The 56,668-nt window shown below is 36.2% G+C and overlaps 1 pseudogene; it reads right to left on the reverse strand.

Annotated features, from left to right (window-relative positions):
* Positions 1-437: 437 nt before the first annotated feature.
* Positions 438-48,921, reverse strand: LOC113097369 (mannosyl-oligosaccharide 1,2-alpha-mannosidase IA-like; annotated as a pseudogene).
* Between the last annotated feature and the right edge of the window lie 7,747 nt (positions 48,922-56,668).

Genomic DNA, 56,668 nt, shown 5'->3' on the forward strand with positions numbered 1-56,668 from the left:
TAAGAGTCTTATGCTTACCAAGACTGCATTTTTAATTTTATTATATTTTTTACAAAAATAACAGTATTATTGTAAAATAATTGTATTAAATACAGTATATTATTACCATTTAAAATCACTATTTTCTATTTGAATATATTCTAAAATGTAATTTAATCCTTTGATGCAAAGCTGAATTTTCAGTATCATTACTCCGGTCTTCAGTGTCACATGATCCTTCAGAAATCATTCTAAAATGCTGATTTGCTGCTCAAGAATCATTACTTATTATAAATGTTGAAAACTGTTGTGCTGCATAATACTTTTATGGAAACCTCATTCATCACAGAATTATTTGGTGAATAGAAGTTTCAAAAGAAGAGCATCAATATAAAACAGAAATCTTTTGTAACTTTATATATGTCTTTCCTGTCACTTTCAATCAATTTAATGCATCTTTGCTGAATAATTACTTTTATAAGTGATATGAAGAGTCACTGTGGAGATGTGAGATGGTTTTTCTGCTGAAGGGTCTGCCTTACATCAACACAACCACACGAGTACATCCCCGATGAAGCTCACACAGTGATCCGTTCCCTCTCCGGACAAACCGCACAAATGAAAGCTTACACTATCACTGAGAGCACATTTGCTGCAGGACACAATGAGAAAGCCCTGAGCATCAGCGGAAAATGCCACTCTTTTGATTTGAATCAGATCCTTTACGTCCTGCCAGATGCTGCTGGGAAAATCTAATTAACAGGAGGGGAGATCGGAAATATGAGCAAAGTTCTACATTAGCCTGATTCAATGAAGGCTCTGAAATGGGCTTTGTGTGTGTGCTTCAGGTCACGCTTGAGAGTCCAACATCTTTTGGTTTCAAAAAAGCTTTCAATTTAGCAGAGTGGGCACAGAGCTTCCTGGATGTGCCGGGATCACAGAATGAGCTTTAAGTGGGATGGTGTGTGTGTGTGTTTGTTTGACTTGGCTCAACGTCCAGGCAAACAGTCGGACCACCGGGAAGACAGACCCGAGGCCCCTGTGGCTCTCCTGAGAGGTCTATTGTGTCCTGCCAACTATAAATGTCACCGATTTCCAACACGTTTCATGCAGAGATTCAAGGAAACGGTGTCTTTAAAAGCGTAGGAGCCGAGAACAAATGCCAGCTACAAGCTTCCAGCTTCCTTCAGGCAGCATGTCAATTATAGCCAGCTTGCATATCAAATCCTTCGGCCATAAGCACATATTCAGTGTGGTAAAAAAAAAAAAAAACATCTGTACACTCCAGGTTTACATACCTCTTTGCCTGAGAGATAATAGGCAGATAGCAGGCCTCCAACAAAACGGATGTTCACTTCAAAGACGGAGATTTCGGCATTCTGAGGGAATAAAACACAGGAACACAAAAAGAGGTGAATATTTAAGCTCATAAAAACACTGTGACTGGCTCACCTTGAACTGCAGACTGTAGAAATATGGGGGGAAATGAATACGGACTACAAACACACTTTGCCCTCACTCGCCAAACACAAAGAAAGAAAACAATATAAAAGAGATGATAAAGCTCTGCTGGGATTGGGCAAAGATACAAACAAGATCCCACGGGAGGGTGAAATCGGAGTGCGGATATTTTCTGCGGATCTGGATCATGACTGCTGGGTTAAGGTGGTTTCCTACGGTGCATGTAACATGAACAAAAACATCACTCACAGGATAAAGAGCTATAAAGAGAGGATGCTTCCGAGACCATCTTTCAAATAATAATTAAATAATAAAAAAATAACCAAGATTTCAACAGAAAACCTTTTTGATGTTATACTTTTTATCTTACATTTATCTGCAGTAGAGAATACTTTCAGCACTGTTACATCTGACATTACGATTTCAAATACATGTTTTAAACCAGTGCTCTTAGACAGGTGACACACAGAATTTTACATTATAAAAACGTATTTATAGTATTAATATTTTATTACTTTAATCTTCACACATACATATATTCATATATTCATACACACACACACACACACACACAAACTGTAAATTTAATTACTGATTTTAATTAAATTATACAGTAACAAGTTTAACTTATATTTCATTCCAATTTTAATACACATTTAGGCATTTAAGATGCAAAATTTGTGAATAGATTTATGGATTACATTTTATTGCCAAAACAGCATCTATGGCAAGATCAATGTATTTGAAAAGAAACAAATAGTGGTAACATACGGTAGTACTGAAACTCAAATCAATATATATAATAAAAAAAAAAAAAAGATTTTTTAATTTAAATATTTGATTAAAAAAAAATTCTAGATTTTTTTTTAAGAGTGTTAATTTGATTAAAAAATTTAAATCAATCCAAAAGTATGAGAACTACGTTTTAAAATATTTAAAAGTAGTAAAAGGTTAAGACAACCTAAACTCAACCAAGTATCTTAGAGCAGCAGTTTTAGCTGGAAAGGTTTATATAATATTGCATGAATATTTCAGACACTGCAATCTGGCACTGTGCAACCTGGTGGGCATGAAAGCCGCAAGTCTTTAGCCTTTGCCCATGGTGACGTTATACAGTCCTGACCACAGCCAAGACATCTGTTAAGTGGTCGTCATAATGGTTATGAGGTGAAATATTTTGTGTACTCTGAGACGAACCAAACAATAATGACATGCTTACTGCTTTAACATAGGCATCGATGCACCATCAAAACTATTTTGTAACAGTGCACAGGTGGCACAATAGAGAAATGTTTTTGCATATCACATTGGTAAGATATCGCGGTTCAGAGCAAGACTAAATGGTGATGTCTGGAAATGGGCTAGGGGTGTTATGCGATAGCCTCCTCTCCAATGCTTAAATGGTTACAGTGGACAACAGGGACCCAAGATGTCTTCCAGATGAATAACTCAAACCCTTTTGTGGGTTAATAGGGAATCTGTCGGGATAACTGGCACAAAAAGACCATCGACAAATGCTTTCCTGTGCATGTTGAATGGGGGACTTGAGAATATTTATTTTGGCTCGGCCGTGAATTGACCTGAATTTTGGGGAAGGGGGGTTGGCTGTCATGTGACACACAGCAGCCACAACAACACTTATGTTTTATTATTTTTTCCTTTTTATTCAAAACATTCCAAATGCATTAACTTGAATTCTCATGAAATATCTTGCTTCTCACCTTATAGATTATGTTTGATCTATAGTGGGCAACGGTCAAAGTAACCTAACGGTGCATGAAAAACCTGTCTGTTTACTTAACACATATGGGTGTCATGCCATAATGCCATGCCATTTTATAATTAATGTTAATTTAACATTGAAAGTTAATGTGAATAAAACATTGCAAGTAAGGCTAACTAATCATAACAGCGAGAGCAAAGAACATTTTTCACTGACTGCCTACTCTAGTTACAGCACTCTCAAAAATGGCCATTAAAATCACTACCTTACAGATTGATAAGATTGGTTTAATAATGCAGAAACTGTTAAAAACACGTTTGTCTCTGGCTCAGCGACCAGTCCAGTGAACGCATATTTAAATTTAGCAGCTGATGATATGACACACTGAACGTTGTAATCATGCCAGTGTGATTTAATTAAATATAGAATTTATTAATATTTTTTTTTATATACATGTGGAAGCTGCATTCAAAATCCACTTGGCTCAAAAATCTGAGGGGACAAGTGCACAAGAATCTTGTGAAATGATCTCCTTGCACACATGAACAGTACAAAGTCAATGAAGTATCAGGCATAGATGAGGCAAAAGCAGCGATGCACAAACTCCACTGACTCTGCAACTCTGCAATTATTAAGGGAGCTGGCAAACTTTTCGGTTGTTAAGTGGTGACTAAGAAGCACTGTTTCCGGGTCCAAGTCTCAATACACTTCTATTGAGAATACTACCACAGCAGACATTTATGGAGCACTTTTTATTCATATTAAACAATTGAACTTAAAGGTAAAGGTTGTAGGAACCTGCCACGAGAGGGCACACTACCAAAACAATAACAATTGCGTGGTTTGATGACGCTAAGGAAGAGCGTGGAATGATGCGATCTGTTATCTTCTACCCAACCGCTGGCGGCCATCAATCAGACGGAAAGATAAATCATGGATTTAAACGTGAGTTCAACGATTTGCAGTGAGTAGATTACATACAAAGTCAATGCAAAGACGCGATCAGACGTGTCCTCGCACGGGTCTAGAATATGCAATTGCCCGCGTTTGGTGTGTAGGCCCCATAATACTAATCTTGTTGATTGTTATAATAGCGTACGTTTTCTGTAAAGATACGAATCAAAACAACTCACCTGTCGAGTAAAACACAACGAGAATGGAATCTCTTTCTAGTTGAAGTTTGTTGTGAAGCTACTTCTGCGTTTGTCCACGACACTGTTGTCATGTGGTTTCTACATCAGTAAAGGCGTAACAAAGTGTAACTAACGTCATTGATAGGCGACTGCACGGCCCCATGTAACCGTAAGAATGGGGATTTTCTCATGATTTACAAGTAGCTGAAAACATTAGAGATATTGTTAGTAATCAGCTGGACAAAATATATAGATATATGTATGAAACAGACAACCAACATTTGTGTCTATACAACATAGTCAACCAAAATTGCTTTGGTCATGATGAATACTGATTCAAATTATTTTTGTGGTCAGATAACTGGTAAACAGAAATTATTATATATTATGGATTTCTGTATAATAAATAAATAAATAAATAAATAAGACTATGATAAAAATGCATTACAACAACAAAAACATTAATACTACTAATATATATATATATATATTAGGTTACATATACTGGTTAAATTAAAAAATACATTAATAATAAAAAAATTATAAATTTAAAATGTAAGTCATAAATAAGTAACATTTTAATTATCAGTCCCTCTCTAATGCAAACTTCAGATGAGAGAATGGAAACAGATGGACACAATGAAGCACACTGTGCTTGGGTTCTGTATCTAATGGCGCGTCTCCGATTGTTAAGACTTATAAAAAGGGAAGGGATTTCTATTTTTATGCTTTTGATGAGGTTTTTCGATCCACCAGTGGTATAGTGTCTCTGTCTGAAAGGCTATCTCACTCAGGTTCGAGTTCAGCTGGGACTTGTGGTCACTGCAACATAACGGGTCTTTTACAGCAGCGGGTGAATCTGACCTTCGATGATGCTGGCTTTTACAGGAATAAAAGAATCCCACAGCATAAAAGATGAGAGATTAGGACTGTTGATACAATGAAGTGACTCTCTTCCTCCGTTCTGCTCCAGGGTCAGATTTCTCTGTAAAACAATCTGATCAGAACTTGTAAAACAAGGGAAATGTGCTAATGAGGATACACACATAACACAATAGACCAAAAACGCTGAACAACTAAAATACTGAGGATAAACTAAGATTAATCATATCTCCCAAAAATAATCAATGAGTTGCCAAAGAGATTTGGGAAAACCTTCGAACTGCTTTGAAACAGAGCTCTAGATGATAATACAAGCGCGATTTTACAGATAACATTTTCTTACACAGCTAAACAACTTTTAGCTGCTCAAAGATAATCGGATGATAGTGGAAGTCAAATGAAGCCACGTGAATAAACTTCAAATGGCTACAATTATTCTGCTAAGACAAGAGGCTTTTGCGCATCAGAAATGGGTTGCTTAGTATTCCAGAGCCCAGCTGAATATTAATAACGGTTTCACAGGGGATTTTTGTGGAACTCTTTCATTGTTGGAATTGCTTGAGGGTAGAAGGGAAAGCCTTTCAATTAAAAGTTGTTTAACACTCTTCATTAAAGGTTTGGACCCAGATACAGTCTTCTCTCTTGCCTTAAATTGAGGTGCAGGATGTACTGAAGGACTTCCGATGCTTAACTAGCGGTAAACCCATGCAGAATGTCTAATGAAATCACCTCAAGATACAGAGGCAGAAAACCGATCAAACGTCAAACAAAGAGCTATTTTTGTCTACATTGTTCTGCATATGTTGTGTCTTAATTCATTTACCAACTTGGTTTAGTCATTTCTGGACTGATCTGCATGCACTATTGATTCCCTTTTGCTATTCACATGTTTCTAAGTCCTTCAGTTTCCCTACTACATTATAGATAGCAATATTGTGAAATATTACAAATTAAAATAAGTTTTCCTATTTTTATATTTTTATGCACAAGAGCTTTAGAAATCATTCTAATGTGCTGATTTGCTGCAGTGTAATATCTCTTAGGTCCCATGATGTTAAATGTTTAATAATGTTTCCTGAGGTTTACTTATATTGTTAGTATGATTTTTACATTAAAAATTTAGAAATAAAAGGCATTTTTATATCCTGATTTTAGCCCTCTGGCATCTTTGCATTCGAAATGTGCATTACATCTGTTACCCTTTTGAAAATACTTTTACTACGTTTTTTTTTTTTTACTATTACAGTTGTCGAGATTAACGGATCGTGGAAGTGTTGATTAAATAATTATTGTTTAGATCTTTTCCCATCACATGAATCACTGCAGTGGTGAGCACGGAGTAGACAGATTCTGTTTATCGCATGAATGCAGTAATCTCGTCATTGCAATGCGTTTTCTCTCACAAAATGCTTTCGCCACAACTAACAGTAAACACAGTCTCGACATGAATACAGTAAGAGCTTAGATGTGCAAGATAACAGCGTCATTCATTATAACGGCAGTTTGGGCAAGTGTGCAGATATACTCGCGATTGACAGCTCCAAACAATATAAAGGCATTCTTTGATCGTTCTCTGTAGTTCAATTTAAATAACAGATTCTTTTCATGCTACTAAGAGAAACAACGTCAAGTTGATCGTTTAGTCACTGGCTTGATTCAGCGATGAATAAACAGTATTAAAGAAAAAGTCTGTGTGAACTTCAATAATAAACTACACATCAGAAATCACTGATCACAGATCAGGCATTAAATTAACACTGTTACTCACTGTTTGTGGCGGTGCTGTCGAATCCATATCGTTAAACTCTGTGTGTAATGCCTGTGCTGATATTGGGACTGAATTATATGTAAATGTTTGGGCGGCCAAAGCAGGGAAAGGGGAAGTAACCTTTCCCCTTATGACGACATAAAGGGGAAGATACCAGTGAAATGTTCATGCCATGGTGTGCCATGGTGTACTTGAAAACACTGCATTTCTTCTGAAAGCTATGATTCTTCATAATGTCACTCATTTAAGTAATGTTAACATGGTCATTACTGAACATAAAAACATCTTTACTGTACTTCATGGAGTTAACAAACAAAGTTCAGGGAATGGGAGTCTGAAAAATGGCAGAAAGAATGAGACAAGTCTTGAGATGTTTTTTTGTTGGCTCAGATGTGGAAAGACTCACTCTGACAGACTTGCTTAACATGCAGTGATGTTAAAATCTCCCCAAAAGAGCTAAGGTTGACTGATTCCTTTAGCACTGGAGACGACAAAGACGAGTTCTCAAAGCTTCATCAAAAAGTCATTATTCTGATTCTGTCGTATCATTCAGGGTCACATTTATAGAAAAGAAGTATTTGCAGGGATAAAACCAAAAATGAGCATACAAGGCTTGAGTCTTACCATGTTAAAGTCTAGGTTCTTGTCCACCCACTCGGTAGCAGCCTCGAATTCGTCATACATCTCCATAATGTAGAGCGTGTCCAGTGCATCCACAATGGTGGCTCCTTTGAGACTACCTGTGGATAAATATGACGACAAACCATTTGAGAAAACTTCCTGTGGGGATACGTCTAGGATCAGAGCTGAAATAAACCAACAGCTTTATGATAAAGACCTTTCGAGCCTTTGAGATATGGTCACTAATGCCCTGCCTAAGGGAAAATCCTGTGCAGAGAGCAAACGAACAATGGCTACAACAAATGAAAACCTAGCGAGTTAACACCCTCAAAGGGAAGCCAAGGTTAAGATGAACAGATCTTACACAAGACAAGTATAAAAAATCTTTATAATAAAACTACTGCAATTTCTTAAATACGTATTATTAAAATTATTATTATCATCATCATCATCATCATCAGCAGTAGCAGCAGCAAGAACCTTTATTTTTTATTTTACTAAGAAAAATTATTTGTTAAATGTAAAAAATTTATTGCTACTTCTATTATTCTTCTGTTCTTCTATTATTATAATTCTTCTATTATTTAAATTTTTATAATTCAAATATATTTAAATTGTTTTCAATTATTATTCATTGTTTATTTTAGATTAATATAATTTAAAAACATTTTATTAAGAAGTATAAAAAAAAGAAAGAAAAAAAGACAGACATCAAGGTTTTTAATTTAAAGCTGCAGGGTTAATTTTGTCCCCAAAATGCAGAGGCAATCTGTCTTATTTCAGGTTAATTCACACAACCATTTTAGGAATCATTACCCAGAAAGATTCTCCAACAACATGATAAAAAGAAAAAATAATGCAGCCAATTAAGGTGGTGATGTTGTGAAACAAATTCAGGAAGGAACACAATTGCATATGGTAAAATGGAGCAACCCCTCAATAACACAAAAGACGTTCACTAGCAGTTTTTCCATTTGTACTGATTATGTACGCAGCAGGTTGGGCGACACTGCTTTTAGTACTTTAATAATTAAAGTCTGGCACTGCATGCAACCATCTTCAAGAAATGCAAAGCTGCCAACCAGCTGTGTTACTCATTTAACGGCCCTGGCTTTGTTTAGTGATGATGAAAACACAACATGACAGAATTATTGTGTGCACTATTTGTATGCAACATCATAAACACCTCCTACAGAGCCTTCACTTGCCTTTGGCTTTGAGAAGGCCAAAGAAATTATGGCAAATCCCCAAGAGAGTATGACATGAAGAAAGTTACTGTGAGAGATAGCTAGCCAGAAGCTTTGGAACAGAGGAAAAAAAAAAAAAAACACACAACAACTTCGCAAATCTCCTTTACAAGAATCTGTCAGGAAAAAAAAGAAGATACAAGATATGGGTTTAAAACATCTGGAAGATGCAAGCATCCCGTGCCCCCTTCATTTCCACAATAAGAGGACGACCACGACGAGGTGACAAGAGAAACAGGAAAAGAGGAAACAGGATGTGCTAATCCAGCAAAACACCATAAAAATGAGCAAAGAGCCCTCCCTCCTGCTTCCTACAGCCACACTGTTCTTTAGGAAGAACAGTCTCCATACTGTTAAATCGCCCCGTCGTAAAAGTTCCAGTTTTATGATCTGATGTGGCATTTTCAAGACTGCTTTGGTCTAAAGTCATTATTTTACATCATAACCCTGCTCCCTAAACCAATATCACTGGTTACTATAAGCTTCACTTTATAAAAGCCAGGGAAACAGACAAAGATGAGAGCATGTCATGCTAAACTACAATACGGGGGTTCAAGCACATGAGCTTTGGAAATTCATGTAGCAAAGGTGAACAGTCTGAAGGCAGAAAATGAGGGTGTGTGTGTGCAGGTTTCATAAGATCTTAGCCGTCTGGCTTTGTAAATGCCATAAGTGAAACCATTTTATTGACAAATATCACAAGAACTTCACAATAATAATTTTTTTAAAGGAAAATTGTTAGAAAAGTCTATAAATCAAGTTTCATGGGGTAATAATTTAAATTAATAGCATATTAACATTATTTTTTGTGTATTTATATAAAACAAATGTAATATAAAAATATAGAAATGTATAAATTAAAAATAATATTACATTATCTAATACAATAATACATGTATTTTATATAATAAACATGAGTAAATAAATTCAGATCTAATTTTTATATAAATTCACAAGTAAATAAAATAAAAATAATACAAAAATCAAGAAAACAAAAATGTTACTATACACATTTTATTTTACTTTATTGCGCAAGACGTGAATTTATATTGTAATTCTTTACAGAGGTATATTATGTCACACTTCACACAGTAGCGCATATCCGTGATTGAATGTTCAGAAGTTCATTTTGGATAATAAAGTTGGTTAAATTGTTAAATTACCTGCCTCCATTACATATCTCTGTCATGTCATTATAAGTGTTTGATCACCACATTTGAGTGATCACTGCAAAAAAAATGTTTGTGTATATTCTGATTATGTATATACTGTATTTTATATATAGTACCAGTCAAATGTCTGGACACATGAATGGGAAAGTGTGCAAACCTTTGACTGGTACTGAACTACAATATATACAAAGAATAACAGCCGATGTATTGATGTCAGTATCGGCCCCAAAGAAAATCCATATCGGTCAGGCTCTGCATTGTATCTAATCATTTATTGGTCCCACTTTATATTAAGTGGCCTTAATTACTACATACTTACATTTAAATTAATAATTTGGTACTATGCACTTATATTGTTTACATGCATGTTTTTACATTATACTTATATTTGAAAAATATGTAATTACATTTGTAATTAATTTCTTTAATTACATTTATAATTACACAGTTGACCCATCCCTTGCACCTTAACACACCCTTAAACCTAACCATACCACCAAACCTGTCCCTAACCTTACCCATTTCCCACCTCAATAGCAGCAAAAATGTTTTGCGGTTGCACTTTATTTTAAAGTAAGTGAACTTACAGTGTATTTATCTAAGAAAGTTCTGGTAACACAAGGTAACTACATGGGGTAGGGTTTAGGTTTAGAGTTAGTACTTAGTTATTACATAGTTATTGTAATTACTATAATAAGTACATAATATGTACATGAGGAACAGGACTGTAAAATAAAGTGCTACCTGTTTTGCACTACAATATGAACAAGTACATTGTATTATTTTTTTTAAGTACATAGTAGTTAAGGCCACTTAATATAAAGTGGGACCCATTTATTATGTTATTATTAAGTGCATAGTATTTAAAGACACCTAAGATAAAGCAGGATGTAACTTTTTTAATTTAAATTTTTAGTTTATATGCATTTTATTTACCTGTGTTTTTGTATTTAAACAAACAGCTCACATTCTGCTGAATCCAAAAAAATTTCATATTTAAACATAATACCAAATATACAAAAAAGCAGATGCAAACATTACGCAAATACAGGTGTTCTTTGCAGAGACGATGCAAATCAAAATCTCCTTTACAGAAGAGACTGCACTGCAGGTGAAAGGACAGCATATTTGTGCACTGCTGTGTCTTTACACAGGCCCTTGAGGACTCAAACCCCAGTGAAGAAGTGTGAGGAGGTCATAAATCATTTCGCTACAACGTTTTCTGACACAGCCCTGGGTTAAACATTCACATCTCAACAGCTTTCCCCCAACGTGACTGGTTTTACCCTCTGAATGTCGACCCAAATCAGGCCTATACAATCTTATCCACAGGGATAATGTCCAGAGGTTTAAGGGACTCTCAGACATTTTAAACAGATCTTATCAATTCCAATTACACTGGTTAAATTACAAACCAGCACTTAATGACCTGATAAAGCTATTCACAGACATGAACCTTTGCTGAATCTGATGGGAGCATGTAGTGACCTCAGGTTAGAAGTAATGGGACACCAGCTTGCTTGCCTTTTAATACAAAGACCTGATCTTATCACCGTTGTACCCCTTGAGAAGGTTGTGGGTCGAAGACGATAACCATCAGACGTCGAAAGTACAATCAACTACTGAACCATCTTCCCTCCCAGTGCATGTTATGGATTAATCAATGAAACCAACAACTGGTTATTTCTTAAGCAGGGGCAAAAAAAACAAAAACAAGGAACGAGCACTAATGTTTGACTGTAACATCTCGTGCTGGAGCTCATCTCAGCAAGGCCTGTATAACAGATGGCTGCTCATTTGGGATCTGAAACAAAGCCATTACCACGAGTGCACCTCCTGGAAGCGGTATTATCCAAATGAAGGTTGACCTCCAGAGCTATTTGGCAGAGAATTGACATTGGCAACATCAGCATCTGCAAGGTGGTGCATTCCTGCATGTTTATTCTGGGCTGACAGATACTGGACAGCTACTCAAAAAACATTATCTGGCAGGAATTTATTTATTTATTTTTAGGAGAAATTAGCTTTTGCCCCCATGACGCATGTCTACACATAATCAAACATGGGACACAAAGTATAACATGCATACTTCTCGGTCAAACTTCAATTAGTATTTAAATATATCTAATAATCATGCAGTCAAGCTAATACTGATCATTTAAGCGGTTTCAATTTACATTTGATTAATTTTTTTTTTTTCTGAATGCTTACTTGAATACTTAAAAGAATAGTCCACACAAAAATGACAATTCTTCTATATCACTAAAATTATTTTCTGTGAAACAAAAGGTATTTTTAATTTTATTTTAAAATATTTTATTTAAAATCTATTATATTTGGGATGGGATGGTTCACTGAAAAAAAAACAAAAAAAACAAATTGAACCGTTCGGTACTCCACACACGGTTCGGCACGCTGGGAGCACAGTTCAACTTAAACCTTACTAAGCATCTGTAATATGGTTTGCTATAAATAACACATAAATAACACTTAAAACAAACAGGGTTCAGCTAATACAGGTTTCTGTTAATGGATGTGCATTCTGGCTTCCCAGACATTACAATAACAGCCGATGAAGAAAAACTAAATTATAATAAAAAACCTTGACAAACCATGCACTCTTGTTCAATGCGAATGCCGTGGAAGAGCAGTCATTTATTCCGTCATCACAGTGATATCTGTGTTTAAACTCATTTAAGCTTTGCCAGTTTAAACATTTAAGTGCCAAATGATGCAAGCTCACGCGCGCAGTAAGACCATGTAATGCCGCAGAACATGCGCAAATATTAAACTCTCTCTGAAAGTATTGTGTTTAAATGGACAAATCCATACAAAAATGTCAAAACGCCCGTCTTGGTAAGTATCCTATTCCCTTAAAGTGACAGTCTTTATATTAAATCGAAGAGCAGCAACAACAAAAAAATAAAAACAAAAAAAATCCGCACTGCTCTTGATTTATCAATTTCTGTACCTAAAAACTAATGCTAGACCTCCTTAAAAAAAGACTGAAAATCACTGTTTATTTTATTTGCATCTTTATTCTACTGTATTTATTTGTGCTGTTGCTTGTAGTTAAAATAGAATATTCGTTTTTAAGTATAGTTTTTCCATAAACAAAGCACATACCAAACTGTACCGAAACCGTCACTCTAAAACCGTGAAACAAACGGAACCATTCCATTCGGTTATATAGTCATTTTAAAAAAAGAACCAGCAATTTGTTCATAAATCAGACATCACTGATTGTGCGGTTTATTTGTTTGTGCATGCAACCAATGAGAACTACATAACAGAAAGTGGTGTCTGTTCCCTCTCCTATATTTTACAATGTCCTATGGTTCTCAGCATATTTGATTCAGACTGCAAGCTCACAACGGAGCTTAAAAAAATAAAATATCATAATAAATCATTTTGCTGCAGGGTTGTAGATCCAGCAGCAGGGACCTGCCACTACTGGATACAAACAGTAAAACATTACCTCCTCTACTCACACATTGTAATGAGGAAAATATATAAACAGACAGTATCAGTGAACCCCGAGGATTGACACAATCTCTAGTCAGAGCTTCTAAAGCAAAATACATCACTTCAGAAATAAGATTAGGCTGGTGATTACAGCTGAAACATGAAGGCTCGTCTTGCTCAGCAAGGAGCTGTTTGTAAGCACATCTCCAAGCAGCGGGAACTCCTAAAGCCTGCTGTGACGCTGGACGACGGGCTTCACGCAACAAACACAAATGCACATAAGCTAATGTCCATCAAAACCAGGCCATAGTTCTGGCCAAGTGGTTGTTGGAAAACTCTGTCTGTAGGAATCCGTTGGCCTTATTCAAGGCTGAATGAGCAAACACCAATGCAACACAGCTGTCTGCTGAATCCTAAAAGCATCAAACCAGTTAGTACCAAAGATGCTCCAATTTGTGTTTGCCAGCCGGCAGCCAACTGGCAGAAGAAAAACACACACGCAAACACTGCGATCATTAACTTGAAATCACCCTCTTCAAACAGATGGGAGTTTCTTCAGCTACGAGAACTTTCATGTCTATGGGGTAGATTGTTATGAAAACTAACAGACTAACTTTTTTCTTGTTTTATGAAGGTCACATTAAAATATGAGACATTATAAGGGCAGGAGTGAGTTCACTCGTATAAAAATTAATGGGAGAAATAGTCATTTGCAATATGGCAGCTGCAGTCCGGTCTTACATTTTTAGAAGAGCCAGCTGTCTTTTTTATAGCACAAGTGTCTGTTTATTTACTTAAAAATTAATGTGCATAAACAGTATTTATACAGTATTTTTAGATTTTATATGACTGGAAAAGGTTGCCTGAAGGAGTTAGAGACTTAAAATGGTACTGAAACTTTTTCTATGGATTAATTTATTTTCTCTCTATTTTTTTAGCATACATCTATATTTATACAGACATACTACCACACAACAATTTTGCTATTCATTTATTAACTGTGTTAAGTTTAGAAATTAAAAATCACCATTCATTTAGCTTATTAAAAAAGTTCTAAATGAATGTTTAAAGCTTTAAAATGAACTTTATAAAATGTTAATTGTGTTATAAAGTTATTAACAAAAAAATAAAAATTAATACAGATTTCTCAATAACAAATATTTATAATATTTATAAATAAAATTATAATATTTGCCACAAATCAAAAGCTTGTTTGACAAGAAATCTGAAGCAAGTTAATAAGAATAATCAAGACGAATCCTGCTGCCAAACAAAGTCTCATTTAAATTCAAATTTGGAGGATCTTTTAATGAAACAAAATCCCAGCATTTTATTCAGTTTCTGACCCCAAACACAGAGCTAAGCATATGCCTTTTGTTGGGCCATTAATAAGAGTGTGGCTGTATACTGACAGAACATCATGGTTCAGCAGCCTCTGTGCTAAATGAGCACACAAGGGTTTAGAGCAAGACTGACGTTTTCTTCCTCCTTCCTACCACTTATGCACTTATTCTGCACCCTAAAATAAAAAGTTGGATGTGTTTTTATTTAATTGCACAGTTCATGGCAAGGACCATCTCACAATGGCTTCATTCACTATTGGGAAATGGTTATTTCCGAATCACAATCAGACTGGTGGACATTGTGGAGGAAGATCCGACAGGATGAGATAAGGCCTTTTCCCTGTGTGTTCTATTAGAAGAAGTGGTCGTGAGTGACAAACGCGCATACATTCGGGAACAGCAGACAGTTCACACTGTACCTGAGCGGCTTCATTAGCGATGGCTTTGTCTCAGTCCATGCTGGTTTCTTCCACACAGATCCAGTCTGGAGGATCTGCTCCTCTCTGTGCCGAGATGATTGGCACATGGAACAGAATGGCCAATATATTCCGTAGGACTGAATCAGAAAATGTGAAATATGAAGACAACGAAATCTATATTGAGGTCAACTTTTCAAACGTTCTCTCGGAACAGATTTCATAAGCAGTACTGGAATACGGAACACGGGGCTATGATTATGCTTGTACTCCGCATCGATCAAATGCTCTGGTCTGGAAAGTTGAGTTATGAAAAGAAAAGATTTTGTTATGCAAAAGCTCAGCTAATCAAAATTAGAGGATATGTTATAGTTTGGTCTTTTACTCTAGTAACACTAACTGCACCATTGTATTGTGGCAGAAATGTGGGATACTCGCATCAGATTTCATTCTATTATTAATGTAGACATGCATTAAATGTAAAGGAGTAATGGAATACAATTATAGTATTTTTTGTGATTAAGCTATGGCATATGTGAATTTATATTAAATTATTTAGACTACTGTTTTTCATACAAATACCTAGAACCCATATACATAAAATTTTACCATGGTATTGAGGGTTTTAACTGTGGTTAGCATGATTTAAATATACTACACTATGGAAGACCAATGTTTAATTTAAATAACTTTAATTTCACTATATAAAGTTGTTACCATTTTTACAGATGTTACGGTTTTTGATAATGAACAAATTAACATCTGTATCCTAACTCAAGCTACTGTCAAATGTTCATTTCTAAGAGACAAAAAATGTATTATTAATATTGCAGCCTGCATTGCAAACTGTTCTGGAGATACGCAATGTCAAACCTGTTTCATGGCTTGAAATACTATCAATGCAGAAACTAAGAAATTAATTTTTCTATTAATTTTTCTATACATAAATACATACATTTTTTTTTTAAATGACTGTAAAAGTGTAAACGATTAAAAGTGTCATGTTCTGACGATAAAGAAATAAAACCACAATTAATGGTTTATTTTCTACAATTTTCAATTTGGAGCAAAAATCTTACTTCAAACTTTCAAAGAATTAAAGTTTAGAAATTTATCATGCTATGAAATTTTTTATAATGTAATGATTTTTTTGGCCATACTGCCCAGCCCTAGTTCATCCAGTCAAATTGGAGGATAACTGTTGCATTAGGTTACACAGTGGAATTTTTCATCTGCAGCATTGATTTATCCTACTACTTTTTTATTTGGATTTATTTTACAGATACTTTAAATGAAATGTGAAATATATTGCTTTGAAGGTACAGATTTTATTTGTTATTTCAGTTCTTGTTTTCTCTGGGAATCGAACCCATGACCTCGGCGTTGATAGCACCATGATAGACTGTGTGAGCTATGGAAAGTAAAATCTAGCAATTAAATAATCCACCAAAAACGATTCCTTTCATCATTAGAAGGAAAATAAAGTTATGAAACAGTGCTGCCAATTTAATAATATCCATTTCAATTTAAACCAATTAAATGCTGAACTGTAAATCATGCAAAATAAAGGATGCGAGTATAGCCCATATAGCCCCTGAGAACCACATAACCAATCATGAGGGCTGTACAATATGGAGAACAATCTGAAGCTGATAATGAAAATCATCTTTAAATGAATAAACTTGATAAGTGTGTCAAATCTATTTAAATTATTTTCAAGAAATACTTAATTTACATAAATGACATCTGGTACATTTAAGTTAAACCAAATATAGAAAGAATGGTGCTTTTACTTAACTTTCAATTTTTCACAAAACTGTCCACACTCACACATCCCAGTCTTTCCTTAAATTCCATATTTATTTTAGTACCAGGAACACCAAAAATGTGCTAATCAACTGTCCATCAGTTTAATCTATCAAATTATAAAATGATAAACACCCGTTCTCTTTTACCGCATTCTCATTACTTCTGTCCCAGGTAATGTAGATTTAATGGCCTTAAACAAGCTCAGAGTGTGTGAGATATTCAAAATCACACTAATCCACAGATTCTGAGGCCTTAATGATTTTTCACGGTTGGTTAAATGCAATTCATCAGGAATTTGCCATATACTGCACAAGAATTAATGCAATTAATGCAAGTGAGGTTAAATGCTAGAGGGAAAGATCTTTGCACACTTGGTGTGTGTGTGCATGACACACAACATGTGACACAGAAGCAGGCATAATGTCTTGACTAAGCACTTCCATATGGCATGACTGCAGCCTGATTTTTCTCTGCGAGCTAAAGTCCTGGGGGTTGTAAAGTGTCTGATTTTGTGAGCACGTCTTCCAGTAAAGGCTTTGCACTATATATCGGAGTGTGTGATCCATCCGGCCGGTCTCAGCAGCTCACATCTCACTGAGGAACAAGATCTGAAGCAGCACAAAACAGTCGATTCCAGCTGCCTGGTCAGGTCAGGTATAGAAACCCTGACCAGCGTATTCCAGATCATCTTTTATTCACATCCAACGTAGCATTAACCCAACCTCTAAATTAATAATGGCAAACCCTGCAAGACAAAAATGTGTGTTCCGTGGTCTCTGATGTGGCCGTATGCCCCATGGGGCCAACCTTACTATTTGAGAAATTTACGAGCACTCAAATGTGCCTGGAAACACACATGCACATCTGAGTGCATACGAAAGAGTGTAATTTAATTCTTGCCATATTGTTATTCTGATAGTGTGTGAACCAAATAAATTAAGACCGTATATTCTACTGGCACGTCCAAAGCAAAATTATGGAGGTTAATCAAATGTGCGCTGTAAATCCCCGGCCTGTCCTCCAGCTGAGCACCAAATGACTATGTGGAGTTTACAAAACAACAGCAGCACGTCTGATGAATTTTTCATAACACGATCTCGACTCGCAAAAACAGCAAGATGTGTGACTAACAAGATTCAGAGAGCTCAATTCATTAAGAGGATATAGGGTTGGAAATGATCAGTATGATCAAAAAAAGTTTTCAGTCAGTCAAAGTCAGTCCCTCATTTGATCAGATTCATTTTTTTATTTGTTTATAGTGATGCACCAAAATTCGGTCTGTAACTGAAAATTATCATTTTAAAATATGTTTGAAATAAAATAAAATAAAAATCTAAATGACTAATAAATGTTTGTTTAAATGTAAATGTTTATATTCCGATGTTGTATGTAAAACAGTCGATTTTCATAATTGCTTACTACCGTATTTTCCGGACTATAAGTCACACTTTTTTTTTTTCATAGTTTGGCTGGTCCTGCGACTTATAGTCAGGTGCGACTTATTTATCAAAATTAATTTGACTTGAACCGAGAGAAATGAACCAAGAGAAAGCATTACCGTCCTCTCACGGCCTATAGACGGTAATGTTTTCTCTTGGTCCCTTGTTCTAAATAAATGCGACTTATATATGTTTTTTTCCTCGTCATGACGTATTTTTGGACTGATGCGACTTATACTCAGGTGTGACTTATAGTGCACTTAGAGTGCATCATTAATTTTCACCTGTAAATAGATTTCACAAAAGTTTTTAAAAGTCTAAGTTTCAAACTAAGGTTTGGACCACATTTAAGCATTAGTTTTTATAACTTGACAATAACTCTAAAAATAATAAAAAATAAAACACTAATGCTATCAGATAAATTATTTCTAAACTGTTTTAATTGGTCTGTTGTGCACTAAACTTAATTGTTAATCAATCAATGAAGCTACAAATGTGTTCGGACACAAACTACTATCACACACACACCTGGGCCAAGTTTAATCAGTGCAGGCATGTTTGACTGTGAAAAGTTTATTGTGTCATTATTATTTGTAAAAATCATCATTGTTGTTCTAGAATGATAACTAAGTGAAAATGCATGCTGATAGTTCCCAATTTTTTGGAAGGCACAGTGTCATTTCTGGGAGGAGCTAAGTCACGCATATTACAACATAAAGATACAGAGTGTGATAATGAGTTGCTGCTGCATACTCTGAGATACTGATGCATATTACAAAGCTCACAGGAATATGGATGGACAGTCCTTCATGAATTATTCACAGACTGGTCTGCCCACTCACAACCTGCGCTTTTCAGCTTCAAAATAGAAACAGGTCAAGAGGGTGACGGGCAAAAGCAGCAAAACAACATTTCTTTACAGACAAGGAAAACACATTAATGCGAAAGAGGCACCAGAGAGGATCAAGGTATCATGAAACTATATTTGTGCAGTGTGACCATGCTATCCCTGCCTGATGAAGACAGAAATGCTTTTGTTTTTGCCCTCTTGAAAGCAGAAATGGACCCAGACAGAGCTTGAAGTGAGAAAGAGTGGAGAGAAATCAAAAGCCTTTTTGATGGAGGTCACCTAACCACCTGTGCAGCGCTGATTGACAGTTCTGACTGTTTAGCAATTCACTGTTGAGATGTCAACCTGTATGTGCATGAATCATAGTTTCACAGTCACACTCGAGACAGAGACTCACCAAACAAATTGCTGGAGTGGCCTTGTTTAGAGACGGGACGCAGTTCGTTGGAGCCCCAGGCATAGCGCTTGTAATTATCCCAAGAAAACTGCATCATCTGAGGAGAGAGAGTGACAGATGAAGGGGGTTACCTTTGTGAATTTTGGTTGACTTCCTAAATGCAAAGGTAAAACAATCACAGAAATTACAGAAAGTAATAACTTCAGGAAACTGCATGGTTGCCCCTTGATGCTGACAAAGCAACTGGTTTTCAATCACGGATTGACTCCTTTGAAATGTTTGTGTACAAAAACCATTTAAAATGGGAGTTTTTAATAATCATGGAAAAGTGGACTGGGACTCGTTTCCGACACTAAGGCTATATCAATCCTATGAGTATACGGATCAATCCAATTCCACTAAATCAAAGTAATTAAAAAGGCAAAAGCACATTTACACATTTTGTCAACGCAAAATAAAAATGCAAACTGTTCCACATTTAACGGTGCATAAAATTACAGATATAAAATTACATACCTGTGCAATGTGTTTTAAGCTTACAAAATGTTTGAGCATTTTGTGAATTATAGTGAGCATTTGTAAGAACATCTGAAAGCATCTTTCCACACTTTGTATATTTCAAAAAAAAAAAAAAAAGAAATTTTAAAAGAAAAGTGCAATGCAAAATTGTGTACATGACTCATTATAATGAAAAATACAAGAAATAGAGTAGCTTGAAACTAAATTATTACAATTTCACATTTTTTGTTTTGTATTTTTGTTTACTTAAAAGTGCTGTGTGTAGGATTGACACCAAGTGGTTGAAATAAGCATTGCATTCCAAATTCAAAATATTGGAGAGGGGTCTTTTCACCCGGCCCCTCCTCCTCAGACTTGACAGAGGCAGGTTGCCAGATAGACGTCACAAACAGGAACGAGCGCGGGGTGCCGAAATACAATTGGGTAAACTGGCAGTGGATGGGTTTCACAAACCAAAACAGAGAAAAACATTCCTGCTTGGAAAGCACATTTTCAAAGTATGTTAAACAAGTATGTTAACTTGGCATGTTTCTTAAATATCTGCAAACATATTATGGTTTTTTTATGCTTTAGTAGAGTCAAAAACTTAAATACAGCACCTTTAAAACACTTAATTTATTAAGTAGAAGGGGAAAAGCAGCTGCATTATTTACTAATGATGTGTGGTGTGTAGAGGAAACAAAGATAAGCAGAAACGCTCAGAACTCATTTTTCACTGTGACAGGACGGTGCTGATGATCCCAGAGAAACAATGATTGGAGAATGATGAAATATCCTCAGTAATTTGTGTGTTAAGTAATCCACCACCAGCTCATTCATTCTAAAACTCACAAGAAAGAGTTTTTAGACCACAGTTCTTGCTCTCCCCAGGGGTGTCAGTTAGCAGCTCAACAGAAACAGACCTTCTGTTCTCCCTGGAGAGCGCCAGACAGCACCAAAAAGAGAAAGAGAGAAAAAAAATAACTCCTGACACACACACACACACACACACTCCTTGGACTCAAGTCGTTTACAGCCTCGGCACAGACTCCCAACACCAGCCAACTGGCTCCAGTCAAATTAGATCAGTTTATTGACTACTGGCCAACTTTAAGCGTGCCCTAATCATGTAACTCTCTTTGCTTTCAAAGACAGCCACTCAACACCAAACATACTGACTGAAAAAGAAAAGATAAAAGAAGTGGAAACAAGTGTCTTAAGCTGAGGAGTCCAGGCTGGAGATGAGCAGATAGACAGAGCTGCCCGCAGGCCTCCAACTGGTTGAGAAGACGACCACAAGCTGTATTTATTCTTACCAGTGCTTCCTGCACCGCTGAAGCTACAGCACGAAAAGGCAAAAATAGATTCTTATTTTTATAACTGAACAGAGGGTAATTATTTTTTAACTAAAACTATAAAAAAAGGTAAATTGAAAGAACTGAAATGAATAAAAAAAAAGAAAGAAAAAAATTATAATGATAAAAAAATAGAAATGTTGCCAACTGGTTTAAGTACTAAAATTACTAAAAGGAATATAAAAATTTTAACTGAAATAAAACTATAGTAACATTTTTTCAAAAGTAAAAAAAAAAAAAAACGTAAAAAATTAACAAAAGCATGTAACAAAACAACTTGCCTTTAAAATAAATTAAAATAATGAAGAGGAAGAAAAAGTGAGCATGGCAAGACCATTTTTTTTCTTTCTTGCAATCGGTATATAAAAAAAAAAAAAAAAAAAAGAGCCATTCATGACCACATACTGTATATGCATAAAAAAAAAGGATAATAAAAAAAATAAAAAGACAATTTAAAACAATTTAATGGCCCAAATAAAGTAATAATATTAATAGTAATAATAATAATAATAATAAAACCAAAACAAAAAAAAGCAATAGAAATAACTTCTATCCCCTTTATTACTTTGCACATTAAAACCAAGTAAAGACTGCTAAACACCATGAATCATGGTCATACTTAAAATAATCCTTAAACTGTGTTTATTTTGTGAAAGACTCACACAGTCTAACATGTCTACAACACACATCAGTTTAAATCCAAACATAGATTCTGCGTTATTGAAATTGCTTTTTCAAGAGGATTTTAATACCTGCAAATTCTAATATGTCCGGTGTAATCCTATCATTTGTGGATGTGCCTGCCATCTGTCTGCATCGCTCCGGCTGAGTGATTTCTGTCTTTCAGACGGCAGCGGGCTCCAGTGACGTCAACGAGCAACAAGGTTATGGCCCACATGTGATTACTCTGGTGACGCCACCCAAAGGGTCGGGTCAGAACATGGTGCAAACAGTACACAGAACCCCAGACAACCTTCAGTGGCGGAAACACAAGCATGAGGTCTGGCTGACAGGGGACCGACACTGAGTGGCTTATGTCAGACGAGCGGAGAGGACAGGTGCACATGAACATGGTGAGGATGCTTGAAATTTGATTTTTAGACTAGCTTTTGCCTTGTTATTTCTTTCACACATTCCTGGGAGGCATCCACCCCACGGCCTGCCAAACAGATCAAACAGCTGCCACAAGGTTGAGGTGCTCTGAAGCACATGCCCATTCCTAGAGGACCATCTCTTTCTGGGAATATTTTCAAAATAAGCTGTTGCAGTGGGACCATACGAAGCGGTTTAAATAAATACAGGGTATATACAGCGATCCTTAAGTTAAATTTACTACTTTTTAATACCTTTTTTACTACCTTCAGAATATTTTTTAAAACCATCACGACACTGAATTGCAAGTGTTAATCAGCGACCTTTCTATTATTTACACAGATTTTGACATATATAACATACAAAAAATAATAGATTTATAGACTGATGTTGACAGCATATTGCACATTTATTTCACTTAGTAAATAAAAATAAAACAAATACCATAAAATGCGCAATGGAGAAAATGGATAGTTCCAGCACACTGGCTGGTATTCATTGCAAGTTGATGCATTACAAACAGGCATCTTCTATGAACTGTTGCGGATTCTAAGAACTGTTGCGGATTCACAAACTGCGCCACAAATTTTTGGCGGTGGTGGTGGAGGTGCAGCCGCGCTGATAGCTGAGATTGGTAGAATTAACTGCTCTCTCCGAGCACGCATTCCATTTTTATGTTTAGGGGATTGCATATGCGACCGAAGTGCGTTAGCTCCCATCCAGTTGACATTGATGTTTTTTTTTTACACACCGAACAATAAGCCTTCCTGTTAGTGTTGTCATGGTACCAAAATGTCAGTATTCGGTACCGATACCAGTGAAAATCCACGGTTCTCTGTACCAATTTCGGTACCAAAGCAAAACACAAAAATTTGCTAATAAAAAAGAAAACAATGCCATTCTATATACTTATTTACAACTGTGTTTAAAGTTTTTTTCTACAAGTTATATAATTATGAAAAACAGTAAACAAGTTTCACCCAAATTTATTTATTCATTTGTCTTTTAATTTATCAAATTTAAACACATTTTATTTTTGGTAAATAAAGGGGATTTGCTATTAAAATTAAAACATGGAAGAAATATTGAGATTTATTTCTTTAAAAAATAAAGTTTTTTATTTTTTTCAACAGTGGTAGCAGTATCACATACATTTTACTAAATAATAGTAATATTTCTAGCACAATGCCCTCATGTAAAAAGTTTCTTTTAGGCGTAATGAATGCATATTTGTCATTTTGAGAAACCGGTATGTCTTCTGCTTTTTCGAAAATTAATTTGAATAATTCTAAATGAACTCCATTATTTTGACAGGAAAAGACAACAGATGCTGAAATTAATGCAAGCGTCATGCACTTCAGTCTATGTAGTAAACAAACCCGCACGTCTCTGCCATTCATTAATTCACACAGAGACGCGCAGAACACGGATTCATATTTCAAACAACTTTTGCGGCTTAACATTTACAGATATTGGTCCATATGGAGATTTGATTTAATTAATTTATACTTTCACAAATTCCATGACTGTCCATATTAAAATGTAAGTTTCATTTACATGACTGAATTTTGAGATTCCGTACTCGTTTTCTGCTTCGCGGAAATCATAGCGCTGTATGCGTCAAGAACCGGGTTTGAACGGGACCTCTGTACTACTGGTCCTTAAAGAAACCTGGTACCGTCACATTTAAATTTTTTTAGTACCGACTTGGTGCCGAAGTACCGGGTCTTTTGACAACACTACTGCCTGTTATTCCCTGTACAGGCCTGAGCCAGTCCTTAAACGCTGGGTCGTTAACCCAGCTATTAGAAAACTTGCATTTGTCCATGAAGACGACGATGGTTGTCCAGTCGTTGAAGATATGCCTTGAAGCAAGTCTAAAATAAAACGCAAGCCAGCCACTTCTGTAGAGCGCGCAGTGTTCTGAGATGATGCCGAACCATAGTGCCGAACGACCACTGAATATGACGTCAGCATCAAACATACAGTGAGACGGAGACGGAAGATCTTTGATTATGTGCCCAGATATGCTAAAGCCCATATAAACGAACTAACGCAAACGCAGATAGAATTTCAATCAGAATAGGACACCTGATAGTCTGGAAAAAATAATACCTAATTTGGAAAAAAAAATAATACCTCTGAGACCACATTTAACACTTTTAATGGCCTTAAATTTGACCATTTTGATTTATCACTTTTTAATACTTTTTAAAACCCCGCGAAATAAGACACCCTGAAATAAGAAAAAATAATATAAAACTCTATAACAATGTTAAAAATATACAGTTCTTCTAGTATATAAAACCTTCAGTATAATTTCCACCACAGCAGACCAACTGTTTATCATTGATAAGAAATGTTTCTTGAACAACAATTATTGAAGGATCATACATACATACACACACACACACAGGTTCGAACATACTCCGTTTGCAGTGTGTATGTAGTCCATGTGTGGTACTGAAGCAGCACAGACAGGAGGAGTCTGCTCCTGATCCGTGGCTGTTTACCACAAAAACAACATTTATCCATCCTTTTGATTTTAAATCCAAACATTGTTACTTAAAAGAATTGTGATTCTTTTTTATTTTATTTTTTATTTTTACACTGTAAAATACTACAACCTTTCATCAATTATTCAATGCTTTTGACTTTTGCATTTACTTTTAGATTTATATATCAAGTTGCTAAAGCAAAACATTTAAAATACTTTCTTACGTTATCCCAAACATTCAAAAGTAAATCTTACCATTGACAGAAACAGTTAGCTCTGCAGCCATTCTTTTGCATTTAAATCTTTATTACAAGCAATCATGCGGTTCATAAAGAACTTTAATAAAAAAACTTTAAAATCATTACCTTGTTTATCTAAAAGTGTTGGCTGTGAAACACAGACTTTAATTATATGCATTCATGGTGTAATTACTACATTTGTGTCAATGCATGCTCATATTTACCGCAAACAATGCACTGTTACCTTAATTCAGCACATACTGTGCAGCAAAAATAGACTGAGTGTGGAAATAATCTCTAAACAGCTGCAGACACACCGCTCCTAAACGCACTGCCAGACCGCAACAGTGTGTGCAGTGTGAACACTTTAAACCATTAACACGAGCGCAGAAAAAATATGCACCACATATGCACTGCAAACGGAGTATTATTATGTGTGTGCGCTGCAAGTGCGGTCTTCAGGAAAGTGAGCACTGGCAAGAATAAAATAAAATAAAAAATGCATTTTCTAAACTTTAGTGACGATGTGACACTACCTCGATAGTGACGATTCCTGTGTCAACTGTGCAGACGCGATGTGACCTTAGCCATTTGCATTTTTAGAGAGAAAGAGTGTGCTGTGATTCATTTACAACGTTTGTGAAAATTATGGCTCAAATAAACTTTTTCAAACTACTTTCAGTTATTTAATTAAGAAATATGAATTGTACCTCACCTAACACATTAGAATTATTTCACCCACACCGGACAGGTGCATCATCAGCTTGTGATGGGTTTTATGAAATCGGCCTTTTTAGAGACCGCTGATAAATCATCCCAAGGCAATTATCGGCTGATTGTGATCGGTAGCTGATCAATCGGAGCACCCCTAAAATATATATATATATATATATATATATATATATATATATATATATATATATATATATATATATATATATATATATATATATATATATATATATATATATATATATATATATATATACAGTGTTTCCCACAGCCTTGCACTCTATTCGTGGCAACACTAAAACTACACTAAACAAAGAAAAATATATTAGAGATTAACTAGTTATAGATTGAACTATCAAATCATATACTTGGTTGTTTTGATGTTCTACATTTTGTGCACTGAACACAGTGCTCCATTTGCAATGTGGAAATGACTCGTGCTTCCTGTCTTCAGGGAAATGGAGAGGAAATGGGGTTGGCATAGCGGGCTAAAGGGGGGTAAATGGGATCCAAGAAGGGATCAGAAAAAGAAAGGTTTTAGGTCAAACAGAAAGTGAGGGGGAAAAAGGAAATGGACTGCATGATTCTGGCAGAATGAAATGGCAGAAAAAAGTGCTTTTGTATTTTGGACTTTGTAAAGAGTGAGGGAAAGAAAGAACCCTACAATCTGCATGCTAGCAGAAGCACTAAAATCGGTCACAATCTCAGTGCTGGGTAAAATTCATCACCCACTCTCCATATACTGCCTGCCTTTAATCTTCTGCATGTTCATTTTAAGTTCTCCCAGAAAGACTACTTTCTATTTCTATAGCAACAACTGCACTCAAACACTGCAAATTCAACCCCTCCTACTGTACCCGCCTGCCCGTTCCCAAACCCTCCATCTCTCATCATAACACCCCTTAATATGCCTCTTTTTTTCTTCCTCACACCAACAGGGACAATGCGTGCTGACAGTGCTTCTTTTTCTGCTCCAGAACTGTAGTGCAAGTCGCTTGAGACTTCAAACAACAAGTTCAGTCATGGATTGGTGTTTGACAGCCCATTGTTTCTCTGGAACTGTGCACTGCTTTGCATAGTCGCACAGTGTATGTGTGTAAAAGCATCCAGTCAGATCAATGTCAGGTATTGAATCTGGTTAAGGTTCATTGACATCAGACTAAAGGCCGAGAGATTAAAATATTATACACACACACACACACATACATATAATATATATATAAATAATTAATAATAATAAAAATATCATAGTTTTTGCAGAAAATTAAAAACATACAAAAAAACAATACAAAAAATGAAATATAAAATAAATAAAAAAATAATAAAAAATAAAAAAAAACATACAAAAGTGTTTGTGTTAAAATAAAATAAAAAAATAAAATATAAATAAATATATAATACAAACATTCAGTCAATATATTAAATTGATTAAATATTTTATATTATAGTTTACTGTATATAATATAATATATAACACAGTATATACTGCATGTAATATACTACAATCTAAATTTTTTCTACCTCAAAGCTCATAGTTATAATTGATATAACAAATAGATCAAGGAATCTGAAAAGCAAATCAAATTCAAAAATCATATTAAAAAATTAGTTTTTGGAAACTAATTTTGGAAATTATATACATTAATATCCTCACGTGGGATTTTGTCTGATATATGATTAATTTAAATAATTCAATTAATAAAATCTGTATTTACATGCAATTGCATGTAATTATTTAAATTTTATTGAAAATGCTACTAAAAAGCCAAAACAAAAGTGTTATGTGGTTGTCATTAAGATGGATGTCTTTTCATTACAGAATCTGACAATGCATCGGTCTTCCTCAAAAGTCAGTACAATCAAAACCACCGAGCACATTAGGTAAACCCGTTTAGCATAAAAATCTAATTAGACCCACCTGGGCATCAAGCCTGTGCTTGAAAAATTGGTTAGAGCAAAGCAGAAGACCATAAAATCATCAACTGGCTTTCGTCTTAACAAATGCATCCTTTTTCACCATCTACTTCAGTTGTAACATTTCACCTCAACTCAAGCAAAATAACCAGCCATATAAAATGCCTGAGCACATATCAATAGATTAATTCAAATCTGAGCCACAGATACAGGCTTTCGAACGCCACTTTCAAACTCCTGAAAAGGTTCTGGTAACTTAATTACAACCACCACAGTCACAAGAGAGACTATCAGAGGGTTTGCGTGTCTGCCACGGAGAGAATTAGGATTATGAACTGGAGCCTGTCTCCTCCTTTAACCACTCGTACATTCTCACAGTCGCAGATTCTTCAGCAGCTTATCATTGGTAAGATCTTCATCCCTTCTCTCAACACACGCAATCTGTTCCCAGCAGGCATGTGGCTTTACTCTCATTTACAACTTCTTGTTTACTGCCTTGGTGGTGCCGTGTTTGAAATCCATACGTGGCTGCGGCAGCTTGACAAAAGAAATCAATGAACAACATGAAGCATCTCCATTCATCGTCTAGTGGAGCTTACCAAAAATGGCTTGAATGTCTTGTGTATGCACTGTTGATGGGACAGGTATCAAGAGATGGGACACGGAGATGCCGCATGGAATAGCCTAGTACCTCTATCCTTCAAACCAATGCATATTATTCATTTCTTGGTTGGTTCCACGTGTGGCCTTGGCAGCCGTTGCTGAGGAGGAAAGAACAACGGTGTTTTCCAAGAAAAACAGGACCTTGGTAAATAAGTAAAGGAATATGAAACATGATGCATGTTGAATGTTAACCATTTGCATTTCCATATAACTATAAACTATGATAAAAGTATATTGCGACAAAATCATGTGCTCGTGCGAACAAATGAGAAAGTTGCAAAAGAGTGACCAGTGGGAAGAGCGAGTCTGAAGCCCTGCATTGTGATGCACGTTCAAGTGGTTTTGTGCATTTTGCCTTGTCTCTTATTTGTTCAAACAAAGAGAGGAAGTTCTTTTTTTTTTTCTTGGTTGATTCTTTAATTGGCAACTTAGAAAGACAAAGCTTAAAGAAAATCCAAAGATTCCAACTGTTAATAATAATAATAAGCTGCTGCTATCAAGCCGCCTTCACTGAGAGGACATTATCACAATGAAACAGTCATTTTTATGCTGTTTTCCAGTAAAAGCAGACAAGGTGAGGTAGTGTGTAGCTGTGGAGATAGTATTCAGGAGCCCTCATAAGTATATGACAAGGCAAATTTGATAAGACTGTTTATAACTACCTAGTCAGCAGCAGAGAGTTCACACAGAAGGAAGGATGGGATAAGTGTCTTTAGATCTCCTAAATGCATTTTCAACACACAGCATTGCACTTAAAGGCGTAGTCCACGTTTTTTTTTTCTTTTTCTTGATTGAGTTGATGGGGTACAGTCTGATGTGCTAATGCCTCTTTTTTTTTTTAAAGCATTACTTTTCAAATAAAATGTACCTTTATTGTTCACTGCTCTGTCCTTTCTCTGAGAAACTCGTGATCATTTCCTGCTTTTATGAAGCTCCTCCTTCAGAAATAGGCGATGGGCTCTGATTGGTTAGCTAGCCCAGTGTGTTGTGATTGGCTAAACCGCCTCTAATTTGCATCTAAATGCCCCGCCCCTCATCTCAGCAGCATGTGCTCCGGTTGTATTGTAAATAACAGTATCGTTAATATCGCTTATCAGTTTGAGCCAGATTGAGAAGCAGAGGATATTGTAGAAGAGGATTCGTGCAGAACCTGTTCAAGCACAGCTCTAAATGGTAGGCCTATGCGTTTTTGCATACTTTTAGATACACTGTAAATGCTACTGCTTATGTTAGCTTTTCAATATACAGTTTTATCCTAATTAAAGCTTTAATACAGTAAGGCAACTGCACTGCACAACGGTCATATCAGTCCGTCAGAAAAGCAGTTCTGATTTTATTTTATTTTGTTAGCTAAATTAGTTGTTATTCTTGGCTGGATAACTCTAGCAGGTTTTAAAAGCCCAATTAAAATGTAATATGTACACAGTTTGGAATAAATTACAGTGTAGTCACATTTTTTAATTAGCATGTTTTTGTATTTTTGCTCTTGTACTGAAACTTGTACCGAGAACCGTGGATTTTTACTGGTTTTGGTACCGAATACTAAAAATTTGGTAGCGTGACTAGTTAGCATGTTTGCACACAGCCTAAAGGAAGAAATGGAAACAAAGCATTCATAAGCTGCCAACTTCACGGTCACATAATACATGTCAGACATTCAATACCAACACCAACAATACCAATACCAACAATACCAACAGAGAAGCCTTTAGGAGTAACAACCTCGGGAGCAGTATGAGCACACAGACTAATGATTGATTCTATTCAACGCTCATTATCTCTGTGACATTGAGAAGTCACTAAACAAGAGGTTGATGGAGTGATTGACACCTCCTTAATCTTTTTTTGTAAACTCCTGAGTTTTGTTTTGAAGCTGGATAACTTAAAGAAGCTCATGATCAATTCATCACCTTTAATTTAACCTATTAAGTTTATCAATCAGTCTGTTTCAGCACAAAAGCATTCAGTAATCAGTTAATTGGCCAGCCGAAGTGAAAGTGTTTAGCTTGAGTACTTCATGTCACATCATGTCTTGCTTGCTTGCATGAAATCAGGCAAGGCTGAACGTAACCAGCCATTGTAATGTTTCCCTGTAAATATAGATAGTCCAAAAAGAGTCAATTTCTGAAATATTTAAATATAAATGCAAAGAATAAAATACATTATAAACAGTATATTAAACATTAAACATATACTTATATGTGTGTGAATATAAACTGGAAATAACAATAATAATGTAATGCAAAGAAATAGAAAATTAATATTACATTACTATTACTACAACAACATCACATTAACAAATTAAATGTAAAATATCAGAATGCATTTAAATACAGTGAACTGAGTATTAAATAGAAATAATGCAACAACAACAACAAATAAAATAAACTTGTTACATCATAATATTATTAATATAATGCATTCTATTATTATTTTTATTATTATTAATAATATTTATACAATAATGGATTAACAATAAAAAAATGGAAATGCCAATTCATATTTAGGTCTGTATATTTAAATTATTCATAAAATATGTTCATGATAAATTAGTAAAGGATTTAATGGCTTTTTTATCTCTTATTTAGATGACAGTTATAGCTTATGTTGGGTGAAAGGAAAAATTGAAAATTATAATGCAATATAAAGTATTATCAAAAATAAATAAAAAAGAAAAAAAAAAGTTGACGAAAAATAGCCATTTCAGCAGAAGAACATCCCTAATAAGCTGGATCTAAGGTAGAAGCCTTCAAATGGAGCACATGCACAATGCTGTAATTAACAGAGACAGTTTCGTTTCAGTCACGCCTGTAATTTCACTTCCCCTTACGGCACCAGAAATGGTACAGAAAACAGCAATGGTAATACCAGTCAAACAGCCGATCTCAAACATGCGGGAACACAATTATGCTAACATTGCACGCTACGGGTGTCAAGCTGAAAATTTAGTCATTCACATAACGGCTGTTTCTGAAATGACAGTCATGCTGCACAGAAAGAGAAGATGAAATGTCTTCTCCGACGCCAGGCCTAGAGGCTAAAGAAGTCAGGAGCTTGATGTGTTATTCAGTCAGCGGACGTGACGATAATACTCAAGTCAACCTAGACAACACATGCTACAGCAGTAAAACAGAAGCCTTCAAAAGGAAAAACTAGCGATGAGACCACAATGATCAGCCAACAAAAATAACTGAACTTTTAAAACTTCATCTCCATTTGTGAATGAATGAGCATGCTCTGTAAACGCCCACTGAGAATCACGTGCGATCTGGGTCAGGTAAACTCTTCTTAACAGATCAATCTATCAGTTGTTCAGAGAACCTAATAACTGTAGAAATAGATTTTTACTGGGGGCCTACAAATGAATTTATTTATTTGTTTTAGGTTTTTTTTTTTTTTTTAAGATGATGCCACTACTGAAATCTTAGAAAGCATGGTGACTGAAGGCTGATATAAAAAGCTCATATATATATATATATATATATATATATATATATATATATATATATATATATATATATATATATATATATATATATATATATATATATATATATTACACACACACATGTTTGTTTTTGTGAAAAGTGGGGACATACCATAGGCGTAATGGTCTTTTATCGCCCTTCACCAACCCTACCCCTAACCCTCACAGGAAACTTTGTGCATTTTTACTTTCTCAAAAAAACCTCATTCTGTATGATTTATAAGCGTTTTGAAAAATGGGGACATGGGTTATGTCCTCATAAGTCACCCTCTCCTTGTAATACCTGTGTCATACCCATGTCATTATACAGAGTTGTGTCCTGATATGTCACAAAAACAAGAGCACACACACACACACACACGATACACTATTTAATTTAAAATCAATAAATAATTGCTGCAATGAGATTTTACACATTTATTAAATTCTAAATAATTAATAGCAAAATGAATTAAATCCAATTTGATTTAAAAAAGTCTATAAAATAAACAGATTTATGCTTTAGCAGCTTTTTGATTCTGTAATTCTGTATTTTTATAAATACACCGCATCACATCAAGATTTAACACTGCATGACATCTGAGATTTTAAAGCAGAAGTGGATCAGTCTGTGATCTAGAACACGTCTGTCTGACAACAAAACCCCAAGTTTAGGTCACGCAACATGACACCCATCCAAAACATGACTGTAAAGCACCAACTGATCCGAAGTAAACTATTCAAGCACGTCTCTCAGAAAAATATAATAACATCAGCCATTTGAGCCGTTCTGGAATCAATTAACTCTGATTATAGCCAAGATAATTACCTTTAATAAAACACTTTAAATGTTGCATCACAGCAATGCAAATCTAAAAGGAAAAGAGCACAGATCTCTGTGAAATTAATGAAACTGTTGTACTGTACATTTCAAGTTGTACTGGGTGTTTTTTTTTTCACTAAATGTGTATGATTTAGAGGGATTGCTTTCCAGCTAATCTGATCAGTCCATGCTGGTTCTCAAGATATTTCCCAGTTAAACTGAGTATTTAGGCATTAATGTTATAATTTGGCATGCTACACTTACATTCGAATGAAGAAAACCTGCCATGTGACACCACTGCACATTATCAGCACTATGAAGCCCAATCGCTGACTGCCAAGTGAAGCTCCACAGGTTAATGACCCGCTGTATGCATTCGTGTGCATGAGCAAAACAACTAAAAAGACATCATGACACACAATAAAATGATTACAGTGGTGAAACTATAACAACCCATGCACGCACACCTGAGGAGCACCTGCAGACGGCATGCCAGAGAACAGGTGTGGTTCAAGAAGGTGGACATGTGCCTCTCTGGCAGAGCAACGATGGCTAGCCTGGCTCACACTACCAGACAAGCTCTCTATCTCCCTCTCAGGCACACAAAGCCATTGATCCACTGCCAAAACCCACTCTCCAGAGACAACCCAGTCCCACAGCTGAAAACAGGGAGGCAGAGTTAAGTTACAGCCATTTGCCTGGCTCTCCGAATGAGAGTGGAACCATGGCGGCCGGCCAACGGCGTGCTACGAGGTGCGTCCTCCTCCAGTACCAAGCCATTCAATGCACTCCGACAAAAGAGTTTCTCAAATTGTAGGATGAATGGACAAATTTATGTCTGAAAAGAAGCGTGGCATCTAGGGTTGTCAAACACTCTCTAATGGAGTTGAGTGAGATGAATGGAAAAATGCACTTTTTGCTCAGAATGCTTGTCATGGTGCATTAACCCAAACAGAAAGTTTGTTTTAAGTGAATGCTAACAGGTACGAAATCAAATCTGATTTGTCAATTTTGGATCGGTGCATTAGAGCTTGAGGTTTAATATGATGACTTATAAATATGCTATCCTAAAATGAATCAAACAATACTGAACAAATTGTTCTTTGCCGCATAGTAGGTTTAGTAAGCCCTCTAGAAATAGAATATAACGGTAAATAAATAGTAATTATTTCTTTTTAATAAATGAAACTGTACTCACATTGTAAATGCGATAAAATGGAAACTGAACTCAGTAAGGATATTCTGATGGCCAGTCATTCAGATTTTTTATTCACCTGCCAATATATTTACCAGCTTTGTCCCAAAATATTCAACAATTTTATTATGTAACTCCAAAAACTAAACTTTTTTTTTTTTTTGCATGTTTTTGTACAAATCGTACTGTGCGATGCAAAACTATCACTCTTACTGAGTGGTCTGTAGTTTCTAACACACTCCTACTGTTTCTTTGATTCTTCCTGATTATCATCATCTCTGCAGCTGCAACAAAACCTCATCCATGCTCGGTGGTTGTACATTATCTTATGACAAATCAGCAGACTATGCCATAATATTTCTAAGAAGTCATGAAAATTGAAGTACAGGGTCAATGAACTTCACGTTTTAGTGGCAGCACAGCAGTCAAAAACACAGTATTACAACTAATAATCATTAGAAGTAGAGCTGAAACAACGAATCGATTTAATCGATTAAAATCGATTATTAAAATAGTTGTCAACTAATTTAGTAATCGATTCGTCGCTAAATAAATTTTATTTGCCATAAGCGGCTCATTTCGTGCATATTTCAAATCTGCGGTGACCAAAGTGTGGCAGTAATGAGCCACCGGAGGTTTTACTCAGCCAGTACAGCAGGTGAAGTAGCGAATAGCCAATAGCTGGCCTCGTTTTATGTCACGTGCTTCCCGAACAGCGTCTCTGCAGCATTCAGCTGGAAGTGGGAGTACTTTACTTTGAGCCTTTAAAATGAAGAGTAACCTGTAAACTCTGCACTACTGAACTGTTTAATGGGCCGTTCACATATCGTGTCTTTTGCGTGCTCAAGTTCGTTATTTCCTATGTAGGCGCGCAGTATGCACTCTCATAATGGAAGCGACGCGGTCGCGACACGCACGCAGTGCGATGCGCCCGTTTTTCCAGGCGCGTCCACACCGCATCCATTTATCCTTTGCTGAAATTTCCGGGTCTTCATGGAGAGGGCACGTCATGGAGAAAGCACGTCATGGTTGCTTAGCAAAGGCAGACGCCTCAGGGGCGCTTCTGCCCGAGCGCTTTGGAAAGAAGGAGAAAGCGGCGCGACTAGCGTTTTCCACGCGTTTTTAGGTGCGATATGTGAACGGCCCGTAAGAATTTTATTTGTGCAGATTCTCCAGTACAAGGTTGTTTGCAAATGTTTAGTCGTACAAGCTGATAACATTGCTTTTTAACAGTTAACATTTAAAGCTTTACAAACATGTTATGTGATCAGTTTGTCGTTTACCAGTTCATAATTCAGACTTGCAGCCTAATTAAGACTGGATGAGATGGGTAAATGTTTGAGTATATTTAAAATGCACTTCTTTTCTAAGTATTCACTGCTCTTTTTCACACAGCAGGTTTTTTGTGTGTGTCCCAATTTTTTTTTTTTCTGGACAACCTTCTGATGGATTTTACTTTAAATTGTGAGTTCCATTCAGGTTTCAGGCCATTGGCACTTTTTTTTCGAAGGATTGTTTACAATTTCACAGCATAAGCTATAAAGCTTTTTCCCAGTAAATAATAAAATACAATGCACTGCAATTTTATTTTGTTTTATCCTTATACTTCGTGAAAATATGTTCTCAAAGATTCCTTAAGCTTTGTTTGGGATGTTAAACTACTTTAGGAGCTCTAAGGACTGCCATGGTGAAAACAATATTTGAAATCTCCTTGAGGATTTTGCTAGAGTATGGGTCAGTGTTTTGATTGCAGAAGAGTTCGACAAAGGATTACTAACATAATAAAACAACTCCAGGTATATTTTTGATGAGGATATGACAATGCAAAATGGTTAAAATCTCTTAAAAATCTATGCTGAATGATAAAGACCCTTTATTAATAATTTACTTGGGGAAAAAATGGAAAAAAACTAAAATATAAGTAAATAAACCGATTAATCGATTAATCGTAAAAATAATCGACAGATTAATCGATTATCAAAATAATCGTTAGTTGCAGCCCTAATTAGAAGACTGAGCTAAATTAGGTAGCTTTATAAAACATTTGATTAAATTCTGTTATTCACAATCTTTGAAAGCTTACTTTAATACTAAGAGCACAGTTTACTTCATTTGCATCTTTATTGTATTGTTTGTAATTGGTTTCATTGCTCATTTTATCCCCTACTGTGTACTTGTCTTGAATAATTACTTGACGCAATATTTACTCAAAGACTGGCTCAGTCAAAAAAGGAAATGGTGTCATTTTCTCATGCATTTCAAGCTTCAAAACAGCACCATAAAATTGGTCCACATAACATTTGCACTATTTTTCAAGTCTTCTGGAGACATATGACTTGTGCTACGAACAAACCAAACACATTAGAGACGGATCAGTCCAATGCATAACGAATGAATAATTCAGACCAGTTTCGTGCACAGAATCAAACGATTCTTTGAAAATATTAACTTAAGAAATAGTTATTTGTTCATGAATCAAGATTTTCCAGTTTAAATTTCAGTCTGTTCCTCACACAAAGCTATCATACAGCTTCAGAGTTTAAATATAGTGCAAATGGTCACATGGACTATTTTATAAAGGCTTTTACAGTCATTTTTTATAACATTTTGGAGCTTGACAGTCCCAGTCCTCCTGCAATTGAAACTGAATAAAGTGGTCAGGATCTTCTTACAAAATTCACTATATGTGATCCATGGAAGTAAGTAGCCCTGGGCGAAAAATCGATTGAATGAATTAATTCGGATTTTTTTGTTACAGGCGATTTAAAAAATAAGTAAATCGAGTTTTTGTGTAATGGCGCATTTTTGGCTCCCCGGAGCTTCCGTAGCGTTAGTTTCACATGGCAGTATGGCAAGCGACAACAACAACAACAACATCATAGCACACACGAAACAGCAAGCAACAACATGGCTACCGGTGAGAGTTGGAAGTTTGTTCCCAAGAAAGGAATAAAATCATCTGTTGTTTGGAACTAGTATGGGTTTGTTGCGACAGACGTGGAGCAAGAGACCCCACGCTGCATAAAGCCCACCGCAGTCAAAAGCAACAGCACCAGCCGAATATAAAAATGGGGGTTACATTTGTCTTGCTTTTGATTAGGGCTGCTCCGATCACGAGCCGGTTCTCTAATCAGCGGTAAATTCCCTCAGGTGTGTGATTTCACATCGGACAGCTGTTACTACAAGGAGCCATAACTGAGAAGATGCGCAAATCCACTTCATTTTCAGCGTTTATTTGCGCATCTTCTCAGTTAACAAACGGCTCTGTGTAATAACAGCTGCTTGATGTGAAATCACGCACCTGATGGAATTAACCGCTGATTAGAGAACCAGCTTTACTGACGAGATGCTCATTAACGATCGGCCGATCGTAATCGGAGCAGTCCTACTTTTGATTAAATAAAAGCAAAATTTGCTTTAAGTTGTCTGCTGTTTGTACTTATTACTTTCCTTAAGTAGGGGGGAAAAAAATCGAAAATCGGTTAAAAAAAAATTTTTTAGGCCATATCGCCCAGCCCTAGAAGTAAGACAAGCATACAAGTTTGGAATGGCATATGGGCGAGTACATATTTAGACAAACAAATACTTTAACAAATAACGCATGTGTATTGTGCATGTGACTGAGATCATGCCCTACCTGGTACCATCAAGTCACAGTCATAAAGCATTAAAAAAGGCATATTATGTTTCGATTGCAATTCTCTATGCAAGCTGAGAGAAGCTGTTACCACCTATAATTAAACTGGGGAAAATGTGCTTACAATTTTCAAAATAAGCCAGAGGCACCGAGCCACGATTTCAAGTCTGAAATTCATACCACTGTTACACCTGATGTGTTGTCATAAAACAGAGGTAGACCTGTAGCAGTTGTCTTTAAGGACCTCTGACCCAGAAAAAGATAACCCTTTCAGATTCAGTGAAGAGAAGAAAAAAATCTATTATTTGGCTTCAGTGATGAAAGAAAAAAGAGGGCAGACAGTCTGAAAGTTTCATAAAATCCACAGGTTTCCACAGCAGAAACCAGAAAGATACATGACAGCCTACGCCCTATCTGTGCTCTCACAGGGCTGAGGGATTTTTTCGTTTTGTACAGAAACCAGTTTTAACTGTAATACAATAGTATGAAACCGTACGGTCTCTTATAAATGCATTGGTATCAACTATCACTGTAATACATACTAGTCACTCCTTTATGTATTCTCAACAGCTCATGGACAAAAGCAATATAAAACCACCATGACACATATTGGCATGACCTTTATATTAGTGATGGAAAACACAGCAACAAGATTTGACCCTCTGACAGGTGGCAAAGTAATGAAGACTTAAAGGATAATCAATGTTTCCCCTCCATTCCAATACAGAATACGAGGGAGTGAAATCCATTATTTGTTTAACAGGCTGAGCAAGCACAATAAAACCACCAAGACCAAATATTTAAATTAAATTAATGTCTCGGAACCCTGTAGCAAAATCAGAAAGGGAACTTTCCCAGAGCAAAGTGTCAATGTTTCAAATAACACTTTCTGCACTTTATTGGTCTGTTTGATTTTTATGGTTCAATGGAATTGGATTGTGCAGTCATAAAACCAACTATAATTTGTTGTAAGAAGCAAAGAAGAGAAATGGGATTAGTGCTGACATGCTTCGGAGATGCTTTAAACTTAAATATGAATACACAAATCATTGAGGGGAAGTGGAGGTTGGGCCGTACAGCGCACCAGAAGGTTATACAAGGGAATACAACAACAACTTGGTATTCTTGCGAAAGACCAGCTATACATAAAAAATAAAAAATAAACTGCTGCTATACTGATGCTTGGACAGAAAACATGATGCTGTAAATAATAAAATCACAAGAATAAATTAGTCTGTCAATAAAACCAATATTGCACAATTTGCCCATAGATCACCTTCAAAAAATATGCAAACTGAAGACAATTTTTGGATGCAAATTACAGCATACACTATAGTTTAAAAGGGTAATATTTAATATACAGTACCGTTCAAATGACTTTTTTTTTTCATAAGAAATTGCTTTTATTCAGAAAGGAAACTTATTTATAATATTAGAAAAGTTGTTTTTATTTCGAACTATCTCATGAGAAAAATATTTTTCTAACTCCTATGGAACTGTACAATTTCAGTTAAGATTCATAGGGCTCTATGATTTATGCAATGTGTAAAACATGGAGAGAATCGCGAAATCAAGTCATAAAATACGGAATTCACAGTTGAACGAGGAATGTCACGAAATGCCAAATTTTAAATGAATCAATAACAGTAGGTCATTACACTTAAATCAACTGTAAATATTAAGCCGTAAGAGTCTGTTTCCTGCATGTTATGCACGTTTCTGTTAATGATGTTTCAATGTTTCGTTTACTACACACACACACACACACTGAAGCACAAGTGACGCTCGCAGTGTTTTCAGCGTCTATTGTCTCTCTAAGTGAGTGTGAAATTGATGTGAAAATGTATACGTTTCACGATTTTAATTAATTACACATGCTTTTTGATTTATACAATTTAATATAACTATTAAAAGGGAGTCAAGAAAAATTTTAATGGAAAAAAACAGAATCCAGAAATTTTAAAACGCAAAAAAGTATACGTATAGCAAAACAGATTAAAGAGTTGCTAAACCACAAACCAAATTCTCACTTTCTCACTTCTGAGCAACAAAACTTGTCCTATTAATGAAGTAACAAACTTCCTTGAAATATTATTACTTGTGTTATATATTATATCAAGTTTTAATCAAGGCTTATTGAAGATTTAAATTAGTTTGACTGGCCTGCATGCCCATGCAGTTATGAAGTATTATAGTTTATTGACAACTGTCACGATTGACAACAAATGCAAGGTAAATAAGTAAATGCATAAAGGATTTTCAAGTTTCATCACTGACAAAGATCATTCATGCAAAGCATGCGAAGCCCAACTAATCTAAACTAAAATACATTGTTGATTATTTTCATGTTCAATTATTATTGATCTCATTGATTCACACTGTTCCATCATCTCATGCATCTCCTGATCAATGCATTCTAGTCCGAGCAGATGTTTATTGCTGCTCTAATCAGCATTGGACTCGGATTTTGGAGTAATCAATTACTGGAAAACCAAGCAATCACAACTGCAGCACAAGTGTCCCAATGCTTGCTGAAAACACTAACCAAAACTCCCTTGTGTTACTCATTTCACGTGCATTTTAATCTGCCAAATCTAATCTGTGCTTTAGCATAGAAGAGCATGCAGTTCATACAACAAAAGCAACACATCATGGATCCTAGCAAACTGTTCAGATATGCCATTTAAAGCCAGTGAAGATAACGCAGCTCTTGTGCTGAATTTCGCATTCTTCTCACCATCCATTATACATTCTCCAGAAACACCATAATATAACAATGATCCAGAATTTTGACCACTAGAGAACATATTCCAGCCACCTCAAGACCAAAAATTAGAGTGAAAAAGACAAATCTGGCTGGGGACTAACTATGCCTGCAGCAACTGAGCTATTGCTCGGGGGCATCCATTACATATCTCAGTACCTAAGGTCAGTCGGGCTGCTTCTGGCTAAAACGAGATTGACCCAAATAATCCAAAGGCTGGCTTAGGTCTCCAGACAATTTACATTGATCACAGCTGTAGTTGTAAAAAGGTGCAGGAATCTTGTGAAAAAAAAAAATAATAATAATAATTCTCGCTCACCTATCCATATAACTATCCATCAGTAGATTCTACCTCTAAGGCCGGGTTCACACCGCAAGCTGCAGCAGAGCAGAAGCAGCGCGTATTTTTCTCGGTGCCTATGTTAACAGATGAAAGCGTTCACACTGCACGCAGAGGCTGCGCGGCAGAGTGTTGCAGGAGCAGAGCAGAAGCAGCAGTGCCGCGATCGTTTCGACGCTGGGTCTATTTTTGCTGCGCTGCTGACGCTCAGTTAAAGTGAAAGTACACCTTTGATGGACAAAATAAATATAATTTCACACAAAAAGTGCTCTAAATGCACAAAATAAGCACATCTAGGGTGTTTTAACAAGAACTAGAGTAGGCTATGTTAGGAAAGAAAATTAATATAAAAAATATGAATATAAGATAAAGTGACACTGATCATGGCCAAAATACACATGTACTGAAACGAAAAGTAATTTTGCCCAAAATTTGCATTAATGATATCGTATGTGTTTTTTGCAAATTACATAAGAAATGTATGATATTTAAATTCACATATTTTTCTATTTTTTTATTATATTATTATTATTTTTTTTTACAAAATCGGTCAAAGTACTTACAGTTCTAAACAAAAATAAACTTTTTTTTGCCGAAATACAAAAACAACTTTTATACTGCTAGTTTAGCCTTCGAGATTTGCATCTGCATCTCCATAATATAATGCTGACAATCATAAACAACAGCACGTGGTGTCACAGGCGGTGGTCTTCAGAGTGCACCTGGAAAGACAAAAATGGACGACACTCGTCTAATCGTGGAAGTTGAGAAATATCAAGTTCTTTATGATCCACACAATGTATTTTACAAAGACTTGCAGGAGAAGGAAAAGAAGTTTCAACGGCTCTTATTGCAGATGGTAAGTAGCCAAATTTTATAATGTTTTTGACGCTTTCACTGGCACATGAGCAAACAACTCAATATTTGATTCAAAACTGATTCAATTGGAACCATTTATTTACTATTTCTAAATTACAAATAAGCACACAAATAACAAAAGCAGGTGATATGTGCATATATAATAAACAAGTAAATGCTGATTTCAAGATGAGCAGGAACTCAGGCTGTGAACCATTTACAATACACAGAATTTAAAACGGTATTAAATTGGTTTTCAGGGTGTCCTTTGGTAAATTTGCTTGCAAACAAACCCAGTGACAAGATGATAATATGCACCATGTTCTCTCCTACGTCGGTTAATGGGATGAAGCCAAAGTCTGCGTCTTTTTCATAGTCTCTAATAACAAATATAGCGCGATGGCCTTTCTTCTGTCAACAACACGTACTGCACGGAAAACAAAGACAGCAAAACAAAGATGCAACAAAAGTTACAATGAAATTATGAATTTAAAAAGCTTCTTGCCAAGTCTGTTTATTTAAATGTATTTTAAATGGAAATAAAGCAATGCGAACTAGAGTACTCGGTCCAAAACCCGCTGTTCAGTTGCGCGCTGCCTCCGCTGCCGGTGTGAAAGCAAAATAGGCGCGCGCTGCTTCTGCTCTGCCTACCTGCTGCTAACGCACTGCTTTCGCTCTGCTGCAGCTTGCGGTGTGAACCCGGCCTAAGAGAATACCTTATTCACAAGTAGGGTTGCAAAGGGGTGGCAAATTTCCAGTAAATTTATGTAAACTTTCCAAAAAAATCCCTGGAATATTAAAAAAAAAAAAAAAAAAAACGAATATAGTATATATATATATATATACACTATCGTTTGCCCTCTAATTTATATCATGTATGAATAGGTTTTATGAAATTAAAAGGTATTCTAAAATGTCTGTATCAATTTAAGAGGTCTTAAATTTGGGGATGGAAAACAGAAACTACTCTAATGATTAATCAAAATTTTTTTCAAATGTTATTAAACTTCAAAGGGTTGTGATTTCATTAGGAACACTGCACTTTTCAAAGAAATTGCTTGTGATCTAACTGTTGATTTATTATGTTCACTTTAATGTGTTTATTTTGTAATATGTTGTAGACAGTTGTAAGAGGGCATATTTTATGTTTGAATGAGCAGTCACAAAAAATAAAGCACAGACATTTCAAACTTAGAGCATCTGTGTATTTTGAGCTTGTTAAAACTCCTGCAATATGCATAAGGCTTTTTTTCCCCCAAATTAATAGGGATTTTGATTCCATCGTAAACTGCATCTGGTTTTTAATTCAATACATACTTTAATATAGCATCTTTCTGGGCTGGTCCGTCACAAGAAGTAAAAAGACGTAAAGAACAGGAATTAAAGAACATTATTTAACATGCATTGCTCTAACAGATTTTATGCATTATTTCATCAATTATTACTGCACATTTAAAGTTATTTTTAATGCACTCCTAACATGCGCCCTGGAAAAAAATTGCCCTCTGACTGCACAGTATCAGGAGTTTTGCTTCAGTTAAGCTGGCATGCAAAAATTAAACCAATTAAATGCGTTTACATGAATACATGCCATTACATGCCAGTGGTCACATCTCCCATGGAACCGGAAGTTGTCATTGAAAAATGAATGTTTAAATCATTTTCTGGAAGGATCTACCTAAGATATACATTGCATAACCTGACATAAAAGACAATTGATGTCAATATCATTCAAGATCTTACTGCTGCCACATAGTATAATCTGACAAGCAAAAAATTGAACTTTATGCACTTCTACAAGTTTTTGCAGCCTGTATTCTAAGTTATAAACTTACTTCTTTTTCAAAACCCCACTATAGGCGCTTTCTTTTCTACTATGTATCTTTAAAGTTTAATTTGTATACATTTTTACTACATTGCCCAAACATTGATATCCTATGAACATTTCGATGAGAATTTATTTATCTTATTAGCTTGAATTGTGCATAATTAATGGCGAGAGGAATAAGGGCTGAGCAAGTGGAGAGCTCCGTCATCTATAATGAATGAGAGGAGCTCAGAGCCCAGATGGGTCTGTAACGTGTCCTGCGAGCACTTTCTGCGGTACTCACACTCAAGAGAGAATATTAGAGGTGCAGTTGAGAAGCCAAAAACAAAAGCCACTTTCACACTGCGATTCCGAAAAATACACTGGTAATGTGTCCCGGCAATTGTTCCCGGGTCGCTAGATTTTGCCCCTTTCACACTGCCAGTGATTTCCCGGGAATATGTGCGTGCGTTCACACACAACCCATAAAGACATGTGACATCAGGATGTCACATGTAATGTAGGAGTCGAAAACGCTAGGCACGTTACCTTTCACTCAAGCTGGCGAACGATCTCGGCATTAGCGAGGAAAGTGAGGAACTAACTGATCTCTGCTTCATTACAGTTTGCACATATTTTTTACGTCGCAAACGTTGATCTGCTTTCAAAACACCTGGGTAAAAGAGTCACACGATAACATGCGTCATCACTACGACACAACCTTTACAGCATTAGTTCTGGCTTTTGTTCAAACAGCGCTCGTTCAGGGACTAAACCCGGCAATGTTTCTAGGTCACCGTCCCGGGATCAATCCCATGACGTGTTTGCATTCACACAGAAGGAGACCTGGCAATGTTCCGGGAATTTTCTGGGTCCAACATGCAGTGTGAAGGATACTTTTTCGTGGAGTGCCTTTACTGAGGCCACCCTCGATACAAACAGAATGCATTCTAACTACAGCCAAAGAGCCACGAGCAAATATATTTGGTGAGGAATATTTAAGGTACAGTTTGGAGCACTTTGTCGAGTCAGAACGGTTTAATTACATTGCCACACCCTAGCCTTGCTACTGATGATTATTAATAAATTACTAAATGATTTCAGACTTGTTTACTGATAAGAGACTGTTGATTAGCTTTTGCTGCTAATAATGTAAAGATCAAGAACAGTAATTTAACAAATGAAAGATATACTAAACATTTCTACAAAACTTTCAAAAGTGTGGGGTCGGTGAGATTTTTCTATGTTTTCGAAAGAAGTCTCTTACTAAGGTTGCATTTATTTGATAAGAAATACATTAAAAATGGTAATACTGTGAAATAATATTACAATTTTAAAGAACCTTTTTCTATTCTAAAATGTAATTTATTCTGGTGATGGCAAAGATGAATTTTCAACACCCATTATTCTAGTCTTCAGTGTCACATGATCCTTCAGAAATCATTCTAATTTTCTGATTTGGTGCTCAAGAAACTTTTTTTTTATTTTATTTTTTTTATCATTGTTGAAAACAGTTGCGCTGTTTAAGATTTTTTTGATACTCTGATAGACAGAAATTTCAAAAGAAGAAAGAATTTAAAAATAATCGTACTACTGACCCAAAACTTTTAAATAGTTTTAAAATGTTATATATTTATCAATATTTTTCATTAGGCCTACATATTTATTGAGAACATTAAGTTTAATACCAGTAATGTAAATATTAATATGATTCAATCAAAGAGATCTGCATTTCTGTAACAAAAATTATGACTATATTATTACTATTAATAAATTAAAAAACAAACTACAAAAGAGTCCAATTACTGTGACTTATCTATTTTTGGAGTTTACAGCTTTTAGTTATAAAGGCAAAAAAAAAAAATCTCACACAACCATTTTTTCTTCATAACCTTGAGATCAATTTATTTTCTAAGGCAATTCAAGTCCTCAAAGGTCAGAGTGTCTGGCGGGGCAAGACAGAATGCCCACAGCCTCGTCTGACAAGTGAGACCCCACAGGGTCAAGCTGTGACTGTTTGTTTCCTTCAATGGATGAATTTCCTGTTTGTTGCCAGCGATCAATGGATGAAATCCTGCTATTCAAGGGTGAATTATCACTGTTCTGATGCTGAGCCACTGCTTTAAGCAAGAGAGATGAGGGGCTTGTGAGATCCACAGGAACACAAATAGTCTTGGAGAGGAACGTGGAGGCTTCCACATACACTAATGTGCTTAACTCTATGACGGTTTAATCCTGGCGTTAAAACTCATCCAACTCTGGCGGACTAACTCTGAGGAGCTACCGTATTATCAACAGGTTTTCCACTGTTAGCCATTAAGATGAACTACTACGGAGACTAGAATACACTGTGTCACATGATTAAATATACAAAAAAATTCATGAGCAAAACAAGCCCTCCAGCAAAAAGAAACAGTAGTAAAAATTCTCAAAACATAAGCTGGCATTACAAAGTAACACAATGTAAATTTAAACGACACCGTAGGAGCATAGAAACCATTTCCTTATGCAAATAACTTAAACATAGTGACTGACTGTGAAAGACAAACTCACATAAAAAAGGACACAAGGTCAATACCAACTGAAAAGCGATTTTAAAGCTTTACCATGCTGTCAGTTTTCATCTCGATCTTTACTGTGGACTTGCCTTACTCAAATGGGAAAAGCAGAGCCTCAATCAATAGCAAATTTAATTTAATCAAGCTGATGCTAAGTTAACATTCGACTCATACTGAGGGATTATTAGACTGGCCTGACATGCTCTAAATGCACCCATCCTGACAGAAACAAGAAATGACAGCCTTGTTTATGCTCCTTTACAAGCTCATGGTTAACGCTTTAGCAGGTCACTGCAACCAAGACACTGAGATGAGCTCAGCTCAATCTGAGCAAGATATCTCTACTGCTCCAAGAAAACAGATTTTTTTTTTTTTTTTTTAAGTTACTGTAGTTTTCAAGGCTACACCATATTTACCAGCATCACTTAAGAATAAAAATCAATAGTGATATCATTTATATTTTCCAAAAGAAAGCAAAATGAGGGAATATAATATAGCTTCAAAACAATATTGATAATGAAAAAATCAAATCAACTTTGCAGGGAAAACATACTTGAGATGGCCATTAATTAAGAATACACAAAACATCTATACCATAGGTTATTATCCAATACTGCAAATATTTTTCAAATTATTACTAGTACTTTACCAACATTATTTATTTATAAAAAAAAATTATAGTGTCTCAGAATACATTACTGTGCCCTTGTAACTAGTAATCCAAAACTCAACACATATAGGCCCAGGTTTTGGCTTACTATTGTCATTACTGGCAACATCACGAATATGATGCTGATGACTCATCTTGCACTTATGATATAACTTACCCAGATTCCATGTAAACAAAACGGTTGCCCTTATCATGTAAAAACATCAAGCTCAATTATGACTGAACAGCCTGAAATACAGGGAACAGGGAGGGAAACATGAACAGGAGCACTAAGATAAATATTAATAACAGAGAATGCTGACAGGAACACAGGAAATACTGACTGACTCTCGAAAAGAAAGAAAAAAAATGGAAATGCAAACTAAAATACTGGGTGAAATGGGGAATAGTGACTCAAATACAAACAAATACTAATGGAAATATGAAGAGTTCTGGCTTGAAATACTGAAAAACAGGGAATACTTACTGGAATACAGACTGTTGTACTTACTGAAACATAAGAGGACTTACTGACTAAAACACTGACTGAAAAAAATAGTGAATACTGACTGAAAATCAGGAAAATACAGACTGAAATGGGCAATCCTCAAAAAAAAAAAAAGGAACAATAGCAAAATTATTAACTGAAAAGACAAACACTGATTGAACTGCAAAAAAAAAAAAAAAAAAAAACACACACACATTAAGGAATACTGAAACCAGGGAAGACAGACTGCAACAGTAACTGCAATAAAGTCAATACTGACTGAAAAGGAAGGCATAACTGCCTGAAATACAAAAAAATAAAATAAAAATAATGAATACTGAATAAACAGGGAATGCGAACTGAAATAGAGGCAGTGCAGACTGAAGAGGCAGGGAACACAGTCTGAAATAAAGACTGAAAATGTTAAATATGGGGGGGGGGGGGTGTATGGGATAAATACTGACAGAAATGGGTAATGTTGATTAAATACTGACCACAGGGAATTCAGAGTGAAATGCTGACTGAAAATTTGAAATGATGACTAAAACACTGCCAGGCAGTAATACTAGGTGAATGAGCGATTGGAAGAATGAACACGTTCTCCTGTGAGCGACAGGAGTTTTCTTGTCCTTTAACCTACACGTCAGAACATACAGGTTCAACAACAACACGTCTACTTATCTATCCTATTAAACCCTGCGTTTACTTCACTGGAAATGCTTCCTGAACTGACACGGTCAACACTCCTCCAGTTTTGGTTTCCGGCCACAAGTAACTTACTGACATTACACTAATTTTATAATAGATTGGTTTCGCTACAAGGAGAAAGTTCTTTTCACATTAATGTCTGACATTTCTCTCGAGTCTAAAAACATCAAGAGAATATCTAGTAAAAAATAAATAAAAATAAAACATACAGTACCTCTTTAATCTTGGCTCTTTTCGCTTTAATGTCAGGATCCGCGGCTCGTGCCCTGTTGCTCCAGGCGGCCGCTCATACGGAACAAACGGCAAACTGTCAGCTTTCACTCCCTTCCCCTGAGCAAGTTTCTCTTTGTCGCTGTTGATGTCCTGTTTGATCTCGCTCGCCCCTTTTTGAAGGGTGTCCTTGGCCTCAATCAGCGCCTTTTCGTGGTCTTTTCTGATCTTGGCCAGGATCTTCTCATCCTTGCCCGTCCCGGTGCTCGTGTCACTGACCGTACCTGTGCGCGTCTCTGCCTCCACCGAGGAAGAGCGGAAGAAAACTCCGCTGAGCAGCTTCGTGGAAATCCGGCAAGAAGAAGATAGCTCCGAAACACAGGGTGATGAAGGCGCTGAACACTAAAAGCAAGATGAATTTCTCCGTGAGCCTAAAGGAGGTCGGGCTGGCGGACTTCCTATTCGGAGTGACCGTGAAAGGCAGGAGAGAAGCTACAGGCATTTTCTTCTGCGCTTAAAACCCTGCCTAAATATGTTAAATTCTACAACAAAGTAACTCCCCGATCACCTTGACCTACACTGCTCACGATAACTGTTACAATGATCTCAAGGTGTCCGAGTAGGAGACGGTAGATCCTGTGAAAGAAGTTGATCCCAATGCACGAACGAAGTCCCAGCGTGTCAACTGCTCACGCCTGAAACACATCTGTGTAAAGTCTCGTTGGCGGAACGGAAGGAATGGCAGAGATCCGTGATTGACAGCGCGCCTTGGCCAATCGCTTTGTGCCGCCAGGGCACAAGTTCGTTGTGGGCGTGTCTCCGGATTTAAAGTACAGAGGCGTGATGTCCTTGTTCAAACTTAATTGATTATGGACTGGGATTGGTGTTCTTGATCATAACGACATAAAAAAAATTATGGAAACGTAAAGGTTGGACAATTTAGTTTGTTATTTAATTTCAGACTGTAATTATTATAAGTAGCCCCTGTACAATTGATTAGCATTTTAAACGAAACCCTCTGTAACCCTTTTCAGGCTTAATATATACATATATATATATATATATATATATATATATATATATATATATATATATATATATATATATATATATATATATATATATATATATATATATATATATATATATATATATATATGGCTAGAGTTATGAATGGCTACAGTTATGAAAGAAAAAAGAAAAATGTTTTTTATTAGCAAAATATTAACTGGACATATAAAAACATAGTACCAACCTCATCCTACTATTTAATGTAGTCTGGATAACTTTCCTTTAAACTTACTTCGCTGATGTTTTCTTAAGTGCCATGAATGACATTGAATTTGTGTCAAAACACAAAAATAGACAGGAATTGAAAAAAAAAAACTTTTTTGAAATTAAATTAAATTCTCTATGAAATCAAAAAACTCTCGGTGTTACAGAGAGTCACTGGTTATGGTTATCGTTAGCCTAATTTTTACAAAAAACTGCTTCTACGGGACCATAACGTAAGGTACAAGTTAATGGAGCCTTTTATACATTTTCGTGTTTCTTTAGAAATAATTAATGGATAAATGGAGTCTTTAAACGCCTCTGATGTAAAGTTATTCGCTGTCAAAGTGACGCCAAAATGAATGGGATTCAATGGAATGCTAACAGCAGGTGGGGGTCCGTTAGCCAATGGCAGCGCCCAGGGGTGCTTCAAAAAAATATGAAAACCCTGCCTCCCTGGCAGTTCGTCACCTACGCCAAAACAGCTCAACGATTTTTTGATATCACTTCAAACTTTATCTTCTCTTCAAATCTTCTGACCAATCAAAGGCTCTCTATAATCCGAAGTGCCCACCCCCTGCACTATTAATACACGCTGAAGCTGCGACTATGATCGATCACTTAGTATTTCCTGTACAGTGAATGGCTCGTAGTGCACAATGTAGGCGATAGGGAATGATTAAAACAGTGTAAATAAGCTTTCGACAGGTGCAAATTAGGTCTGATTTTATGTTGTTTCACGCGTAATGCAGCAGACCATTTTGTTTTACTAAGAGTTTCATATTGAACCTAGGGGGTAATCTATTGACTGTGACTTCACCCATAGGTTTCCGAAGAACGTTTTTGAAGCAAAAGTGGGCGGCTGTTGCCACCTTGGCAGCGCGTCACACCCGTATAACGAAAATGGGCAAAAAGGTGGGAGCTGGTTGCTGAAGCCGAGCCCTTAATTATGCAGAACTTTAAGGCTTAATATAATTTAAATGGGTGAGTTATAAAAAAAAATGCACCCCCCTCACAGTTTTCATGATGGGCAAATTTAGCTATATAGACCAAAATATTTTTTTTTAACCAGGCTGTAAATGTTATTTTCTGCTGTAAAGTTGGGAACTTTAACATGGGGAGTCAATGGGACTGACTCCCTTTTGTCATCAGCCTCAAGCGGCCAGTCGATGAATTACAGTTTAAGTCACTTCCGTGTGTGCTTCATGACAGAGAGGGCTGGACGTTGCCGCTTGGGCTGTACCGAGCTTAATGGCTTTGGCCCAAGCAGATTTAAACAAAACATACTGGCTATTTAAAAAAAGCGGGGCTGCTAGATATGTCCCACTCTCTCTTTCCAGTTTCAGTTGAAATTATGTCACCACATAGAATAATGGTGCATTTTTCAAGGAACTTTATGGGAAGTTTAAAGGGGTCATCAGATGCTACAGTACATGCACTTTTACAAGTGGTTTGAACTAAAATGTATGTTGGCAGTGTATACACAACCAATAATGATACAAATTCACCCAGTGTTTTTTTTTTAATCTACTCAAATCTTTTAGCCTGACTACGTCAGACTTCATGCGTCAGACTTCGTACTTCTGCTCAATTTAATTTAGCTTCTGTACTCAGTCTGAGATAGCGAACTATCTCCCAGTTTCCTCCGGCCTCAAAAGAGCCGGACAATCAAGGAACAGAGCGTCGACTGAGAGCCGTGACATAGACTCTAAGCGCCGAATGTAAGATCATAGATTAGGTTAGGAAAATCAAAAATGACCATTGTCATTTTTTGTCAATTATGCTATTCCAGACTCTGTCTACGAGGCAAAGTTAAGTAGCAGAGTTTGGTATTACCAGGCTAAAAAATTTTAGATTTTTGAAAATCTCAGATTCCTGTCTTTGTGACTTTACACAGACAGGCCCCTCCCACGATAGTTTGATTGACAGCGGAGTTCCAGCATAGACTGGACTGACGTCTAACCTTAGACCCGCCTTGAGTGAGCTGTCTTCAGTCTGCCATTGTTTCGATGCTGGGGCAGGTGTAGACAAGAATGTCTCCTAAGCAATTTAGGTGTTTTTTTTTTTGTTGTTGTTGGATGTAATAATGAACATAGCCATCATTATTTACTCCTGATATCTGAGCCGTGGAAGACACAGTGGATTACATTTGTTTCTGAAGGAAATGCGCCCCCAATCTACGTAAATGGGTCCATTTTTTGCGCAAATCATTCATGATCCAGCTTCACCAACAGAAAAAGTGGTTTTTAAGGACTTTTTAATAATATTTGCAAATCACCTAACTGAATATTGAGATGTTGATGTCTTTAGGCCATGACTTTTATCAAACATGTGAAGTTTGGTGCAAAATTATACATGTTATGTTTGAGTTAATATAATATGACATGTTGCCTACAAGTGGCGCTATGATTATAACTGAATATCGGCCTTTAGATGTCTTCAGGCCAGTACTCTTATCAAACATGAAGTTTGATAGCATGCTTAAGAATAAACATAGAAATTTCAAGAGGGTCCCTCGCACCATTTGGTGCTTGGGCCCTCACTAAATGGCAGAGGCAAAGCTCAGTAAAGGTTTAGCTATAAACTTGACATATTGTACATAAAGCTAGACCAGATTTTCCTATAGACAAGGATTTCCTGAACTTGATTGCAAAATAGACAGAATGTCAGACAGTAATCATTCAGCCTTGACTTTGTTTTCCCAAAAAACTGGCAGTAACATTGCTTTTTAACAAGAAGACTGAGAACAGGAGACAGCTGCTTCATGCATGGAGATTTTCGGGCAAAAGCTGAAAAACTGCTTTGAGAGTTTCACTTTCTTAAACAGTAGGATTGCTGTGCTCCTCACATCTGGAAAGCTGAAGCATACAAGCTCATTGTTTTAAGTCAGTGAGTTTATTCTGCCAGTGAATATCAGCAGTGGTGGGCTGTGCAGCTGTTGTCTGTACGAAGTAGTGACTATGCTAGCAACTTTCAAGAGATCCAGTGCAACAGCTTCAGTTTATCCCATATGTTCTTTTTTATTATGATTGATAGCCAAATCTGTTTTACTACAAGTACCCTACTTTTCAGAAACTCCATTGTTGTTTGCTTTTGTTGTTTTCTTAATGTTAGCTCAACCTTATTTCAGGCATTTAATCAAAAATCCATTAAAAAAACACTGACTTTTGGGAGATGGAGCTGTAACTTTAAATTCTAGCTTGTTTCTGGGTTTTGGCCTACACAATACTTATTTCTGCTCTACTCAACATTTCATTCAAGGGAAGTTGTGGCCTAGTGGTTAAAGCATTGACTCCTGAACGCCTTAAGGTTGTGGTTCAAGCCTCGGCTAGCAATACATGACATAGGTTCCATTCGAGCAAGACACAGAGCTCCCAGCTGCTCCCCGGGCCACCACAGCATAAATGGCTGCCCACTGCTCTGGGTGTGTGTACACCTTAGCATGGTTTAAATGCAGAGCCATGACTTCTGAAAATGGGTCACCGTACTTGGCTGTATGTTTATGTCACTCACTCATTTTATTGGGGTGAGCATACACCTTTTCCCCAGACATGTAGTGGACAGGTTTCAGAAATTCCCTAAAATGTCCAAGCTTTGTTTTCCTTTTGCCTTGCTATCTACAGTCCTTTATACATTATGTGGACATGTATTTGCTTTGGCATTTTCTGTAGAATTCTCACACGCCACGATTTGGTCAATTTGGTACAAAGCCTGCACACTATCTGGTCAAACTACTTTCAGTCATTACCCGTCATCAAATATGAAAACAATATGAAAACAATATGAAAACCCATAGATTTAGGCAATTTAGTCGGAGTAATAAGGACTTATGGTTAGAAGACCAAGCCCTATTTAAACGACGTTATGTCCAACACTTTTGGGCCTGAGTCAATATGCTGTTCAGGGGGCCCAGAATCTACAGCGGCAGCCCCTGATAAATGTATTTTGTCTTTTTCACTTGTTTATATAAGTGAAATAAATCTGCCAGTACATTAAGAACAAAATGCATTTGTATTACAGACACTTTTATTTTTTAAAAAACAAGTTTTAATTTTTATGCAGAGTTTGCTTTTTCAAGTAAATATGTCTTGTTTTAAGGCGTATTAGTTACTTTAACTGTAAAATTAGATCACAAATATGACTTTGCCATATTTCTCGGCTGGGTGGATTTCATTTGTACACTAAAAGAAGAATAAGAAAGAGCAGCAAAAATGAGAGGAAGGAAGGGCTGTTTTGTGGAAAACAGCAGGTGTCTTGCAGGACATATTACTATTAAAGCACATGGGACGTGCAGTCACATTACCTGCCGCAGGAGTTTCTCGCACACAAATTCCAGGGGATTTCAATCTTGTCACTTCATTATAACAGCCTGGCTGTTTCTCCCCCAAAAACACGAGAAAGAGCATGAAGGATGTTGAAGAGGCTCTGCATTAAGGAAGGTATAGTATTCAAGGTAAACTAAACAGAAAAGGAGTAATCTGGTCTGGAGAAAAGTAACCAGTTCTACCACTACACCCAGTTTTAATTACTCAAAGAGTTCTTGAATGAACTGTAGACAACTTTTTTTTTTTTTTTTTTTTTTTTTTAAAGGAACAGTTTATTATTTGGGATTATTTTACTTTAAGGGTTTAAGATTTCAATTAAAAATAAAATTGAAAATTTGGCTGAACATGAACTCACTCTCCAGCCATCTGTAGATGAGTTTGTTTCTTTATGGGAGTAGATTTGGATAAATTTAGCACATACATCACATCCTCACCAATGAATCCTCTGCAGTGAATGGGTGCCGTCAAGAATGAGTCCACACAGCTGATAAATACATCACAAAAATCCACCAAGTAGTTCCCGGCTATGACTTCTGTTTATTAATAAAAGAAAAATGCCTTTATTAGGGCATTTTAACTTTCAAAATACCGCCAAAATACCATTCCATAATCCATAATAACACTTAGTCCAGTGAGAAGTTCATCCCTGTTGTCTTTTCACATTAAAATACATCAACATATTGGTTTAGAAGGGTTTTTTGGACTGTTTTTGCTTGTAAACTGTGCTTAATCTGTCCACATTTCTCTCCTGATTCCGACAAGATGACTTTTTCACTGGAGAAAGCAATATTGGGAGCATCAGTTTGAAGTTAACGTCTTGAATATTTGTTTCTTACAAACATGCAGCTTTTCACTTAACAAGATCTTAATTGATGAACTGGAGTTGTGTTGAAAATGTGTTTATCACCTGTTGGGCCTCATTCTGATGGCACCTATTCACTGCAGAAGATTCATTGGTGAGCAAGTGATGTAATGCTAAATTTCTCCAAATCTGTTCCATGGTAGAAACAAACTCCTCTACATCTTGGGCGGCCTGAGGGTGAGTTCATCTTCAGCAAACTTTCATTTTTGGGTGGAATATTCCTTTAAATATCTTTGCCAAAATTCATTTTAATTACTCAAAAAAGGAAAATAATTTTTATTGGCTATTTGAAAAAGTGATTGATAAAGAAACTAAAACCTCTCTCTCTGCTCATCTTGTATCTGAGGTAAGGGGCTTCCTGTAGGGGGAACGTGTGCACTGCATGCAGCTCAACACTTGCCATGCACTTGGTTCGCAATCTCACTCAGCTGATTTACCATTTTCAACTAAACTGAATCATTCACAGTTTGTATTTCACTTGTCATCAGCTGCTAGATGAAGCTTTCTAAACATTGTGGTTTTTAGATGGATGGTTTGAAAGAACCTTAATCATACTGTTCAAAAACCATTTGGTTGATTTATGATGTGCACAAAAAGCTGAGGAAATGAACATCATTCCATGTTTGTTTCGCTTTTGAGGGAGTTTCTATTGATGCCATATGGCAGTTTTGCACATGCTCAGAATAAGCAGGCATGCAAATAATGATGGTCTGTGGGCTTCTAACATGTAACGACAGAGCCTATCAGGTAATGTTATATTATCCATAACTGAAAACATAACTGAAAATGAGTTGTAAAAGCATAATGGCAGAGATTCACAACTAGTGAAACTGTACATTAAAATTTGGGAGGTAAATGTGCAACAGCAACGAAACAGCATTTTATTATTTGAATGCTATGACATTCTTTTAACCAAATATATAGGTGAGTAAAACTATATGTGCATAACAGATAAAAATTACAGTGAGAGCAAGAGAAATGTAACTGAATAAGCAGTGAGAGAAAACCTATTTTTTTAATTCTCACTGACAGTATTTTTGTCATGAACCCTGTCCACGCACTTCTGTTTGCACACCACCAGAGATCACCTTCTCAGTAGTATAGTATGGACTCTTGCACCACACTGTTGCACTTCACCCGGACTACAGTTCCCATCATCCATTGCACTGATTACACACACAGCTGAATCCAATCAGACATGCTATATGAGACAAGAGGTGTGTTCCATTTGAAATGGTCCCTACGCAGTGTTCACTGCTCCCTACTCCCTGAGCACGATATATCAGTTGAAGTGGACTTCACTGACAATAACCGCTCATTTGGAACGCCCTGCAAACGTAATCAAAGAAAGTCACAGATGGGGTCGCGCAGATTATGATATAAATATATAAGACTACATTCATATTTTAATTTTTATTTACAATCACATTTAAAATATGTACACTATACAATAAAAAATCATTGAGTACTATATAATGAAAAACGTATGTTTTTTATACACTTTAATTGACAATTGCTGCTATTACTTGACTATTAACAGAATTGAAGCCCTGCTGTCATGCAAATATGAAAATAACTTTTATTTGGTTAACTGTATAGCCTATATGTGTTTTTAATAAATGGTCATATAATTGCATAGCGGTCTTGTGCGCCTTCTTCCTGTGCACAGCCGTATAGTAAACACTGAGGTAAATAAAGTAAAATAAAGAAAAATGGCAGAGCCTGTCTGCTTCTAGTCACTTTTACATTATCATACCTTTTTACAATCCAAAATGAATATGAACGAAGACGGCCGTTCTGACTGGTGATGACGTGCTGCGCGCAATGACAGTTGGGGGATAATCGACTCCACTTCCTGTGAAGTGATGTATCGATGTTCCCTTATTCCCTGTGCCGTGCTCAGTGCCCTTTGAACTGAACATGTTCGCTCCCTTCGGATGGGATCTTCACTTAAGATGGCGGAATACCCTGTGAAGTCCACTTCGCAGTACACTTACGGTCGAACGGAACAC

The sequence above is a fragment of the Carassius auratus genome, unplaced genomic scaffold (genome assembly GCF_003368295.1).
Source record: "Carassius auratus strain Wakin unplaced genomic scaffold, ASM336829v1 scaf_tig00216201, whole genome shotgun sequence".
Lineage (NCBI taxonomy): Eukaryota > Metazoa > Chordata > Actinopteri > Cypriniformes > Cyprinidae > Carassius > Carassius auratus.